This window comes from Bos indicus, chromosome 9, assembly GCF_029378745.1.
Source record: "Bos indicus isolate NIAB-ARS_2022 breed Sahiwal x Tharparkar chromosome 9, NIAB-ARS_B.indTharparkar_mat_pri_1.0, whole genome shotgun sequence".
In the NCBI taxonomy this organism is placed as follows: domain Eukaryota; kingdom Metazoa; phylum Chordata; class Mammalia; order Artiodactyla; family Bovidae; genus Bos; species Bos indicus.
This window is the reverse complement of record NC_091768.1, coordinates 34,615,521-34,687,609: the sequence shown is the minus strand read 5'-3', so window position 1 is coordinate 34,687,609 and position 72,089 is coordinate 34,615,521. Positions and strand designations below refer to the sequence as shown.

Sequence of the window (72,089 nt, the reverse complement as noted above, 5' to 3'; positions counted from 1 at the left end):
TTCTTATTTTTGAAAGTAAAAGTGTTAAGTCACTCAGTCCTGTCCCACTCTTTGCAACCCTATGGACTGTCCCCTGCCAGGCTCCTCTGCACATGGAATTCTCTGGGCAAGAATTCTACAGTGTATTGCCATTTCCTTCTCCAGGGATCTTCCTGACCCACGGATCGAACCAGGGTCTTTTTCATTGCAGAAGACTCTTTACTGTCTGTGTCACCAGACAAGCCCCTCTTACTTTTGGGAGAACGCCTACTGTATCCATTTAAGAACTTTAGTAATTTCATAACCTGCCATCGCGTAGAACAATTTCTTCATGCATATTTACATGCAGGGTAAAATATAAGAAATCCAGCAAGTAACACGCTTTTATTTTACCATCATGCATATAAAGAAAAACAAATATATCAATGGTACACTTTCAATTTGACAGAGCAGCTTCACAAGTATTTATGCTATTTAGGAAAAGACACATGAATTACTAAGCTGTTAACCAGGCAAATTATCAAGACAGACAATTAAGCCACATATTTTTAGTAGGCTACTTTTTCATGAAGACAACAATTTCCAAAGTATTAAGAATATGACAAGAACAAGTTACACAGATTATATTTCTAAGCATACAGTTTAATTATTAACAGAAACAAGCTGAAATTCACTACAGATATTCATTTAGGTGTCTATATCATAAAGAGATATAGCACATTTTCCACATGTTCTCAATTGAAAGCAAAATAAAGCCTGTATAGCTCAATTTTCCCAGTAACCAGAAACAAGGAAAATAACACGATTTTACTAAATACTAGTGAAATAAACCACACAGTACTAACCCTCCTTATAAACTAAGTCAAGTGAAAACAAGAGCAAGCACTCAGTTGCCTTTTTTACAGAACTCTTTTCTAGGTAACGTACTTAACATTCTAACCCCCTTTCATTCTCACGTGTTAATCCTGGGCAAAGAACCTCTTCTCCCATCACCACTGACAGACAAAGAACCTCCTTTAAGACTCTCCATCTTAATTTCAGGCCCAATTTTAACCTGGCTCATTTTTGCCTATCTGTGGTCTGTTCAGTTTCTCCTGTTTTGGGAACCCATCACAGTATCTTTAATTCTTCCATCAATTATGGCCTAGATAGCACTTTTCATTTCATGTCTCCCTTTAAATCCTCTAGATGTTGCTAACGTGGGTGGAGGATGCAGAAGAGAGCAGAAGAAAATAAGAGCTCTGGCAATCTATTAGACAAGACAGCCTGTTCCTTGAAATAATGGAGAGCCAAATTAAAAGACCTGATTTGCACACACTTATGAGCTACCATTTAAGACAGGAGAGAGACAACGGAGGTGTACTGCCACTATGGCACTTAATTACACTCAGGATGAAAAAACCAGGCACAAAGAAGTACCCAGCTTTTGGGTGATTCACTAGAGACTGAAAAAGCCTGGCACTTTGAATGGACACCATCTTTAGGCCAACCTGCCATGAGAAGTCTAACTTGTCACCTCAACCACTTGCCTGACAGTTATTAGGGTTCTGGATGATGGGAGCGAAGGAAAGGGAGATGGGGGCGGGGGATGAGGAATAGAGAATAAGTCTTTTGGGAAAAATGGAGGGGTCTTTTGAGTACTGGCAGGAAACCTGGAGATTGTTTACCAGAAACCAGAGTGGGGGTGACAAAGTTCTAGAAGATGTCCATCCAGTAGGTAGCAGTCAAGGGAACAGCCAGTAGCAGGTAGCAATAGTAGGTGACCAGAGGCGCAAGAAGAACAATGGAGTCACATATATCATACAGGCCCAGTGTCCCAGTTCTCCCTTGATATCATTAACACCCAGTTATCTACAGGCTATATGCCTGTGCTGCTGAGTAGGATGGGTAGAATGGCCTCCTAGACAAGTACCTCCAGGTATGAGAGTCAAACTGGAGGCTCTGGGAACAAACAGGGTCCAAGTAGTGCAGATAAAGACTATGCAATTTACAACATCACAAGCTTACTTAGGAGTGGTATGAATCATGGGCCATGCAGCATGTGATATTAATGCAGAAAAGCACGAAGGCCATGTGGAAGTGAAGGAGCATGGCCATGACTGTCTCAATCTTGAGGCTGAGAGAACTGAATGTCCAGAGGAAAAAGGCTCCAGAAATGTCAGAAAAAAGTGGGGTGGGAAGGGGGAGAGGGGTGGTTAGAAGACATATCCGTATCTGTTGCCCAAACGCAGGTCCGTTAAGAGGCGAAATGGGACCTTGTGCAGAAACCCTCCCAATGGCAAAGTTTAACCAGACTGGAACCCAAAGGGCCTGGGGATCTCCACAGGCTCCCTTATTGGGCGACGTCTGGCTCTACGAACTCCTTCACGCAGCAGGTAGTATTGCAGTGGATTTGGCCACAGGTCCTCTTTGATAATTTCAGCAATCCTGTCAGACTCTGGAAGGCTGTGGTCTGAAAACCAAGTGAAGAAATTGCACACGACCTCTTGGTTCCTGCGAATGAAGGACTGGGGTTCATGGCCCCGGCGCCATATGATTGGAGTGGAAAGAGACACTACTCGGCCAGAGGCTCTGACCTCATATTCTTTGACAATCAGTTTGTTTCGAAAATACGGGTTTCTCCGAAAGAAGAACTTGAACTTGCAGCCTGTTCGCGGGTGTCTGAGCTCCTTCACCTCCAAATTGGTTATGTACCTTAACATCTCTGCATCTTGGCCTCTAATCATGGGAGACAACTGGGGGTGGTTCCGAAAGGCAGTGACCCAGAAGCCCGGGATATTCTGAATGATGTAGTTCCTCCGCTCGAGGTAATGTCGACGCATCCGCCCGAATTTATGCTCTAGTTGTTGAAAGGCCCGGTCAGCCTGAGCGTTCACAGAGTCCAGTTCCAGCTGGATTGCCTCCAGCGGGTTCATGCGGAGATCCATACGCAGGGGCCGGTGCCCCGCCTCCTCCACCACTCTGTTCTCCACCATTTCTATTTCTTCACCGACTGGCCTCTCCTCCACCTCCATTCCCTGCTCCACTCCCTCCTCCTCCTTCGCTCCTTCCTTCCCCACCACCTCCTCATCCACTGCGACCGAGAAGACGGGGCCCTCTTCAGTCTTCACTTCCTCAGCCTTCGCCTCCGCCATCAAGTCAGACCCCAACTTCTCCGCGCCACAAGTTTCTAGCGGCTTCTCCCGACTCAAGCCCTGCGGCTCTCCGGGCTGACGGCCATTTCCCAGGCTGTCGTCTGTTGCCAGGGACACAGACGCCGTTTCCAGGCTCTCCGTAGGAGGCGGAGCCGGCTCTAGCCTCGCTTCGGGCACTACGTATCCGCCATCCCCACCGGCTCGGATCTGGAACGTACCGGCACAGCCTGGATCTGAGGGAGCAGTTGAGGGTGCGCTTTCCTCCTCTGGAAGCTGGGGTGGTGGGAGCGCGACGGCCTCGAAATACCCCTCACCCGTCTCCGCCATCACCTGTGACGCCTCTGTTTTCAGGCACCGGGAAGGGTCCGGAGCTCCGGCGGCACAGTCGGATGTGGTGAGGCTGTGGGCTTCAAGGAGAGGGGTCCTCTCGCCCCCGTCTCGGCCGCTCATGTCGGCAGCACCCAGATAAACCGAAGGCCAGTGTCTGTTTTCCTCTCAGAAGCCGCGCTCGACGAAAACCGGTCGCTCTCACCACTCACTCTCTGATCTCGCGAGTGACTCCGTGAGGATGACGTCAGGGCAGTAGATCTCGAAGTGACGCGAGAACTCGCGGCTCCTGGGATGGCTTTACCAGGCTTCCTACGGCCCGAGTGTTTCTGTTAGCTTTATTTTTACGAATTTAATCCGGTGGATTGGTGATTTGATTTACGTAAATATGTGGCTCGCAAGCAGAGGCTGAAGCAGGGAGACCCCCCGCCCCCCTCCCTTCTTGGCAGTGCATCTGGAAGTACCTCCAGATTGTTCGCTGGGGTAATTGTAAGGATCCCAGTACTACACTGCCTTCTGTTGTCTGAAAACATGTTTTTATGGTTTTGTAGGCAAGCGGGTAAATCTACTCCCTGTTATTCCATGATGGGCAGGAGCAAAATTCTCTTTAATTTTTAACTAAATTAATAGCAAATTGTTTCCCTTTTCTCGGGTAGTGAGTGAAAATATTCTGGCCTGTAACATCTCTGGGAGAAAAAGCTACTGAACGACTTTTTACCACAAAAGTCATGCATACTGTTCCTTGTTAGCCTTACCTTCGGAGAAGGCAATGGCACCCCACTCCAGTACTCTTGCCTGGCAAATCCCATGGACGGAGGACCCTGGTAGGCTGCAGTCCATGGGGTCGCTCAGAGTCGGACACGACTGAGCGACTTCACTTTCACTTTTCACTTTCATGCATTGGAGAAGGAAATGGCAACCCACTCCAGTGTTCTTGCCTGGAGAATCCCAGGGACGGGAAGCCTGATGGGCTGCCGACTGTGGAGTCGCACAGAGTCTGACACGACTGAAGCGACTTAGCAGCAGCAGCCTTGATAATCTATCAAAGAAGAGCTTGTCTTGCGTGATGTTTGCAGGAATTAAGTCATAATCAGTTTGCTGAATCTCGCTCCGCAGCCCGTCACTGCAGGAAATAGAAAAGCTATTTCCAGCCCCATCAATTTATTAATCTAATAACGAATTTAGTTCTGAAAGAAGGTAGGAAAGGTTGGCTCTGGTGAAGTTATCTGTTCGTGGTATTTAGCTTTTAGAGTTTTTTCAAAAGGCATGTCAGTGTCTTTGGTTGTTTTAGTATGTTGACTTGTGAGGAAAACGTGTTAGAGAGCTAGGGGACCTCGGAGAAATACTGGTAGAGGGGCCATCCACCTCCATTTTTATGAAGAAAAGCTAGTTAAAATGGATAACCAAGATGGCCTTGAATAGAACACAAACGGCTGGATACCAGTTTTAAGTTAGTTACCTCAAGATGTAAAAGAGGCATATGTTTGGGTTTGTTTGTTTTTTTTTATTCTATTATATTACACTGAATAATGGCCCCCTAAAATGTCCATGTCCTAACCTTCATAACCTGTGTCTTATCTTACCTGGGAAGAGAACTCCATAGGTATGTTTCAGTTAAGCATCAGGAGATTGAAAGATTGTGCTGGGCTATCCAGGTGGATGGACCCTGTATAATTACAGTAAGAAGAAGTGGGAGTGTCAGTGTGAGACTGATGACCAGAGCAGAGGTGAGAAAGTAAAAAAGAGGGAGAAAAAAAGATTTGAAGATGGAGGAAGGAACAAAGATCCAAAGAATAAAGGCAGCCTTTCTAGAAGCTGGAAAGGTAAGGAAGTAGATTTTCCCATAGAGTCTCCAAAAGAATGCAGCCCTACCACATCTTGATTTTATCTAACCTCCAAACCTGTAAGATAATTAATTTGTGTACCTTAACGTTGTTAAGTCTGTGGTAATTTGTTACAACAGTATGAAAGGGATATTCCTTGGGTTGAAGTTTGGTTGCATCTCTGTGTGGCTCAAGTTTTTCCTGGCAGCAACCCCTTCAACCATCAATATCTTTGGAAGGCTCAAAAAAGTACCAATGTCAAAATGTATATAATTGGTGTCAGTGGCTTTGAAAAAAACCTAGACACAAGTTGAGCAATGTTTTAACAAATACAGCATCATCAAAATACTTGGTGGCAAGAGAATAATTTTGTTTTGAAAAACATGGATGTTAACAACTCTGAGTCAAAAATCTTCTGAATACAAAGAAGTTTTAGAAATACCTTAATTTATTTTGCTTTTTCCCCCCTTTATATGTGTCCAAGTGTGACACTTGACTTACGTCTAAATATGTCTAAAGGAACCATTTAAATAGAGATAAAATTATGTATAAGAATGCATTGTGTCCTAGCTTAATTGGCAATGTTTTTCTTCCCTTTTCTTTTTCTTTCATCATGGATAATATTTAAATACTATGCTTTACAAGTGACAGTGTTTTGTCAGGTGAAATGCCATAGTTTCCTTCCTGGAAAATTTCAGAGCATAGTAAAACAGTGCCAAAATATTTTGTTGTTTTTTTTTTTATGTAAAGTGATGCTAACTTCCAGGCTCAGATAAATATAAATGGGTTTTCCCTCTCAGAAATAGGCCAGTGTTTTGTTGATGAGGACCTTCTGCATGGTATCTAGCACCCAAGCCTCACCTAATGAAAGCCAATAAAAACCTCCATTCTTTGTAATATATAGAACTCACCTCCACAAATTTCCAAAAGACTCCTTAGGAAAGTATAGCTTCTGCAGAGATTTTTCTCCTTTGAATATTTGAGGGTGTGGTATTCCCATCAGTTTTCACTAGAGGGAGCAACTTGTCTATAAGAAAGTGGTATTGATATATCTAGATTATGATGACAGAACTTTGGTTCTCTCACTATAAGTGAAATACTCTTGTAATTTAAATTGAATCATAATCTTTTATTCCCTTTAAGTTGTTCAGTTCAGTTCAGTTCAGTCGCTCAGTCGTGTCCGACTCTTTGCGACCCCATGAATCGCAGCATGCCAGGCCTCCCTGTCCATCACCAACGGTTACCAATTAATTTTCTCACCCAAACTGAGCTTTGTTTATTATGGCTTCCAGTAATCAGCTCAGGCCAAAATATCTCATATGACTGTGCCTACTCTGATAAGGTCCCTACCCTGTATTACTGGAGTCATGTACCTGGTTTCAAATTCCAGCTCCCCGACTAGCTGTTTTGACCTGGACTAGTAACTTCATCTTTCTGAGTCAGTTTCCTCATAGGTAAAATAGAGATTATAATTTTTCATTTATATATGCATATTTTAGAGGCCTATTAAAAAGATGAAATAGGGCTTCCCTGGTGGCTCACTGATAAAGAATCCATCTGCCACTGTGTCCAAGGAGACACAGGTTCAATCCCTGGTCCTGGGCTGAGAAGATCCCATATGCCATGGAGCAACTAAGCCCATGCACCGTAATGGTTGAGCCTGTGCTCTAGAGCCCGGGAACTGTAATTACTGAGCCCTCATGCCACAGCTACTGAAGCCGGAGTGCCCTAGAGCCCGTGCTCCAGAAACAGAGAAGCCACTGCAATGAGAAGCCCGCACACCGCAACTAGAAAGTAGCCACTGCTTGCCACAACTACAGAAAAGTCTGTGCAGCAAAGAAGACCCAGCACAACCAAAAAATAAATAAGTAAAATTATTTTAAAGAGATGAAATAAGATGTGTATAAAATATTTAACATTATAACCTTTCAATGAATAAAAGCTGGTACTATTATTTGTATTGTTTTTATGCTAAAGTTTACATACATTAAAAGTAAACTGTTGTCCGTGGTGTATAACCAGGTACTAAATTCCATTATAAAACACGTAAGTATTTAGGAGTTCAGAAGAGAGAGACATGCATGTGTATTAGAGTGGTCAGTGAAAGCTTCAAGGAGGAAACGAGACTTAACTTGTATCCTGCTGTGGGTAGATAAGAGTTAAAGAGCTTGAGGAGATGGGGCATGAGGACATAGTAAGCATATTGGTCCACTGCTTGCTCCGGTTATTTCAACATGCATTCTAGCCCTACACTGTGCAGTGTAGTGGTCAGTAGACACATGTAGCTCTTTAAATTTAAATTAATTAAAATAAAAAATTCAGTTCATCAGTCACACCACATTTCAGATGCTCAGTAGCAACATCTGGCTAATGGCTACTGCAGTGGACCGTGTGTAACATTTCATCATGGAAGAAAGTTCTATTGGTCAGTGCTGTTCTAGACATATAGTACCTTCAGGTGGTAGAAAAAAGGCTGATTAGAATTAAAATGCCATACCACAGAGATTGCAGACTTATGTTTTATAAAGATCTTAAGAAAAATTATTTGTTAAAATTAATGTTTTCAATTGACATTTATTTTTTAACAAAAATTTTGTGTGTTTACTCTGGGAGTAAGCATTCTCACCAGAAGTACTCGTCTACTGGCTCACTTAGTACCAAAAAGATAATCCAAATATTATGCAATCCAAATCCCTTACTATAAAGCTTATAGATTTAAAATAGTTTGCCAAAGTGAGCCATTACCCTTCAGATAAAGTACTGAAACTAAATGAATCAAATTCAGGCAGAATTACTTGAAAAATTTGTGTAATTACATTAATTATTTAAGTAACCCAAAAATGTGTGCCTGATGAATGACCGCCTACTGTATTTTTAGTAAGGTGAAAAACATTTTTGATAAAATGAAAAGAAAATATGTGAAACAATTAATGGAAATAATTATATAGATTTTAAAAATTAATATGAATCATAGTGATTTGTGTGGTACAGTACCAAAAATTGACAGTAACGCCCTTTAATAAATATGATTTTTATATTTGAAAGCATCTAGCATCTCAAATGCCTCAGGTTAAGAAATTTCATATACAGGAAAAATATTTCTTTGCATTTTCTAGATAAACTCTTTAAATATTGTTCCCATGAATTTGTGTTGTGGTTATTAATTAAACTCTAGAGCTCATATATAAGTTACAAAAATATTAGTTATTTTTTTAAATACAGTCCCAAGGTGAAAGAGCCTTATTAGAACAACCAGACTGTCATAATGAATAAACAAGTTTTAAAACAAGTTTCATCAGTCATTTACTACTTTCAGCATAAAAATTAATTCAATATGAAAAGTTTGTATTATAGTATATAACTTAATACTTTGATTTTCATTAACACTTCATCTGTTAGCTGAGACTTCTGCCTTATAAATTCTTTGGCTCTAAGACTGTATATTAAAATTTCCTTTGGTTTGTAAACAAGTCATTCTATGCACATCTGTTTTTAAAATGTGGAAGGTTGGAAAGTGACTATCATTCATTGATTTGATCATAGGTAGAATTCATCTTATTGAAAAGATAAGAAGACTCAGAGAGGTCAAGTGACTTGCCTGAGGTTATATAGTTAGTAAGTAATGGAGTGTGGATATAAGTCCAGTTTGCCTGTCTTCAAAGCTCTTTCTACTATGTTATGTTACTTTTCTGAGTTTTTTTAAATCTTAGGCAGTAACCAGGGAACTTAAGGACTACTGCCTGTTTGCTGATAACTGCTTTTGCCAGGGTTTGCATTTTCCATGCCTAGCAGTCAGAGGATCTTCTTGCAGTGTTTACTGCATTGATTGAATGATTCCATGCTGAAATCGACCATAAACAGCCATGAAAACTATACTGTATAAATCTAAACAGAACATACGGTTTTTAGGAGACAAGTGCCCTCCATGGAAGCATTTATTAAATGTGGGACAGATTTAAGAAACAGTACCTCCTGCTACTGCTGATATATCTAACTTAACAGTATTTCCAGATTCTCAGATTTGAAGTTCAAAGAGTTCCTTTGTGATGAATGAACTTAAGGGTAAAAGAGCTCTTGCTGTTGTTCAGTTGCTAAATCATGTCTGACTCTGCAACTGCATGGACTGCAGCTCAACAGGCCTCCCTGACCTCTACTATATCCCAGAGAGCTCTAGTCAATAAATATTTCATTAGTTTTTACTGTCTGTACTCAGGAGGAAATTTTGAAAATAAAGATTTGTTAAGAAATACATGAAGTCCAACTTGGAAGTAATGCTAACTTACTCTGAGAAAAGGAAGATAATCTGCATCCTTTCCACTTAGCATTTCATCTGCCCTTATGTAGTCTTTCATTGAAAACATTTCCCTGATTCTAAAAATTGAACATGATCATCTTAACTGCTTTCTTCTCTTCCAAAGAGAGAAAGTTTTCTGGGTTCATCCCCAGTGAAATTGCTGATGAAATGCTGATCCTAGAACTATGTTACTAATACAACAAAGTAAACAGAGCACCCCACCTAAATTTGCTAAATTATCTAGTCACCATTGTGATCTGCACTGTCATCTGGAGCACAGTAGACGGGAGGCGCAGGCTGGAGACCTGGCCACACTATTTGGTCTTTCCAAATAGTAAACTCAAATATATTTGTTGGTGTATAGTACGTGCAAGACACAGTGCTGTGTAATAGGATACAAAGATGTGAACTTTGTTCATTAGGGATTTATGCCATTGTGGAGAAGATAGAGAAACAAATAATTACAATACCAGGTGATAAATGGAACAAGAGAGGTGTGAGCTAAGGGCTGTGAATGCACAGAACTTAAAGTTTGTATTCCCATAACTGACAAGAGGGCTGGGAGAACTATTACAGAGGAGATATCAATAGTTTTGAGGTGAGTCCTAGTAGAAAAATCAGATTATTAGAAAGAGGGAGAGAGAGAGAATTACAAGCTGATGAAATACCCTGAGCAAAGACCTGGACTTAAGTGCCCAGACAGCTTGAGGAGTGACTGAAAGAGGACAATTAGTGAGGGGTGATGCTTCAGTAAAATGAAGTCTAATGACTAACAGCCTTTTATGTACTTGTGTGTGTATGTGTTTGTAATATGTGTTATTATATTCATATAGTCTATATAATTATATGCATCTTAAAATCCTGTGACTGTTAGGAGATGTTAGAGGTCTTTAAACAGGGGACTAACATTCACTTTCACTTTTCACTTTCATGCATTGGAGAAGGAAATGGCAACCCACTCCAGTGTTCTTGCCTGGAGAATCCCAGGGACGGGGAAGCCTGGTGGGCTGCCGTCTATGGGGTCACACAGAGTTGGACACGACTGAAGTGACTTAGCAGCAGCAGCAACATACATTATATCAGATAATAACTTAATTGGCTATAAAATGACTTGAAGGTTGTGTGGCTAAAGGCTAGGATATCAGTTGTGAAGTGTAATGGTTCAGACAAGGATTGACGAATATTTCTTTAGAAATGTGGTAATAACAGAATGGATTACTTCAGAGAAACAGTAAAAGAAGTGATAAAAACAGATACAAAAATGGGAAGGAGTTGAAGAAAATTGATTTTTTTAAGTTTGGACTGCAAAGATGGGTGGAAATGTGACTAAGTTATGGAAGATAGGCAGAGGATCAGGTTTTTGACAAGAGGGGAGAAATCATGAGTTCACTTCAGTTCGGTTCAGTTGCTCAGTCATGTCTAACTCTTTGCAACCCTATGAATCGCAGCACGCCAAGACTCCCTGTCCATAACAAACTCCCGGAGTTTACTCAAACTCATGTCCGAGTCGGTGATGCCATCCAGCCATCTCATCCTCTGTTATCCCCTTCTCCTCCTACCCCCAATCCCTCCCAGCATCAGGGTCTTTTCCAATGAGTCAGCCTCTTTTCCACCTCTTCGCATGAGGTGGCCAAAGTATTGGAGTTTCAGCTTCAGCATCAGTCCTTCCAATGAACACCCAGGACTGATCTCCTTTAGAATGCAGTGGTTGGATCTCCTTGCAGTCCAAGGGACTCTCAAGAGTCTTTTCCAACACCACAGTTCAAAAGCATCAATTCTTTGGCACTCAGCTTTCTTCACAGTCCAACTCCCACATCCATACATGACCACTGGAAAAACCATAACCTTGACTAGGTGGACCTTTGTTGGCAAAGTAATATCTATGCTTTTTATATGCTATCTAGGTTGGTCATAATTTTCCTTCCAAGAATTAAGCGTCTTTTAATTTCATGGCTGCAATCACCATCTGCAGTGATTTTGGAGCCCCCCAAAATAAAGTCTGACACTGTTTCCACTGTTTCCCCATCTATTTCCCATGAAGTGATGGGACCAGATGCCATGATCTTCGTTTTCTGAATGTTGAGCTTTAAGCCGACTTTTTCACTCTCCTCTTTCACTTTCATCAAGAGGCTTTTGAGTTCCTCTTCACTTTCTGCCATAAGAGTGGTGTCATCTGCATATCTGAGGTTACTGATATTTCTCCCGGCAATCTTGATTCCAGCTTGTGCTTCTTCCAGCCCAGTGTTTCTCGTGATATACTCTGCATATAAGTTAAATAAGCAGGGTAACAATATGCAGCCTTGACGTACTCCTTTTCCTATTTGGAACCAGTCTGTTGTTCCATGTCCAGTTCTAACTGTTGCTTCCTGACCTGCATATAGGTTTTTCAAGAGGTAGGTCAGGTGGTCTGGTATTTCCATCTCTTTCAGAATTTTCCACAGTTTATTGTGATCCACACAGTCAAAGGCTTTGGCATAGTCATTAAAGCAGAAATAGATGTTTTTCTGGAACTCTCTTGCTTTTTCGATGATCCAGCAGATGTTGGCAGTTTGATCTCTGGTTCCTCTGCCTTTCCTAAAACTAGCTTGAACATCTGGAAGTTCACGGTTCATGTATTGGTGAAGCCTGGCTTGGAGAATTTTGAGCATTACTTTACTAGCATGTGAGATGAGTGCAATTGTGCGGTAGTTTGAACATTCTTAGGCATTGCCTTTCTTTGGGATTGGAATGAAAACTGACCTTTTCCAGTCCTGTGGCCACTGCTGAGTTTTCCAGCTATAGACAAGAGAGTTTTGTTGTCAATCTAAGGTACCTCTTTGAAGATACTGAAAGATAAATCTGGGCCTTTGTAGGTCAGGAGAACAGCGGGGTCCAAAGGTAGATTTGGACATCTTTGGCATATTGGTGATGGACAGGGAGGCCTGGCGTGCTGCAGTTTATGGGGTTGCAGAGAGTCGGACATGACTGAGTGACTGAACTGAACTGAAGTGTATAGCTGATAGTTGAAACTATCAGAGAGGATGAGAACACCAGAAAGACATGTAGAAGGAGAAAAATGATGAGCCAAGAATAGAACTCTGGACACTGACATGACAGAGACAGGTAATGTGGTTGACAAGCAGAGAAAACTGAAACAGAGAAAACGGAGAAATAGCTGTTAGATGTAGGAGAAGAACCAGAAGAGAATGTTATCCCAAAAGACAAGGGAGGAAAGGACTTCTGGAAACCAGGATTAAGAGGATGCAGCCATGTTGAGTAAGATGAAGACTGGGAAGAAAAGTTCCTGAACTGGGCAGCTGTGTGGATATGGGTGTCTTTAGCAAGAACAATTTCATAGGGGCAGGATGCAGGGTTGAGAAATGAATGAGAAATGAAGAAAATATGGCTGGTATGTGAGGCCAGTTCTTTCATAATTGGCCATTCAGAAAATAATGTGATTGATTGAGGGAGACAGTGGGTTGAAGGAAGAAAGTTTGTAAGAAATGAAACCAAAGGAAGTCCTAATCATATATTCTTAATAAAGTAGGGATAGACCAGATGTCTTAATCATTTGGACTGCTATAACAAAGTACCATAGGCTAGGTGGCTTGCAAATAGAAGTTTATTTTTTATAGTTCTAGGAGCTGGAAGTATGAGATCAGGATGCTAACATGGTGAGAGCCCTCTTCCTATTCGCAGACTGCCGATTTCTCATTGTATCCTCATATGGTGGAAGGAAGGCAAGAGCATTCTGGAGTCACGTTTGTAAAGGCAGTAATGCTGTTCACCCGGGCTTCCCTGATGGCTCAGCGGTAAAGAATCTCCTGCCAATGCAGGAGACCTGGGCTCAGTCCCTGGGTGGGGAAGATCCCTAGGAGAAGGAAATGGCAACGCACTCCAGTATTCTTGCCGGGGAAATCCCATGGACAGAAGGGCCTGGTGGACTATAGTCCATGGGGTCGCAAAGAGTGAGACACAACTTGAGCAACTAAACAGTGACAACATTCTTATTCATGAGAGCATCACCTTCATGACCTAATTACCATCCAGAGGGCTCACCTCCTGATACCATCACTTTAGGGGTTAGGATTTAAACATAGGAATTTTAGGGGATACAAACCTTCAGTCCATTGCATGAGCTCCTCCCACACCAATGAAACAAAGTCAGTAGAAGAAAAGGTGTATAAATTATGGTATATATAAATAATTGAATGTTACATAACAGAAAGAATAAAATAGATCCCAAATAGTCACTTGGGAAAGTATCTGTGTTAATTTAGAAACATACAAAAAAATTGTAAGTCAATAAATGTAGCATAATTATACTTTAATAAATGACATTGATACCCATATATCTATCTAAACATGGAAAATATTTGGAAAGGATGTGTACGCAGCTGCCAACAGTGATGGTCTCCAGGGAAATGGGGATGAGAAAAGGAAAGTGATGTTTAACTTCTTCCTACAACTTTAAAGAGAACTAGTGACATTATAAGATTTACATTATTAATTTAAAATATTTTTCAAACTGCATTGAAGAAAACCCTCTCATAAAATCATGAAGTAATTTTACTTTATATGATCAAATACAGAGTTTAGTAGTCATTAAAAAAAGAAAACACTAAAAAACTAACACATTTGTTATGTTAATTTTTTGGACTGGTATTTAAGGCTGAAGCAAAAACGCTCAAAATGTGACAGAGTTCAAGGTAAATGAAGGCTTTTTATTTTTGCTTAAATTTGGAAGATGAGGCCAATAATAGACTAGAGAGTAATTTGAAATAGTTGGAACTCAATCAGAAACTCAATACATGGAGATGAACCTCTGTCTTATGGAGCATTGGTTGCTTTAACCAGTGAGCTAGAAGTGACCTTGGTGGTTTATTTGATAGTAATTTTTATTTATAATACATCTGTATTAGTCAGTGTTCTCCAGAGTAACAACAATATCAGGAGTTAGCTATAGATACATTTATTTGGGGGAACTGGTTTATGTGATTGTGGAAGCTGAGAAGTCCCATAATCTGCCATCTGCAAATTGGAGACCCAGCAAAGCCCATGCTGTAATTCAGTCTGAATCCAAAGGCCTGAGGACCAGGGAAGCAGATGGTGTGAATCCCAGTCCAAAGGAAGGAGATAGAGATGTTCCAGATCAAGCATGAGGCAGAGAAAAAGGAGCGAATTCCTCTGCTTTTTGTTTTATTCAGGCTCTCCATGGATTGGATGCTGCCCACTCACATTGGGAGGGCAGTCTACTGAGTTCATTGATTCAAATGTCAATCTCATTCAGAAATACCCTTCACTGACACACTCAAAAACAGTATTTAGTCTGGGCACTGCATCCAAAAACACATAAAATTAACTGTCACAATATGCAAGTTGTCACAATATGCAAGTTAGTAATTAGTGAATAGTTATTAAGTATGTCTGTTTTTCATAAAAGTTTATTTTATATGAAAGAAGGCTTAGAAGCAGGGTGCTGCAGTTAGCCTAAAATGGTAGCTTTCAAGAATTTATTAGAATTTCGTTTAAAATAGGAACACTCCTATGTTCGTACCTTAGTTTCAGATCAGATCAGATCAGTCACTCAGTCGTGTCCGTCTCTTTGCGACCCCATGAATCGCAGCACTCCAGGCCTCCCTGTCCATCACCAACTCCCGGAGTTCACTCAGACTCACGTCCATCGAGTCAGTGATGCCATCCAGCCATCTCATCCTCTGTCGTACCGTTCTCCTCCTGCCCCCAATCCCTCCCAGCATCAGAGTCTTTTCCAATGAGTCAACTCTTCACATGAGGTGGCCAAAGTACTGGAGTTTCAGCTTCAGAATCATTCCTTCCAAAGAAATCCCAGGGCTGATCTTCTTCAGAATGGACTGGTTGGATCTCCTTGCAGTCCAAGGGACTCTCAAGGGTCTTCTCCAACACCACAGTTCAAAAGCATCAATTCTTCGGCACTCAGCCTTCTTCACAGTCCAACTCTCACATCCATACATGACCACAGGAAAAACCATAGCCTTGACTAGACAAACCTTTGTTGGCAAAGTAATGTCTCTGCTTTTGAATATGCTATCTAGGTTGGTCATAACTTTCCTTCCAAGGAGTAAGCTTCTTTTAATTTCATGGCTGCAATCACCATCTGTAGTGATTTTGGAGCCCCCAAAAATAAAGTCTGACACTGTTTCCACTGTTACTCCATCTATTTCCCATGAAGTGGTGGGACCGGATTCCATGATCTTCGTTTTCTGAATGTTGAGCTTTAAGCCAACTTTTTCACTCTCCACTTTCACTTTCATCAAGAGGCTTTCGACTCTTCACTTTCTGCCATAAGGGTGGTGTCATCTGCATATCTGAGGTTATTGATATTTCTCCCAGCAATCTTGATTCTAGCTTTTGTTTCTTCCAGTCTAGCGTTTCTCATGATGTACTCTGCAGTACCTTAGTTTAAGTAACTTAAATAACCTGTAAACCAACCTTCTTAGGTTGAACTTTGGAATCTAGAAGTGTTAAGGAATAGGAAAGCCCTATTCTACTATTATTAAAGTCAGTAGAAGAAAAGGTGTATAGCTTTAGGGTACAAGAGTCCTTGAGGACTGAAAATAGATGAGAGAATATTCATAAAAGGTATTCATAAAAGGAAGTAGAAGATGTTAATTAAAAGACCTGCGAGCTAGTATCTTACTTGTGGTGTTAGAGGTAGTGTAGCAAGTCAGAACCTCAGTCCAGACTCCACTAGGCTCTGGCCCCATCTTGAGACCAGGAGAATATAAAGAAAAGGAGGAGACAGGAGCATAGCAAGTCTCTCCTTCAATCTCCTCCCATCCCATCTTTATTAACAACTACCAAGGCCACTGATGCGAAGCGCTGACTCATTGGAAGACCCAGATGCTGGGAAAGATTGAAGGCAGGAGGAGAAGGGGATGACAGGATGAGATGGTTGGATGGTATCATCTACTCAATGGACATGAGTTTGAGCAAACTCTAGGAAATAGCAAAGGACAGGGAAGCCTGGCATGCTACAGCCATGGGGTCGCAAAGAGTTGGACATGACTGAGTAACTGAACAACGACAACAGCTGTTGTCGTTCTGCAGTATGCAGAACATACTCTCTCAGAACCCTGGAGTATGTTGAAAGAACACTATTTATTCCTGGGCTTCCCAGGTGGTGCAGTCGTAAATAATCTGCCTGCCAATGCAGGAGATGCAAGAGACTCAGGTTCAATCCCTTAGAGTAGGAAACGGCAGCCCACTCCAATATTCTTGCCTGGGAAGTCCCATGGACAGAGGTGCCTGGGAGGCTACAGTCCATGGGGTCACAAAGAATCGGACACAACTGAGCACAAGCACACACACACACAGACACACTTACACACATACATATACACATTGAGACTTGGATGGGAAGTCCCATGGACAGAGGTGCCTGGAAGGCTACAGTCCGTGGGGTTGTAAAGAGTCAGACATGACTCAGCATGCACGCTCACACGCACACACACATTGAGACTTCCCAGTAAAATATAATGGAGGATTCCAGGATAAAGCCACAGTTCCTGCCCTGAGAGATTATCCAGTGGGAGGTAGGACATTACAATGCATTTGAAAAGGGGGACATTAGGCATGTTTTACCCAATACAAGCTGAGCACTCAGCACAGGAAAAAAAAAGCACCTAGTGATTCCCTGGGGGGTTTGGAGAGAGCTTTATAGAAGAGGGGACACAGGCTGGGACTTGAAGGAAGACAAAAGGCATTAGAGGAGAGCATTGGAGATGAGCAAGTATAGACAAAGTCAGTGGCATGGGCAGGGGAAGAAGGGGGAGGGGGAAGGTTGGAATGTGGGGGCTGTATGTGAGGGGCTTTGACTCTCACCGTGGAGTGTTGTGTTCTGCCATCAGCATCCTATTGAACCCTGACAGTGTGCATTTATTTTTTTCCTGTTTAAAATTTGCTGACTTTATCCCAAACATTTTTTAATTTCAGGGTCTTTATATAAGATGAGATGTGATCTAATGACTAAATCAGCCAATGTGTAGAAAGAGAAGGCAGGAAATACCACATGGAAAATAAAATATAACCACCTTAATTTAAATATTTAAACAAGAAAAGCTTTTAGATTTTCAGAAAGCAATAATTTACCTCCTGGAAATTGTTATGTTTTCTGATGTTGTTAGTTTCAGTAATTTTTCAATGCATGACTAAACCCTGGAACAGAACAATTTTAACTGAAAGCTACAAATGGGTTTACTTAAAGGGAAAAAGAAAAATTGGAAGTTGTCATTTTATTTTCTTTCTAAAAATAGCTAGAACATTATCATTAAAAACCTCTTCAGAAGTAGAACTCCATTAACTGGGACGCCACTGATGAAAAATTTTCCATAATCTCACCAGTTTTGCCTTTTCTTAGCAAACCATCTCTTCTTTATTATTGTAGACCAACGATAAACAGGGTATATTGAAGTTATGTTTACAATGTATAAGACAGAGGGGCCCTTTCATTCAACCTCATTAACCTTGGAAACATTTTTTCAGTGACGAATATTTCTGAAATCCCTAGTATGTTCTAGGTACTGGGGATATAGCTTTGAATGCCTGCGAGCATGCCCAGCTGCTCAGTCATGTCTGACTCTTTGTGACCCCATGGACTGTAGCCCGCCATGCTCCTCTGTCCATGGAATTCTCCAGGCAAGAACTCTGGAGTGAGTAGCCATTCCCTCTCCCAGGGTTTCTTTCCAAACCAGGGACTGAATCTGCATCTTCTGTGTCTCTTTGCATTGGTGGGCGGACTCTTTACCACTGTACCACCTGGGAAGCCCCATAGCTTTGAATAAGGCATGCCAAATCCCTGACTGTCAGGGGTTTACTTTCTTGTGTGCAGACAAGAAATATGAAAGCATATAAAAAGATAATTATGGGGACTGATAAATGCTCTAAGGAAAGGCAGTTTATAAGGTGATTAGGGCTAAGATATCAAGAGGAGGCCTTTGTGGGAGGTGATATTTGAGTTATACCTGTGTGGTTAGAAGGTGATCCACTGAAAAGAGCAATATTAACAGAAGGAACAACAGAACAAAGGTTGAGACAAGGCTAATCAACACAGAGTGGGTGACTGGGTAGTCAACTAACTTTGCTGAGGGGATGAGGTCAGAAATAGTGGGGCAGAAGATCATGCAAAAGGCTTTGAAGTCTGTATGGAAGCTGGATTCTGTTCTGTAATCTCTGCATTTTTGGCAGAGTAAGGATGATATAATTGGAATCATGCTTTGGAAAAATCATTTGGGCTGTTTTGTGGGGATTTGGTGGGGTGGAAGAATACAGGCAAGGACGCCAATGAGGAAGCAGCTGCAGCATTTCAGGAGAGAGTTGACATTGGCTTGGACTAGGGTTGTCACTGTAGAAAAGATAAGAAGTGGTAAGACGCAGGATATAATTTGGATGGTCCATTATAGCAGGATTGTTGGTCTACATTCTGTCCACATTCCCTGGACATTCACTGTTTCAATGATGCTGAAGGCTTCCTACTGCCAGGCCAAAATGCTAGAGAATTGGAGGGATAAACATCCCAGCTTCCTTTCCTTTCTGGTGGAGAACAACTCTGATGCATGAAAATCACTCAGAGGTCCCAGTGGGACGTAGTCCCAGCTGCCTTTGTGAGTAACCTGCTTATCGTCACGCCTATACTGGCTTCCTTTCCTCCTTCTCTTTCCCCAGCCTGTCACTAGTGCCTTTTGGGATCATCTCCTAAATAAACTACTTGCAGTCCAATACCTGACCCAGGGTCAGCTTCTGGGGGCACGCAGGTTAAGACACTAATTTTGGTAGATTGTAAATAATTAATGACCACACTGAGGACCTATAATAAGTGTGTTCCTCGCTCAGTCTTGTCCAACTCTTTGCAACCCCATGGACTGTATCCTACCAGGCTTCTCTGTCTGTGGAATTCTCCAGGCAAGAATACTGGAGTGGGTAGCCATTCCCTTCTCTAGGGGATCTTCCTGACCCAGGGATCCTGCATTGCAGGCAGATTCTTTACTGTCTGAGCCACCAGGGAGGCTCCAGACCTTTGACAGGTGATATTTTAGGATTATTTGATTAGCTACACATGCTTTGGTCTTCTGTAGTATCTCAGTGGTTAAGAATACACTGCCAATGCAGGAGACATGGGTTTGATCCTTGGGTTGAATCCACCTGTCAATGCAATCCCTGGGTAGGGAAGATCCCCTGGAGAAGGAAATGGCAACCCACTCCAGTATTCTTGCCTGGGAAATCCCATGGGCAGAGAAGCCTGGTGGGCTACAATCCATGGGTTCACAAAGAGTCAGACAGGACTGAGTGACTAAACAACAACAGCACATGCTTCAAGATGACAGAATTGCATTTCCTTCTCAGATGTGTTCTCCCATCTCCTTGCAAGGCTCTGCTTATGAATCTTCTTAGGGTAAATTATCTGGACCATTTCCAGCAAATTCACTTTTTGTCAAACCCGGGAAAAGGTGACTTGGAGGAAGAGGCAGAGTTTCTCTAGCAACTTTGGTCTCATAAGGAATCGTCTCCCACCACGATGGAGTTCTCTGGAATTTAGATGTGGTCTGTGACCATCAGCCTTTTAATAAATTCTTGCTAAACCTTTGTAATTGGGGTTTGGGTAAAAGGTCCAGACATGGTGATTAACCATCCTGGTTTGCCTGGACGATATCAATTTGTAAATTATTAAGTACTCAGTTCAGTTCAGTTCAGTCGCTCAGTCGTGTCCGACTCTTTGCGACCCCATGAATCGCAGCACTCCAGGCCTCCCTGTCCATCACCAACTCCCGGAGTTCACTCAGACTCACGTCCATCGAGTCAGTGATGCCATCCAGCCATCTCATCCTCTGTCGTCCCCTTCTCCTCCTGCCCCCAATCCCTCCCAGCATCAGAGTCTTTTCCAGTGAGTCAGCTCTTTACATCAGGTGGCCAAAGTACTGGAGTTTCAGCTTCAGCATCATTCCTTCCAAAGAAATCCCAGGGCTGATCTCCTTCAGAATGGACTGGTTGGATCTCCTTGCAGTCCAAGGGACTCTCAAGGGTCTTCTCCAACACGACAGTTCAAAAGCATCAATTCTTCAGCACTCAGCCTTCTTCACAGTCCAACTCTCATATCCATACATGACCACAGGAAAAACCATAGCCTTGACTAGATGAACCTTTGTTGGCAAAGTAATGTCTCTGCTTTTGAATATGCTATCTAGGTTGGTCATAACTTTCCTTCCAAGAAGTAAGTGTCTTTTAATTTCATGGCTGCAGTCACCATCTGCAGTGATTTTGGAGCCCAGGAAAATAAAGTCTGACACTGTTTCCACTGTTTCCCCATTTCCCATGAAGTGGTGGGACCGGATTCCATGATCTTCGTTTTCTGAATGTTGAGCTTTAAGCCAACTTTTTCACTCTCCACTTTCACTTTCATCAAGAGGCTTTCGACTCTTCACTTTCTGCCATAAGGGTGGTGTCATCTGCATATCTGAGGTTATTGAGATTTCTCCCGGCAATCTTGATTCCAGCTTGTGCTTCCTCCAGCCCAGTGTTTCTCATGATGTACTCTGCATGTAAGTTAAATAAGCAGGGGGATAATATACAGCCTTGACATACTCCTTTTCCTATTTGGAACCAGTCTGTTGTTCCATGTCCAGTTCTAACTGTTGCTTCCTGACCTGCATATAGGTTTCTCAAAAGGCAGGTGAGGTGGTCTGGTATTCCAATCTCTTTCAAAATTTTCCACAGTTTATTGTGATCCACACAGTTAAAGGCTTTGGCATAGTCAATAAAGCAGAAATAGATGTTTTTCTGGAACTCTCTTGCTTTTTCAATGATCCAGCGGATGTTGGCAATTTGATCTCTGGTTCCTCTACCTTTTCTAAAACCATCTTGAACATCAGGAAGTTCACGGTTCACATATTGCTGAAGCCTGGCTTGGAGAATTTTGAGCATTACTTTACTAGCATGTGAGATGAGTGCAATTGTGTGGTAGTTTGAGCATTCTTTGGCATTGCCTTTCTTTGGGATTGGAATGAAAACTGACCTTTTCCAGTCCTGCGGCCACTGCTGAGTTTTCCAAATTTGCTGGCATATTGAGTGCAGCACTTTCACAGCCTCATCTTTCAGGATTTGAAATAGCTCAACTGGAATTCCATCACCTCCACTAGCTTTGTTCGTAGTGATGCTTTCTAAGGCCCACTTGACTTCACATTCCAGGATGTCTGGCTCTAGATGAGTGATCACACCATCGTGATTATCTGGGTCGTGAAGATCTTTTTTGTACAGTTCTTCTGTGTATTCTTGCCACCTCTTCTTAATATCTTCTGCTTCTGTTAGGTCCATACCATTTCTGTCCTTTATCGAGCCCATTTTTGCATGAAATGTCCCCTTGGTATCTCTAAGTAAGTATTATTAAGTAATAAATATAGGTAACGAGGAAGTAAAGCAGTTTTCTAATGTGACCGAAAAAATCCCACAGTCATATCCACTCACATGCCAATGGCAAAACTTGGTTTGCTAGAGAAATGAGTCTCTAGATAAAGTGATTTTGTGTTCACCTAAAATTCTGGGGAAAGAAGGAAGGGCTGAATATTGAGGAACAACTAGCAGTTTTTCTCCCTCTCATGGTTTTAAGAATAATTTGAACCAATTAAAAGTTATCTGTAATTATAGGTTTATGAAATTATGGGAACAAAATGACCCCAAGGCATGATAAACTTAAAGAGTATTAAACTCTCTCATCTGGAAAGTCTGCTTACATTAAAAAAGAAGAAAAATCATTGATTTTGTAGAATTTGAGCTCGTCTGAGTCTTATAACTATTATGATTAGAATATATCTGGCTATTCTAGGCCAAAATTTTTAAGAATATAAGCCAAGTTAAGTCAGCTTTGTAGACTCTGCGCTTCTGAATTTCCTCCTTTTCAGATTTCTGGGTTGAATGGTGCACAGAGTAAGGAAGAAAAAAGAAATGTATGCCACATTTGTGGGTAGTGAAGAGGTGGGTAGAGAAATAAATTCCATAATATACTGTGAATATTGAAGTTCAGAAAGTAAAATTAACATGGTCTAAAAGAAAATTGCTTTGCACACTTTTCTGTTTTCTGAGACTGCTAGTGTTTTGGCAGTGGTTGTCTGTGGACAACCATAATGTAGAACATGAGATGGAAATACAGTTGTGGAATTTTAATAATCTGCTGGTCTGCTAATAATTTGCTTTTGTTCAAACCATTTCTTTTTAATTTGACAGTTATTCATAAATCTTAGTCCAAAAAAAGAGTGTAAGTTTATCTTAGGAAGATCTGTACAGTAATAAGAAAGTAAAGTGTAGACACACTTTCACATCTTCCAGGAAGACATTTTATTCAGCACTAAACTACTAAATTTATGCTTCTGAAAGTTGCTGTTGTCCTTTGGGGCCCAAAGTCACAGTTAGGAAATAAGTGGAAGTAATAGAATCATGCTTGAAGAGTAAGTTTCAAGTAGTACATTTTAAGTGGCTGTTACTATTTTGGGAATAATAATAACAGCTGCTTTAATAATACAGTACTCATTTCATGTCATATTTGAATATGATTTCCATATAAATGCAAAAATGAAAGCAAAAAAGTTCAACTTCAAATGTCCAAGTTCCTTTAACTTCTGAATATATAATTTTATCACTCTTTTTTTTTTTATCAAATTCCACATGAATGAAGAGCTGGGAATTTTTAGAATTTAGAGGGTCCAGGTACAACATTTGCAGTTGCTTAATATGCTTCATTACATATATTTATCTTATCTTTCCCCTCCCTTGCAAAGATCTACTTTGCAAAATTGTTTTCCTGACTATTCTGCCTCAGGCTATCAAGTCTAATAAAGAGATTTTTGGCCTTCTACTAACTTGCTTGTGTCAAAGAACTATTGTCCTTCCCGTTCCTCTCACCCTTTGAATTTAAGTCCAAAATAAATGAATGGTAACAAGTTTTCTTCACTGCTTTTTAGTGTCAAGTTCCAGTTCAGAAAAAGTTCTGTTCAAGAATGAATTCCAGCAGTGTTCCTGTTGCCAGCAGGCAGCATTAAAGTCTTGGCATATGGAAGTATGCCAGAGTAAATGCTACTCTAGTTGAGTGAAGTCGTTTATATATGATAACATATGATTATGATTCTTAATGCAAACTTCACAGCCATCTTATGATGAGCATTTATAGGCAATAAATTTAAAGGTGAAATCATCTCAAGTATGATTTTTATTCAGATACTGTGCAAACAGAAAATATGGAGCAAGGTCCTAAGAGATAGATCATTCTTTGATTATAGAGCAGTAGTTGGATTCCTGGGTCAGGCTGAAAGATTTTGGAGTTGGTGTTATGTGCTGGCATAAAGAGAGAGAGAGCAGGCAAACTGTTTGGGGTCAGGTTTCTTCTCCCTTGGAGGTCAAGGCAGTCCTGAGGACTTACCTGGAGAGGGAGTCTTGTTCCTTTTCTTCCCTGGAGATGGCCAGGACTTCTAGAATCCCTGGCCTTACCCATGTGGAGCTAGGCTGTGTTTCAGGAGCAGGGAGGTCCAGCCCTGCTCAGGGTCATGCTCATTTGCTATGTTTCTATATTACCTCTTATATTATTAATAAATGTCTGTGTGCCCCAAGAGGGCACACGTCATACATTCACCTTTGATCTTCTAATCTCTTCTCCACTTCACAACCAGAGAGACCTGATAGGCAGTAGCTGTCACATCCTTCCAGTAACCGCCCTCCCCACCCCCCCACCAGTGGCTGATTATCTCTTAGCGTAAAGACCTCACCCCAGGTGAGGTGCTGTCTTCCTTTTAGCCACAGTTAACACTTTCACTTCCACATTTGGGCAAATGTTCACTTCCACATTCCTGCCTTGGGTTCTTTTTATACAGTTTGCTTTGCCTGGCATTCTCTCTACCTCATCCTCCCTGCTTCCTCACCCTTTTTACCCAGCTGCCTCCTCCTCACCTTCTCCTGTCACCTTTTCTGGGAAGATTTCCCTGAGCCTCTACACCAAGCTGGGCCTCTCCCTCTCACACACTCTGACTGCACTCACATCCCCATTTGTAGCACTTAACAATTTTAGTTAATTATTTATTTAATGTTTCCCTTGATAGATTGGAAATGCAATGATGATGTCAAATATGTTTGTTAATTGCCATACTTGAAGAACCTAGCTCAGCATCTGGCATTCACTATATAGACATTCACTATATATTTCTTGAATAGATGAATAAATGATGAGCCAATAAATGACCAACCGGATGGTCTGATTCCTTTTTGCACACTCCCTCCCAACCCCTCAGCGGGTGCAGGACAGGACAGTAGAAGAGAAGTGTAGGTGAAAAGTTCTATAGGAGTTCTCTGGATTTGGAAATTCTGGATGGGGGATTGTGAAGCTGGTACAAAGCGTTGTTCCTCTGGGACCCTATTAATTCCTATTTGAGTCTCTGCAGCAGGGAGGAGCTGCCCTGATCAGCTCAGGGCTTCCTCAATTCTGCAGGGAAATCCCCAGAGTCCTCCCAGCCTTCATCTGCCTGGAAGAAAACTTGACCACCCTTTTGCCTTTCCCTTAAGCTACTGGTGGCTTCCTGGGTGGCTCAGATGGTAAAGCGTCTGCCTGCAATGCAGGAGACCCGGGTTCGATTCCTGGGTCGGGAAGATCCTCTGGAGAAGGAAATGGCAATCCACTCCAGTACTCTTGCCTGGAAAATCCCATGAACGGAGGAACCTGATAGGCTACAGTCTATGGGGTCACAAAGAGTCGGACACAACTGAGCAACTTCACTTTAAGCTACTGTGAGATGGTTGTCAGGCTACAATCCATCTTAAGCATCTCCTGTGTACAAGTCTCAGCTGGAAGATGGGAAAGCTAAGCAGAAGATAGGCTATTTAGGTTTGTTATTCTTCAGGTACTCTTTCTCTACCCTAGATATCTTACCAGAGTTCTGTGTCTTATTTCCAACTGCATGATACCTAGATCCACTTAGCACTCAAAAGCAAAACTGGTTATCCTCCTTCAACCTAGAATCAAACAGAAGGCAAAATCTTTACTTATGATCCTATCACCATCCATTGAATGGACCAAGCTAGAAGCAAACTTTAATTTCTTTACTTTTCGCACAAAATCAGCACTGAATGCTGTTGAATTTCCCATGTGGGTGCCCTTTTCACCCTCCCACTGAATCTTTATCACCTCAAGCTGTTAATGTCTCCCAAATCACCTCTCTGCCCCTTATTTTTTCATTCATTCATCTCTTTTTCACTGACCTTAGTCATTTTTCAATAATAAGGTATTTTTAACATATCATTTTCTTTAAAAACTCTCAATGCTTTTTAAAAATGCCATTATCATGAAAAACAAGGCTGAGGAACTTTGCAGATTAAAGGACATGAAAAAGACAAGAAAATGAAATGCAATACATGCTTCCGGATTTGATTCTACAGGGTAAAATTTTTCATAGTGTAAAAGTCATTATCAGAACAGTTGACAAAATTGGAATTATATGGATTAAAATTTCTTGAATTTGAAAATTGTAATTTGGTTATAAAAGAGAATGTCTTTATTCTTGGAAAATACACACTGAACTATTAAGAGGTAAAAGGATGAACTACTCTCAATTAGTTCAGAAAAAAATGTATGTATATACCTGTGAGTACAAAGCAAAGGAGAAAAGGAAAGATATAAACATCTGAATGCAGAGTTCCAAAGAATAGCAAGAAGGGATAAGAAAGCCTTCTTCAGCGATCAATGCAAAGAAATAGAGGAAAACAACAGAATGGGAAAGACTAGGGATCTCTTCAAGAAAATCAGAGATACCAAAGGAACATTTCATGCAATGATGGGCTCAATAAAGGACAGAAATGGTATGGGCCTAACAGAAGCAGAAGATATTAAGAAGAGATGGCAAGAATACACAGAAGAACTGTACAAAAAAGATCTTCATGACCCAGATAATCACGATGGTATAATCACTGACCTAGAGCCAGACATCCTGGAATGTGAAGTCAAGTGGGCCTTAGAAAGCATCACTACGAACAAAGCTAGTGGAGGTGATGGAATTCCAGTTGAGCTATTCCAAATCCTGAAAGATGATGCTGTGAAAGTGCTGCCCTCAATATGCCAGCTAATTTGGAAAACTCAGCAGTGGCCACAGGACTGGAAAAGGTCAGTTTTCATTCCAATCCCTAAGATAGGCAATGCCAAAGAATGCTCAAACTACCACACAATTGCACTCATCTCACATGCTAGTAAAGTAATGCTCAAAATTCTCCAAGCCAGGCTTCAGCAATATGTGAAATTCCAGTTCTTCAAGCTGATTTTAGAAAAGGCAGAGGAACCAGAGATCAAATTGCCAACATCCGCCGGATCATGGAAAAAGCAAGAGAGTTCCAGAAAAACATCTATTTCTGCTTTATTGACTATGCCAAAGCCTTTGACTGTGTGGATCACAATAAACTGTGGAAAATTTTGAAAGAGATTGGAATACCAGACCACCTCACCTGCCTCTTGAGAAACCTATATGCAGGTCAGGAAGCAACAGTTAGAACTGGACATGGAACAACAGACTGGTTCCAAATAGGAAAAGGAGTACGTCAAGGCTGTATATTGTCACCCTGCTTATTTAACTTCTATGCAGTGTACATCATGAGAAACGCTGGACTGGAAGAAGCACAAGCTGGAATCAAGATTGCCGGGAGAAATCTCAATAACCTCAGATATGCAGATGACACCACCCTTATGGCAGAAAGTGAAGAGGAACTCAAAAGCCTCTTGATGAAAGTGAAAGTGGAGAGTGAAAAAGTTGGCTTAAAGCTCAACATTCAGAAAATAAAGATCATGGCATCCGGTTCCATCACTTCATGGGAAATAGATGGGGAAACAGTGGAAACAGTGTCAGACTTTATTTTGGGGGGCTCCAAAATCACTGCAGATGGTGACTGCAGCCAAGAAAGTAAAAGACACTTACTCCTTGGAAAGAAAGTTATGACCAACCTAGATAGCATATTCAAAAGCAGAGACATTACTTTGCCAACAAAGGTCCGTCTAGTCAAGGCTATGGTTTTTCCTGTGGTCATGTATGGATGTGAGAGTTGGACTGTGAAGAAGGCTGAGCGCCGAAGAATTGATGCTTTTGAACTGTGGTGTTGGAGAAGACTCTTGAGAGTCCCTTGGACTGCAAGGAGATCCAACCAGTCCATTCTGAAGGAGATCAGCCCTGGGATTTCTTTGGAAGGAATGATGCTAAAGCTGAAACTCCAGTACTTTGGCCACCTCATGCGAAGAGTTGACTCATTGGAAAAGACTTTGATGCTGGGAGGGATTGGGGGCAGGAGGAGAAGGGGACAACAGAGGATGAGATGGCTGGATGGCATCACTGACTCTATGGACATGAGTCTCAGTGAACTCTGGGAGTTGGTGATGGACAGGGAGGCCTGGCATGCTGCAATTCATGGGGTAGCAAAGAGTCGGACACGACTGAGCAACTGATCTTATCTGATCTGATCTGATATATATTTGTGTGTGTGTATACATACCCATGCATATCTATGTGTCTATATAAGAAATATATATATGTTATATATATAACATGTTATATATATAACATATATATATATATATATATAGAGAGAGAGAGAGAGAGAGAGAGAGAGAATAATGTATATGTGGCCAAATAGTAATAATTGGTAAATCTGTGTAAAGACTATACAGGAGTTCTTTGTGTTATTGCTTTCTCAAAGTTTGATGTTATTTTATCATAAAAACTTATAAAAAATCAATTTTAAATATTAAATTTAGTTGTAGTACTTTAGTCCAAACAAACTTTGTTAATAACACACACACAATTTCATCAGCTTCCTGCTACCCATACAAAGAAATTTTAAGCTTCTCAGAGTCATGCTCAGGCCTTTCTATAATCTGGTCTCAAACTACTTTTCTGCCTCACTGTTTCCTATCCTATAGTTACTCCTTATTCTATCCAAGATGCAGCAATCACCTTTCATTCTTCCCCCTGTGTTTTTTTTTCCCCTGCTATTCTTTCTACAAAGTATGCCTTCACTGTTACTTCACTGGTGACCTCTCATGCCCATTCTGAGACCTCAGGGGTCAATTCTTCTGCAATGCCCTACTCCATAATCGTAGGCAGCGTTAACACATCCCTCCTCTTAGGGACTGAATGTTGTGTTCCCTAATATTCATATGTTGAAGTTCTAACCCCCAATGTGATAGTATTTTAAGGTGGGACTTTGGAGGTAAAAAGGGTAAGATGAGGTCATGAGTATGGGGCCCTCATGATGGGATTGGGGCCCTCATGATGGGATTTGTGCCCTTGTAAAAAGAGACACCAGAGAACTTGTCTCTTACTCCATCATGTGAGGATCCAGTGAGAAGGTGGACCTCTGCAAGCCTTAATCTTCTGGCACTTTGATCTTAGCTTCTCAGGTTCTAGAAGGATGAGAAATGTGTTTATGTTTGTTAAACCATGCATTCCATTATGGCAACCCAAGCAGACTAATGTATCTCCTCTGTGTATACATAGCAATTTGCCTAGAAGTAAGCTATAGCAGTTAGGACTCTGATGTACAATGAGTTGCTGATGGATTTTTCTGTCACACAAGAAAGTGAATCCTAAGGGCAGCAGGTGTGTACCTTATTTTTCTGTCCCCGAAGCAGTGCCTGACCCACTGGAGTCCAGGCTTGCTGAATGAAAGAAGCAGAATCTAAACCTGATCACTTCAGTTATTCATTAACTCTACTGTTTCAGTATGGATTCATTGTGACTTCGCTTGAAATTGTGACAGATTGATTTTAGCGTTTTACAGAGAAAGCCACAGTTTCTAATGAAGCAGAGACATTGCCGATAGCCCTGCCTTCCTGTTTCCATATCATCAGTGATGGATTCAGTAGCCTCAAGAGGATTCTTAGTAAAGAATATTTTAATTCAAAACTTATTCTGAAAAGAAACTTTCCTTCATACACTTTATATAAACATGAACTAGATAATAAGCATGCCTAGTAGATAATAAAGCATGCCTACACTAATTAGGAGAAGGCAATGGCACCCCACTCCAGTACTCTTGCCTGGAAAATCCCAGGGACGGGGGAGCCTGGTGGGCTGCCGTCTCAGGGGTCGCACAGAGTCGGACACGACTGAAGTGACTTAGCAGCAGCAGCACACTAATTAAGAAAGTTTTTTAAAAGTGAAGTAACATTATTAGTAAATTTCTGTGAGCAATAAATAAATTATGAACATTAGGTAGTGCAAAGTTGAACAAGGATAGAACATTAATCTCTATTTGTTTCTTTTTCTCCAGCTCATTTTTTATAAAAAGACTTTCCCTACATAGTCCCCTTCCTACTCCCTCACTCAGCAGACATTTCAGCAGATATTTTACTCAAAACAAAACTGTGCAGCCTATGCTGCATATTGGAGGACATGTGCACAAGATCACTCCAAAGGGGAAGTACATATTTCCAGTTGAAAGCTGGAGAAAGGTTGTATAAATATGAACTATTTAGTCAAATTCAAACATAATTAGGAGGAAGTATTAGAAATACTGAAAAAATTGATATATTCCTAAATTCTAAGTTATCCCGTAGTAATTGCTGTCAACTCAGAGATCACTTTTGCTTGATTTCTTTGTTTTCATTTCATTCTCTACATGGCCATGAATATTCCGTGAGATCTGTAGCAATTGTAAAATCTATCAATACACTCTTTATGTTCTTTGAAAGACCATCTAGACTTATTCTGAATGTCCTGAATCACATATAATTCCAGCTCTATGTTAGCTATGTTACCTAGTGTATTAGTCAGCTTGAGCTGCTATAACAAAATACTGTAGACTGGGTCATTTTTAGTAACAGATATTTATTTATCACAGTTCTTTAGGCTAAGAAGTCTAAGATCAAGGTACCCAAATATTCAGTTCTTAGTAAAGGCCTTCTTCCTGGCCTGTAATCCTTCACTCTCTCTGTTTCCTCACCTGGCCAATCCTTGATGTGTGTGCGTGGAGGGAGTGAGAGCTCTCTCTCTCACTATTTTTATGCAGGCACTAACCCACCATGAATATACCACCCTCACGACCTGATTTAAATTTAATCATGTATAAAAGGCCCCTGCTCCTAATACCATCACATTGAGAGTTAGGGCTTCAGAATGTGAACTTTAGGGGGAACACAGACATTCAGTCCACAACAGAACAGATTCATTTCCTTTGTTGGCTGGCATACAGCCCGACTGACTCCACATTGTTTGTTTGGCTGACACTGCCTGCCCCCATATTGTACATTGATAGCATTAGAAGCAAGTTGTTCCCTGGTAAGCTTTAGACTCAGAAATACTGGAGTTTTGCTTGTTTTGATCTTGGCTTAAATTTTATAAGGGATTTGTAAATCTTGTAAGTGTGTAAAGTAACATAGAACTGGATGTATCCTTTCTTGTTCTAATATATTTTGAAATGAACTATTTAAGCAGAAAATACTTCTTTATAAATGAAAGTGAAAACATTAGGAAGGTTGAACATGAAGAATAATTATCAAAATATTATGATGATAGTACAGTATAGTGAATGCAATGAGGCCTTTTTAGAGAAAAACCAGAGTCCATGGTCTTGTTTTATGACTTATTAACTATATTTTAAAACAACTTACATAAACCCATTGGGTCTGAAGTATTGACATATCTTCTTTTATTTATTTTTAGTTTTTTTCTATTTCTTGAATTTTTTCCCCATGTTGCATAGTTTATAGGATCTTAGTTCCCTGACCAGGGATTGAACCTGGACCCTCAGCAGTGAAAGGACAGAGTCCTAACCACTGGACTGCTAGGGAATTCCCTCAAGTATATCTTCTATAAAATTGTGATAATAGCACCTATCTTTCTGTGGGACTATTTTGAAAATGAAACAATACATGTAAATTATGAGCTCTAGTTCCTTGAGCATAGTAGATACTCAATAAATAGTAGCTTTTATAATTAATAATTTTTAAGTCAAGAGAAGAAAATAAACTGATAGGTAATTAGCATCTCTGATTGATTATTGCTTTTATTCAAATTTTAAAATTTTTAGAACACCCTTTAGTAAATTGAGCATATTAATATTATCTCATGTTTCCTGAAGTATATGTGAACCATGAACTTCCTGATGTTCAAGCTGGTTTTAGAAAAGGCAGAGGAACCAGAGATCAAATTGCCAACATTCGCTGGATCATTGAAAAAGCAAGAGAGTTCCAGAAAAACATCTATTTCTGCTTTATTGACTATGCCAAAGCCTTTGACTGTGTGGATCACAATAAACTGTGGAAAATTCTGAAAGAGATGGGAATACCAGACCACCTGATCTGCTCTTGAGAAATTTGTATGCAGGTCAGGAAGCAACAGTTAGAACTGGACATGGAACAACAGACTGGTTCCAAGTAGGAAAGGAGTTCATCAAGGCTGTATATTATCACCCTGTTTATTTAACTTCTATGCAGAGTACATCATGAGAAACGCTGGGCTGGAAGAAACACAAGCTGGAATCAAGATTGCCGGGAGAAATATCAATAACCTCAGATATGCAGATGACACCACCCTTATGGCAGAAAGTGAAGAGGAACTCAAAAGCCTCTTGATGAAAGTGAAAGTGGAGAGTGAAAAAGTTGGCTTAAAGCTCAGCATTCAGAAAACAAAGATCATGGCATCCGGTCCCACCACTTCATGGGAAATAGATGGGGAAACAGTGGAAACAGTGTCAGACTTTATTTTCCTGGGCTCCAAAATCACTGCAGATGGTGACTGCAGCCATGAAATTAAAAGACGCTTACTCCTTGGAAGGAAAGTTATGACCAACCTAGATAGCATATCCAAAAGCAGAGACATTACTTTGCCAACAAAGGTTCGTCTAGTCAAGGCTATGGTTTTTCCTGTGATCGTGTATGGATGTGAGAGTTGGACTGTGAAGAAGGCTGAGTGCTGAAGAATTGATGCTTTTGAACTGTGGTGTTGGAGAAGACTCTTGAGAATCCCTTGGACTGCAGGGAGATCCAACCAGTCCATTCTGAAGGAGATCAGCCCTGGGATTTCTTTGGAAGGAATGATGCTAAAGCTGAAACTCCAGTACTTTGGCCACCTCATGCGAAGAGTTGACTCATTGGAAAAGACTCTGATGCTGGGAGGGATTGGGGGCAGGAGAAGAAGGGGATGACAGAGGATGAGATGGCTGGATGGCATCACTGACTCTATGGACATGAGTCTGAGTGAACTCCGGGAGTTGGTGATGGACAGGGAGGCCTGGCGTGCTGCGATTCATGGGGTCGCAAAGAGTCGGACATGACTGAGTGACTGATCTGATCTGATCTGATGTCTATGTAAGTAAATTTGAATAATCTATTGTAGTAAATGACACATAGTAAGCACTCATAAATACTCTTTTTATTCTGTTCTCCCTCCAACCTTCACACACAAACTCTCCTTTTAGGAAACTTCTAAGATGGTCTGGAAATTAACATATACTTAATCATGATGTCATTGAGTAAGCACACACGTGCACACACACACACATTACTCCAAAATGAACGTCAATTACCTATTGATTTTCTGTTATTTCTGTGAATCCTACTCTTGCCACTTTGTGGCTTCAGATATTCATAAATGAACACTTTCATCTTTACTTAACTCCAGTATGAAAATAGCCCAATCAGTTCAGTTCAATTCAGCCACTCAGTCGTGTCCGACTCTTTTCGACCCCATGAACCGCAGCATGCCAGGGTTCCCTGTCCATCACCAACTCCCAGGATCCACCCAAACCTATGTCCATCGAGTCGATGAAGCCATCAAACCATCTCATCCTCTGTCGTATTGGAGGTTCAGCTTCAACATCAGTCCTTCCAATGAACACCCAGGACTGACCTCCGTTAGGATAGACTGCTTGGATCTCCTTGCAGTCCAAGGGACTCTCAAGAGTCTTTTCCAACACCACAGTTCAAAAGCATCAATTCTTTGGTGCTCAGCTTTCTTCACAGTCCAACTCTCACATCCATACATGACCACTGGAAAAACCATGGCCTTGACTAGAAAGACCTTTGTTGGCAAAGTAATGTTTCTGCTTTTCAATATGCTATCTAGGTTGGTCATAACTTTCCTTCCAAGGAGTAAGCGTCTTTTAATTTCATGGCTGCAATCACCATCTGCAGTGATTTTGGAGCCCAAAAAAATAAAGTCTGACACTGTTTCCACTGTTTCCCCATCTATTTCCCATGAAGTGGTGGGACCAGATGCCATGATCTTCATTTTCTGAATGTTGAGCTTTAAGCCAACTTATTCACTCTCCTCTTTTACCTTCATCAAGAGGCTTTTTAGTTCCTCTTCACTTTCTGCCGTAAGGGTGGTGTCATCTGCATATCTGAGGTTATTGAGATTTCTCCCGGCAATCTTGATTCCAGCTTGTGCTTCTTCCAGCCCAGCGTTTCTCATGATGTACTCTGCATAGAAGTTAAATAAGCAGGGTGACAATATACAGCCTTGACATACTCCTTTTCTTATTTGGAACCAGTCTGTTGTTCCATGTCCAGTTCTAACTGTTGCTTCCTGACCTGCATACACATTTCTCAAGAGACAGGTCAGGTGGTCTGGTATTCCCATCTTTTGAAGAATTTTCCACAGCTTATTGTGATCTACACAGTCAAAGGCTTTGGCATAGTCAATAAAGCAGAAATAGATGTTTTTCTGGAACTCTCTTGCTTTTTCCATGATCCAGCAGATGGCAATTTGGTCTCTGGTTCCTCTGCCTTTTCTAAAAGCAGCTTGAACATCTGGAAGTTCACGGTTCACATATTGCTGAAGCCTGGCTTGGAGAATTTTGAGCATTACTTTACTGGCGTGTGAAATGAGTGCAATTGTGTAGTAGTTTGAGCATTCTTTGGCATTGCCTTTCTTTGGGATTGGAATGAAAACTGACCTTTTCCAGTCCTGTGGCCACTGCTGAGTTTTCCAGATTTGCTGGCATATTGAGTGCAACACTTTCCGTGATAACCTGGGTCATGAAGATCTTTTTTGTACAGTTCTTCTGTGTACTCTTGCCACCTCTTCTTAATATCTTCTGCTTCTGTTAGATCCATGCCATTTCTGTCCTTTATTGAGCCCATCTTTGCATGAAATGTTCCCTTGGCATCTCTAATTTTCTTCAAGAGATCTCTAGTCTTTCCCAGTCATGTGTATAAACAATATTCTAAATTTTGCCAACTATTATTCTATTGAATATTTATCATGGCTAGGTTTTCTGGTAGGTACTTAACATATATAGTTTCATTCATTCCCCACAAGTTCTTATAGTTAAGTACTGTTTTACAGATGAGAAAGCCAAAGCTCAAAGCCTAGATCCTGTAATTTGTAGGTGGCTTTGGAATGCTACATTCTCCAGTTGTTGCTCTTATTTTATAGGCAGCTATTTCTTATCTTTGTTTGTCCTTCTTTTCCTCCTAGCTTCTAATTATGGGAGGGTTCCAGATTTAGCCTTTGGCCTCTTTTCTCCTCTGTATATGCTCCCTCCCTAGGTTGCTTCATGTACCAAATGGCTCCAAATATATTGATGAGTCATCTGTAGGCTGAAGAATTTTTTTTTTAAGTCACTGTCAAGGCCCTCCTATATCCAGTCATTCCCTACAATCCTCATCTGGATGTCTAATAGGTCTCTTACTCTTCACTGTGTTCTTGTTGTGTGTGTGTGCATGTTAAGTTGTTTCAGTCACGTCTGACTCTGATGCTTCCTAAGGCCCTCTTGACTTCACATTCCAGGATGTCTGGCTCTAGGTGAGTGATCACACCATCGCGATTATCTGGGTCGTGATTTTGTACAGTTCTTCTGTGTATTCTTGCCACCTCTTCTTAATATCTTCTGCTTCTGTTAGGTCCATACGATTTCTGTCCTTTATCGAGCCCATCTTTGCATGAAATGTTTCCTTGGTATCTCTAATTTTCTTGAAGAGATCTCTGGTCTTTCCCATTCTGTTGTTTTCCTCTATTTCTTTGCACTGATCACTGAGGAAGGCTTTCTTATTTCTTCTTGCTATTCTTTGGAACTCTGCATTCAAATGGGTATATCTGTCCTTTTCTCCTTTGCTTTTTTCTTCTCTTCTTTTCACAACTATTTTTAAGGCCTCCACAGACATCCATTTTGCTTTTTTTGCATTTCTTTTTCTTGGGGATGATCTTGATCCCTGTTTCTTGTACAATGCCATGAACCTCCCTCAATAGTTCATCAGGCATTCTATCATATCTAGTCCCTTAAATCTATTTCTCACTTCCACTGTATAATTGTAAGAGATTTAAGACATACCTGAATGGTCTAGTGGATTTCCCTACTTTCTTCAGTTTAAGTCTGAATTTGGCAATAAGGAGTTCATGATCTGAGCCACAGTCAGCTCCCGGGCTTGTTTTTGCTGACTGTATAGAGCTTCTCCTTCTTTGGCTTCAAAGAATATAATCAATCTGATTTCGGTGTTGACCATCTGATAGTGTCCGTATGTAGAATATTCTCTTTTGTTGATGGAAGAGGGTGTTTACTATGATCAGTGCATTCTCTTGGCAAAACGCTATTATCCTTTGTCCTGCTTCATTCTGTACTCCAAGGCCAAGTTTGCCTGTTACTCCAGGTGTTTCTTGACTTCCTCCTTTTGCTTTCCAGTCCTCTAGAATGAAAAGGACATCTTTTTTGGGTGTTAGTTCTAGAAGGGCTTGTAGGTCTTCATAGAACCATTCAGCTTCTTCAGCGTTACTGGGGCATAGACTTGGATTACCATGATATTGAATGGTTTGCCTTGGAAACCAACAGAGATCATTCTGTCGTTTTTGAGATTGCATCCAAGTACTGCATTTCAGACTCTTTTGTTGACTATGAGGGCTACTCCATTTCTTCTAAGGGATTCTTGCCCACAGTAGTAGATATAATGGCCATCTGAGTTAAATTCACCATTCAAGTCCATTTTATTTATACTATGTCTAAAATAAAATGAAACGAGTAAGTAGCAGACCTGTGCCCTGACCATGTGCCTTCCTCCTCTGGATATTTACTCATGCTGCTGCTTCCCTCGAGGATGCTCTTCAAACCTTTTCCCTCTTTCAAATAGCACTTCCCAGAGAACATATCCCCACACGCTATTTAAAACATCTTTTACAGCTTCCTCATTCATTATTCTCTTTCCTTGCTTTACTTTTCTCCATGGTAATTATCACTATCCAAGATCATATTATTTACTCATACATTTATATTGTTTTTAGATTCTTTGTCTATCCTACAAGAATGTAATCACCATGATGACAGTGACCTTAACAGTCTAATTTGCTGCTGCATTGTCAGGGCCTAGAACAGTGGCTGGAGTAAGGCGGAAATAGGAAATGAGAGGGGACTTTTCTGGTGGTTTAGTGATTAAGACTCCACATTTCCATTGCAGGGGCATGGATTTGATCCTTGGTTGGGAAACGAAATTCCACATGCCCCATGGTGCAGCCAGAAAAAAACCTTTTTTCAGAAACAAGTATAGAAAGAGGTGGAACTGAGTTCCTAAATCAGGTTCTGTTTCATTTTAGAGTATATCAACTACCACAATGTGTTATCCCTCCTTCTTAATATCTTCTATGTTAGAGCCTTAGTGTTTTCAAATTGAAAGAGACCTTGGAGATCATCTAGTCCAAGCCTTCATTTTGTGGAATAGATGAAAGTGATGTGTGGAGGTGTAGTGAATGTGGGGTTCAGGGTTGAGTTGTTCAGTCGCTCAGTCGTGAACTGGAGCATGCCAGGCTTCCCTGTCCTTCACTGTCTCCCAAACTCATGTCCATTAAGTTAGCAATGCCATCCAACCGTCTCATCCTCTGGAATTCCCTTCTCTTGCCCTCAATCTTTCCCAGCACTGAGGTCTTTTCCAGTGAGTCAGTTCTTCACATCAGGCGGCCAAAGTATTAGAACTTCAGCTTTAGCAAGAGTCCTTCCAATGAATGTTCAAGATTGACTGGTTTGATCTCCTTGCTGTCCAAAGGACTTTCCAGAGTCTTCTCTAGCACCACAGTTTGAAAGCATCAATTCTTTGGTGCTCAATCTTCTTTATGGTCCATTTCTCACAATGAGAGGACAACTTTTTTTTTTTTCTTTTTGCTTTTATCAACTTTGGAGAGTGTAATCTATTCCTTTTTTGTTTTAACTACATAAGTACAGTTTGAAAAATATCAGTAAGATGGTAACCAGTTCAGTAACTCAGGCACAAGACCATGAGTCAGGTTTGGAAGAATGTAAGTCACCATGTGTACAGTCACTGGTCAGGGCAGCCTTCCTGAAGGAGAACACTGCTGATCCCGAAAGTACAGAAAGGATGTGATGATGAAGAGGAAGGAGCATTTCAGGAACGCAGTGAAGGAATGAGGAGTGGTTGGTGGGGGAATCCTGGTATAGGAGGGAGAATCTGAGAAGAGAAACCTGTAAGGACTTAACAGGAAATCAATTAACACTTGTAGTATGGTTTACTCTGAAAATAGAAACTGGAATGTCAATCTATAAATCTTTAGAGCCAATAATGGAGAAACTTACTCTCACATTTTTCTGGTTTATATACTTTAAACTTTTTTTCTCCTTTTTTGTAGACAGATAACGTAAGCCAAACACTAGGTATAGATTATTATGGGTTGAATTGTGTTTTTAAAAAAATGTTGATGTCCTAACCCCTAGTATCTCCAAGTGTGACTTTATTGGGAGATGAAATGTTGCAGATGTAATTGGTTAAGATGTGGTCATATGGGGGTGGGGTACGGCCCTAGGCCAGTATGACTCATGTACTTGTAAAGAGATGGCCACGTGAAGACAGAGGCAGAGACTGGAATTATCTGCCAAGGAAGATCTGGGGCTACCAGAAGTTGGAAGAGGAAAGAACAGATCCTCCCTAGAGGCTTAGAGGGAGCATCAGTTCAGTTCAGTTCATTTCAGTCGCTCAGTCATATCTGACTCTTTGCGACCCCACGAATCATAGCACACCAGGCTTCCCTTTCCATCACCAGCTCCCGGAGTTTACTCAAACTCATATCCATCGAGTCAGTGATGCCATCCAGCCATCTCATCCTCTGTCGTCCCCTTCTCCTCCTGCCCCCAATCCCTCCCACCATCAGAGTCTTTTCCATGAGTCAACTCTTCACATGAGGTGGCCAAAGTACTGGAGTTTCAGCTTTAGCATCAGTCCTTCCAATGAACACCCAGGACCGATCTCCTTTGAGATGGACTGGTTGGATCTCCTTGCAGTCCAAGGGACTCTCAAGAGTCTTCTCCAACACCACAGTTCAAAAACATCAATTCTTTGGTGCACAGCTTTCTTCACAGTCCAACTCTTACATCCATACATGACCACTGGAAAAACCATAGCCTTGACTAGACAGACCTTTGTTGGCAAAGTAATATCTCTGCTTTTTAATATGCTATCTAGGTTGGTCATAACTTTTCTTCCAAGGGGTAAGCGTCTTTTAATTTCATGGCTGCAATCGCCATCTGCAGTGATTTTGGAGCCCCCCAAAATAAAGTCTGCCACTGTTTCCACTGTTTCCCCATCTATTTCCCATGAAGTGATGGGACCAGATGCCATGAGCATAACCCTGCCAATTCTGTGATTTCGAATTGCTAGCCTCCAGTATTGTGACAATACATCTTTTCTGTACTAAGCCACCTAGTTTATCATACTTTATGTATGGCAGCCCTGGAAAAATAATATACAATTTGCACTTTTACAAACTAATTTTTAAATTAAGCCAAACCATAGTAAACCTATAGCATTGCTTTCTAAATGGGTTTATGCAGCACTTGGTAAATTCGACTGGAACTCTCTGTCTTTGTGTTGGTTAGTAATAATGATTGCTTACAAAACACCCATAAATACATGAGCATCCTTAAATGCTTTTTGCATGTAAATCCTTTATAAGTTAATTGCAAGCAGAGTTGGAGTAAGTTAAGCCACTAAATCACCAGCAGATTCAGACATAGACCTTCAGTAAACATTTTCCAGTTTAAAAGCTAAACCTTCAGTAGGCTTTCTTTTCCTTTTTCTTACTTGAAGCATTCATTTCTGTGTATAGCTGATCAAATGATTTAATTATTGTTTTCTTATAAAGCACAAATTCCAACTTTTTGGTTTTAAGCTCATGAACAGCCTGTCCTCTAGTCATTTATTATGCCTATTCTTTTAACTATTATAACAGATTTTGGACTCACTATCCTAATAATTTTGCTAACTCATATCCTGAATCAGAAAATTCATAGAGAAATTAATTATACATAAATGTAAACCCTCTTAGGCTCAGAGTAGTTTTCTCACTGTTTCTATCATTTCACTTTACTTATCTTTGGATTCAAGACTCTTAGTCACTGCCTTGATGATTGCCTTTTTTCCTTTTTTTTCTTTTTTTAGTCAGTGTAATCTCTTATACTAAAGCACGATTTACTATTTTGTCTTTTTTCCAGTTCATGTGCTTTCACAATAAGGATAAAAGAAAATTTTGTTGTTTTATCATAAGTCATGACTCTAATGGAACAAATTAGATTTTTCAAATTATATTCTACTACGTATTGCAACATGTTTAAATTGATTGCCCCTCCTTACTTTGTGTTGTTTAGCTGCTGAGTCACATCTGACTCTCTTGCGACCCAGTGGACTGTAACCTGTCAGGCTCCTCTGTCCATGGGATTTTCTAGGCAAGAATACTGTAGTGGGTTGCCATTTCTTTCTCCAGGGGATCTTCCCAATCCAGGAATAAAACTCAAGTCTTCTGGATTGACAGGCAGATTCTTTACCACTGAGCCACCAGGGAAGCCCTTCAGGTTTTTTTTTTTGTTTTTTAAGACTTGAGGGTCATGGGAACAAGTTTGAGTTTAGTTATATCATGTGGATTTTAACCTTTATAGTTATCTTGTAATGCAAACAAATATTAGTCATTCAAATAAAGGATTAGAAGAAATGTTTGGACATCTCATAGAAGTTTGGCTCAGATAAGTCATTCCAGTACATTTTCTGGGCCTCCTGTAAGCTTTCTATGTTCCGTCTGACTATAAAAATACTTTAAAATAACACTCTGGCTTAAATATATTGGGGAAATTTTCAGATTTGCTTTATTCACAAGATAGTGCTATTTTATTTGAGAGAGGTTTTAATAATTATTATAATTTTATATTAAATGCTATAAAAATACAGTTTACTTTTACATTTTTCATACTGTTCATGGGGTCCTCAAGGCAAGAATACTGAAGAGGTTTGCTATCCCTTCTCCAGTGGACCACGTTTTGTCAGAACTTTCCACCATGACCTGTCTGTTTTGGGTGGCCCTACACGGCATGGCTCCTAGTTTCATTGAGTTAGACAAGGCTGTGGTCCATGTGATCAGATTGGTTAGTTTTCTGTGATTGTGGTTTTCAGTCTGTCTGCCCTCTGATGGAGAAGGATAAGAGGCTTATGGAAGCTTCCTGATGGGAGAGACTGACTGGGTGGAAGCTTCCTGATGGGAGAGACTGACTGGGTAGAAGCTTCCTGATGGGAGAGACTGACTAGGCAGAAACTGGGTCTTGTTCTGATGGGCGGGGCCATGCTAAGTAAATCTTTAATCCAGTTTGCTGTTGATAGGCTGGGCTGTGTTTCTTCCCTGTTATTTACCTGGGGCCAAACTATGGTGGAGGTAATCCCCGTAGTCATGTATGGATGTGAAAGTTGGACTGTGAAGAAAGCTGAGCACCAAAGAATTGATGCTTTTGAACTGTGGTGTTGGAGAAGACTCTTGAGAGTCCCCTGGACTGCAAGGAGATCCAACCAGTCCATCCTAAGGGAGATCAGTCCTGGGTGTTCATTGGAAGGACTAATGCTGAAGCTGAAACTCCAATACTTTGGCCACCTGATACAAAGGACTGACTCATCTGAAAAGACCCTAGTACTGGGAAAGATTGAGGGCAGGAGGAGAAGGGATGACAGAGGATGAGATGGCTGGATGGCATCACCGCCTCAATGGACATGAGTTTGAGTAAACTCTGGGAGTTGGTGATGGACAAGGAGACCTGGCGTGCTGCAGTCCATGGGGTCGCAGAGTCGAATATGACTGAGTGACTGAACTGAACTGACTTTACATTTTTTTTCCTTAGTCATTTTTTACCTAGAGTCCCTTGGACTGCAAGGAGATCCAACCAGTCCATTCTAAAGGAGATCAGCCCTGGGTGTTCTTTGGAAGGAATGATGCTAAAACTGAAACTCCAGTACTTTGGCCACCTCGTGAGAAGAGTTGACTCATTGGAAAAGAGTCTGATGCTGGGAGGGATTGGAGACAGGAGGAAAAGGGGACGACAGAGGATGAGATGGCTGGATGGCATCACTGACTCGATGGACATGAGTTTGAGTAAACTCCGGGAGCTGGTGATGGACAGGGAGGCCTGGCGTGCTGCGATTCATGGGGTCGCAGAGTCGGACACGACTGAGCGACTGAACTGAACTGAATGTAAATGTAGAACAGTAGATAGCCCCTCATAAATGAATTGGCTGGGGAGAAGGCAATGGCCTCCCACTCCAGTACTCTTGCCTGGAAAATCCCGTGGACGGAGGAGCCTGGAAGGCTGCAGTCCATGGGATCGTTGAGGGTCGGACATGACTGAGCGACTTCACTTTCACTTTTCACTTTCATGCATTGGAGAAGGAAATGGCAACCCACTCCAGTGTTCTTGCCTGGAGAATCCCAGGGATGGGGAAGCCTGGTGGGCTGCCGTCTATGGGGTCGCACAGAGTTGGACACGACTGAAGTGACTTAGCAATAGCAAGAACTGGCTGGAGCTACAAACAAGGTGAGTTCCTTTAGCTCTTTATCTTTTCTATGTTCTCAGGGATGTCAAATAAAAGTTCATTTAGCAGTGTTTGCTTCTGATATATGGCACCAGTAAGTTCTCCATTCAGGTATAGGGGTCTGTGTCAAGAGACAGTTCTAGCTGCAGTTTTAGTATCTGTCTTCCAGCCCCAGACTGAAATTCTTCTAGGAGTAAGTTGAGAGAGGTGAGATGGGGGTAGCCTGGAGCCTGATTTGCCTCATCTCTTGGTTACTTACGGGGCTTCCCTCATGGCTCAGATGATAAAGAATCTGCCTACCATGCAGGAGACTGGGGTTCGATCCCTGGATTGGGAAGAATCCCTGGAGAAGGGAATGGCTGCCTGAGTTATGTAGGCAGACTCCTTCCCCTCTGTGGATATCAGTTTCCTCATTGGTAAAATAAGGAAATGGCAGGTAGCATTTGTTGAACATTTTATACCAGGCACTGTTCCTGCTGCTGCTGCTACTGCTAAGTTGCTTCAGTCATATCTGACTGTGTGTGACCCCATAGACGGCAACCCACCAGGCTCCTCTGTCCCTGGGATTTTCCATGCAAGAATACTGGAGGGGGTTGCCATTTCCTTCTCCAATGCATACATGCATGCTAAGTCGCTTCAGTCGTGTCTGACTTTGCGACCGCATGGACAGCAGCCCACCAGGCTCCTCCGTCCACAGAATTCTCTAGGCAAGAATACTGGAGTGGGTTGCCATTTCCTTCTCCAGCACTGTTCCTAGCACCTTACATTAAAAATTGGTTTAATCTTCACATACTCTCTCAATCCCCTTCCCTTGCCAAAATGTCCCTTCTCTAGAATGTAAATGTCACAGGGTAGGGATTTCCACCTGTGTTGTTCACTGGTATCCTCTAGAACCTGGTTTCCCAGGTGGCACTAGTTATAAAGAGCCCACCTGTTAATGCAAGAGACAGAGGGGTGTGGGATCCTTGGGTTGAGAAGATGCCTGGAGGAGGAAATAGCAACCCACTCCACTGTTCTTGCCTGGGGAATCCCATGAACAGAGAAGCCTGGTGGGCTACAGTCCATAGGATCACAAAGAGTCAGACACGACTGAAGCAACTTAGCATGCACTTCACCCTCACATTTCAGTTTAATCATGACTTCTTCTGAGTACTATCTGACTCTCCATCAAATTTCTTGCCCCTTTCATTATTTTCCATAAAACCTAATGCACTGTGTTGCAACTGGGGGAGAGAGATGGGCTCCTGCAAGTTAAGATATTTATACAGCTTCTGTTTTGTCACAGTGTGACCCATGCTTTGATGCATATTATATAATTTTACTCTGCCTTGCAGGAAAGACCACTACTCTCTGTTTTATAATTCTGCCACCTCAAATGCCTGACCCATTTATAATTTGTTGTCTGACTTTCAGCATGCATTCAGTTATTTCCCTGGCCCATCACTGTAGTAACTGCAAGAGAATCCTCATCCTGAAGAAGCTCAGAAAAGATGAAAGCAGAAGCCTGAGGAACAAGCGCTGACAGAGAATAAAGGAAAATCTGAGGTAAGGGTCCCCTTCAACTCTCTCTGTGAAAGAAAATCCTTTCTGTTTGAAATATCTTAGGAGCTGCTCAGGCCAATTGTGGTGAAATCTTTTGGAAGTTACTGTGATCTTCATACCTCTTTTGATCTTGTTGATAATATTTAAGTGATGCCAGCATAGCACTGTTTGACCGTCTGCAAATTCACTGCCGTGTACTTTCATCTAAGCGCTCTGGCAGTCTAGGTGTTTTTTGGCTGATGCTGACGTGGCCAAATCATGACTCACTATAGTCACAATCTGTCTCTCTCTTGCTTGGCCAAAGAAACTGTTACATTCTCCCTTCATTTGTCAAAAGCAAAGCTATTGGGTGTTCCCTTAAATTTACTGCAGAGCTATATGGCATGAATTAAGATGAAGACTTCATGAAAGGAAAAGTAAATATATCTAAATCTAAATGGGGAAAATAGTGTGTAAGAGCAAAATGCAGCAGAAAAATTACTAGAGAAGTGAAGAAATAAATATATTTTCCTAAATCCTCTCCAGTGGAAAAAGGGAAACCCCAAATAGAAATGTAATCCTAAATAGACTGTTCAAAATGATTACAGTCAGGCAGTTAGATGTGATGATTCACATTTACTAAACTGTAGCCTTGGGATTCATGTTTGGTGTTATTTATATGACCTTCAAATATGCAGGCCTTCTATGTAGGCCTTACAACTCCAGGGAAAATAAGTTGACGGGTTCTAAAGGGGATTACAGTGCAGATAGTAAGAAGAGGACAGAACAGGGAAGAGTCAGGAAAAGGCGTCTTCAGCTGGTATAGTGCCATCCTTCTCCAGAACAGACCTGTTCTCCTCAGTTACCTGGTTACCCAGCACATCACAAAGGGTAATATGTTGGCCCTAAGGTACTAAAAGGGGTGAGGAGACTAGGATTATCTCCTAGTAGAAAATTAAAATACATATTTCATGGGTTTCTCCTTTTTTTCGATCACAAGCTGAATGAAACAAGAAAGAGGAGGGTTAAGTTAAGGGACAGGGTTAGAATAGAATTTAAGCTTCCAAATGTGATCTGGAGAGCTTATAACTGACCCTGAATTATCTAGTATGATGTTGGGGTTCCAGAAAATTGAGCAATTGAGGATGCAGCAATTGCTACAGAATTTTAGGATGATAGATTTTTTTTATATGCATCATCAGAATCTTGGACAAATGATTTTCTGGAAGAAACACAACTGGTGTCCAAGGGATAGAAATCATTGGATTACAGGATATTTAGAGGTTAGAACTTTGAAGCATTCTCAGAATACTTGACTCTAGAATGCTCTTAGTAAGTAGTTCTGTTATCCAAGGGCCCATTATTGGTGTGTGCTTCCAATCTCACTGCCTGCTTTATATATTTTTTAGAAAATGCCTTATTGGGTATTTTATCTGCCTAATTTTGAGGGTAGTTGAAATCATTATGTGTGTTACTAAGAAATTATGTTCTTACACAGGAAGCTTAAAGACATGACTGTTGAAGTCAGACTCTTGATTGGCATTTTCACTACACTTCACAAGTTCATGTCTGTTCCTCCTCCTCAGAGGCCAGAACAGTACATTTAAGCGGGAAGTACAACTTGTCATCAGAGTTCAGATTCTTTCCTGCTTCCCTGTGGAGGGGTCAAGAATACAAACATCCTCAATTGCTACAGCTGAAGGGAACATTAGTCCATTAGCAGAACCAAACAGGAAGCACCAATGGGCATTTCTGCTATTTATTTTCTGACAATAAAGAAACATGTAGTTTAGTTCTTTGAACAAAATTTGTCAATAAAGCATAGAACACGTAAAAGGTGTAGTCATTTTGGTTAAAGTCTGACTGCAAAATAATTTAATGGTGTTTTTCCAGTCATTTTACTTGCTACAACTTATGCAATACTACATTCTTCAGATGTTGAAATTTTACCGTATCTTGTTATTTTTTTCTTTTTTTAAACTGTGAATCAGCAACTTACCACTTGCTGTAGCCTATTGAGAGTCACAGTATACTTCTCAAGTCTTTAATTAAATTTTCCAGGCATTTCCTCTTTAGATTAAAAAAAAATGAGCATATATTGAGCAGAATGAGTTTACCTCCCTTCAGTTTGTAATAGGGTGCTGAAAAGAACAGATAAGGCAGGAAATACTTCAAATAGTACTTCAGAGGTTTGTTTGCCTGCCAAAATTTTTAATCTTACTTTATCAGTTGGTTATCCACCTGTATTACATCAGAGTAATTCTGCTTCCCTACTGTCAGTGACAGCAGATAAGAAATTGAGGCAGTGTAGTGATTTCAACAAGTTTAATGAAGGAGCAAAAGGAAGTATAATTTGTATATTTATTAATATTTCCAGAAATAACACATCATTTTATTATTCTCATAATTGCTTGGAATCACTTAATTCTAAAAGATATGTGGCCTGCTGGAGTTAAAATGAAATAAATGTCCCTTGTCATTTCCCTCATTATTTTTCATCATCCAGCTTGTGGTGTACCAAGGATGGGGTGGTGTACCAAGGATGGGATGGTGTACCAAGGATGGGATGGTGCAAGTGGCCCACCCCTAATATAGGTAATAAGGGACTGCTTTATGTGTAGAAAATTTTAAAGAGATAAAATAAAATGACAGCAAAAAGCCAGTCTACCTTTTATTATCACTGTGTTGTGTTGTGTGCTAAGTCACTTCAGTTGTGTCCAACTCTTTGCAACCCTGTGGACTGTGGTCCACCAGGCTCCTCTGTCCATGGGATTCTCCCCGCAAGAATACTGGAGTGGGTTGCCATGCCCTCCTCCAGGGGATCTTCCCAACCCAGGGATTGAACCAGAATCTGTTAAGTCTGCTGCATTATCAGGCAGGTCCTTTACCACTAGCGCCACCTGAAGCCCTTTATTATCATTATGCACTGACAATTCTAAGCAATGCCAAAGGTCCTACCCCTCTCTAAAAAAAATTTTGTAGGTCTAAGTTCTAAATAACATTTGCCATTACTGAAATTTAATAGTATAATTATAAGCTGAAAATTATCTTTTTTATGGTTATTTGCTCTTTAACAAACACTGTAGTCTACGTGAAAATAAAACTAACTCCTCTGGACATGTACTCAGCTACATATGTTTATTTCAAGAATAAGCAGCCAAATTCTGTTTTTACAATTTCATAATTACTGTGCTATAATTGTTTATTTTGGATCTATGTTTAAACACAGGATTACATAGTACCAAAGAGGTTAGAGATATGAACTGAGCCTGAAGCACATTCAAATAATTCGTTACCACTATATGCTTTGAAGAATTTTACTGAGTATAACATAAATTTATGATGAATTTTCTGGTGAAGGTATTTTAGTGGAAATTTTTCAACTGAAGAAATGTTTTAAAGCATTAGAGCTGATCCCAAAGAGCAAAGATATGGACAGTATTGCAATTTCTGGAATTTACTATGAAATGGGATTTTTATGAATCTCTGATAAACTTATCTTTATTTTAAAGCTTTCCTAGCTACTCGTGTATCTATTATGTGCAAGAAGTATTTGAAATTAAAATACATACATGTCCTTCATTCAACTATGAGTGAGGCCATACCAATTTTATTGACTATGAATATGTAAAGATCAGTTTGACAAAGTCATTGACAAATTTGCAGAAATGAAGGCTCACAGTCAGAAACCACAGTGGGATTATTCATCGCCATGGGGACCAATATGTAAGCATTTTTCTCCATTTTCAAAAATACATCAATGTGCTTAAACATACTAAAATTTTACTGTTTTACATTTATTAATTTTTTACTAGAACTATTATTTATGCATTTCTTTTCTGGACATGATAACTGTTGTTTGTTTTATTTCATAATTATTACTGAAAATATTTTTGTTATATTAAGGGAGAGGTGTTAAAAATGGTTCCTTTCAGGTGTCAAATACATTAGGTGTGCTGCTACATTCATCTTTTCATTTTAACTCAAAAGAATATAACATGTTCTTAGTTTTTTCAGTACCACAACTTTGTTTTTAAAAATTATGTCAAAAAGAAGTTCATTTTAATAAGGCAAACTTTTAATAAGAAATAGAACTACTCTTAAATGCACCTCTCATGCACCATAAATTTTGGTAATAATTACATTTCTAATAAACGTATGCTTCGTGTCTTAACTATTTTGTATAAACTTCAGTTCAGTCACTCAGTCGTGTCTGACTCTTTGTGATCCCATGGACTACAGCACGCCAGGCTTCCCTATCCATTACCAACTCCCAGAACCTACACAAACTCATGTCCATTGAGTCGGCGATGTCACCCAACCATCTAATCCTCTGTCGTCCCCTTCTCCTCCTGCCTTCAATCTTTCCCAGCATCAGGTCTTTTCCAGTGAGTCAGTTCTTCACATCAGGTAGCCTAAGTATTGGAGTTTCAGCTTCAGCATCAGTCCTTTCAATGAATATTCAGGGTTGATTTCCTTTAGGATTGACTGGTTGGATCTCCTTGCAGTCCAAGGGACTCTCAAGAGTCTTCTCCAACACCACAGTTCAAAAACCTTAGTAGAATGAAAAAAGATACAAAAAAAAATATATAGCCTGTTAAAATTTGACATGACGAAATAATTATGCATATTTCATAACAACTGAAAAAAGCTGAATCCCTGATTTAAAACTCTCCAATATAGGTCCAGAATTTCACTATGTAATTCTAGCAAATGTTTATTGAGTAAACATCTTTATGCATTTCAAGAAAAAAAATTTAGGAAACACTCTTCAATTTAATTCATGAGGTTGGCATAACCCTGAAAACATGAACAGGAAATTATGAAGAAAAAATTGGTTTATTTCAAAGGTGCATGTCTTTCTGAACTCTCATTTGTGCCACTGATCTTTGTCTGTTCTCACCCTCAAACTGCACTATCTTAATTATTGCCCTCCTCCAGAGGATCTTCCCAACCCAGGGATTGAACTCATGTCTTCCGCATTGCTGGCAATTCTTTACCGATTGAGCCACCAGGGAAGCCCTCTTAATTATTACAGACAGACAATAAGTATTGTCAGACAATAAGTATTAATACCTAGTAGAACAAATCCTCCTCCTTTTACCCTCCTATTCAAAGAATGCCATGAACATATACATCAAAATTCTTCATTTCAGCTAACCAAATAACATGTATAAACAATAATATGTCACAAATAAGATGGGTTTGTTGTAATTATGCAATGTTAGTTTAATATTAGAAAACTAATCAGTAGAATTTACCACATTAAAAGAATAAAAAATATCATATGACCATCTTAATAGAAAAGCAGCTGATTAAAACCATCTTTTGGCAAACTAGGAATAGAAGCAAATTCCTTTAATAGAGGAAATCTACAAGACACCAATAGACAGACACGATGGAAATAGTGGAAGCTTTTCTTCCGAGATCAGGAATAAGACAAGTATGAGAATTATCACCACTTCTGGTCAGCCTTATACAATAGTCCTAATCAGTGTAGAAGGAAAGAAAAAGAATTCAAAGAAACAAAACTGCTATTATTTGTTATGATTATGTGCATAGAAAATCCCAAAGATTCTACCAATAGATATAGAATTAAATGACTTTAACAAGATTATCTTTGTGAAGCTCATTTAATTCTAATATCTACCTGTAGATTTTTAAAATTGCAGGACTATGACAAGTAGCAATAGAAAATAGAACTGAAAAATTTATAATAGTATCAAAAATATTTAAAATCTAGGCATAGATATTGAAAAGCTGTGAGGCAAAAGCATAAAACATTCCTGAGAGACATAAAAAACAAATTAATGCAGGCTTATGTCACATTCACATATTGAAAGACCCAGCATTTTACATTTTAATTTTTCTGAAACTGAGCTTTAGGTTCATTGAAATTCCAATAAAAATCCAAGTAAGTTTATATGTGCACTTAAGTGTGTGTATATGTATATGAGAGGGAGAGAAAGAAAGGATCTTAAAAATTTTTTTAATATATATATATATATGAAAATTGAAAGGAGCAGGTACAGGTAAGACACTCTTCAAATAGGAGGATAAAAATAGGAGGATTTGTTCTACTAGGTATTAATACTTATTGTATATCTATAGTAATTAAGATAGTTTAGTATTGGGGTGAGAATAGACAAAAAGATCAGTGGCACAAATAAGAATACAAAAAGAGATGAATCTTTGCAATAAATCTGTTGTCTCTATATTCAACTGGACATAAAAGTACCAATAAAAGGAAAAGACTGATAATTGAACCATGCTAAAATTAAGAACCTCCATTTATTAAAAGACACTTTTAATTACCTGTAGTCAAGTAATTCTGCTTCTCTACTGTCAGTGACAGCAGATAAGAAATTGAAGCAGTGTAATGATTTCAACAAGTTTAATGAAGGAGCAAAAGGAAGTATAATTTGTATATTTATTAATATTTCTAGAAATAACACATCATTTTATTGTTCTCATAACTGAGAAGTTTCAATTGTGTAGTGGTCAAGTTCAAGGGTAGAGGAATATATTACACATATGAGTCTTAGATCCAGCATACATATAAAGAACATGTGCAAATCAATATTTAAGACAAACCGATGAAAAACAAGCAAGAGACCAGAAAGACATTTCACAAAAATAGGATACCACAATCGTCAACAACTATAAGAAAAGGCCTTTAATTTCTTTAGCAGTCAGGCAAATGCATATTAAATTAAATTAAATGCAAATTAAAACCACAGTGATATACTACTAGAATTCCTCTAGAAAAGCTAAAATTACTGACAATCTTAAGTATGGGTAAGGTTGTGGAGCAACAAGAATCCTTATTCACTGTTAAAAAATTTTTAAAGTTGATAAATTATCCATAAAAAGAGAATGGAATTAGCATGTATATGTATATTATTCATACATTCAGGTGGCAAGCACTGACTTGTGTCTCAACTGCCTTTCAGGATATGTACAGTATCTAGTTTACAAATAGGAAAAATGAGGCTCAGGAAAGCCAAAGATCTTTAGCATAAGTTTACTAAGTGGAAGAGCCAGCATCTAAACCAAGTCTTTCCAACTCTCAACTCCATATTCTTTTCACTAAGACAATGCAGTTTAGAACATAACTATGATCTGTGAAAGAAGTTCAGTTCTTTACTATGTTGATCTCTATCCTAGTTGCTTTCTTTTTAAAAACTTTTTATTGGAGTGTAATTGCTTTACACTGTTGTGTTAGTCTCTACTGTACAATGAAGAAAATCAGCTGCACGTGTACATTGTCTCCTCCTTCATGATCCTCCTCCTCACCACATCCCACCCCTCTAGGTCATCACAGAGCACCAAGCTGAGCTCCTTGTGCTATATAGCAGCTTCCCACTAGCTATCTGTTTTACACATGGTAGCGTGTATATCGGAGAAGGCAATGGCACCCCGCTCCAGTACTCTTGCCTGGAAAATCCCATGGGCAGAGGAGCCTGGTGGGCTTCAGTCCATGGGGTCGTGAAGAGTCGGACACAACTGAGCGACTTGACTTTCACTTTTCACTTTCATGCATTGGAGAAGGAAATGGCAACCCACTCCAGTGTTCTTGCCTGGCGAAGCCCAAGGACAGGGGAGCCTGGTGGGCTGCCGTCAATGGGGTCGCACAGAGTCAGACACGACTGAAGCGACTTAGCGGCAGCAGCAGCAGCAGCGTGTATATGTCAAGCCTAATCTCCCAATTCATCCCACCTTCCCTTTTCCCGCTTTGTGTCCACATGTCACATGTGGACATGTTCTCTATGTCCATGGCTCTATTCCTGCCCTGAAAATAGGTTTATCTGTACCATTTTTCTAGATTCCACATATATGGGTTAATATACAATATTTGTTTTTCTCGTTCTGACTTACTTTACTCTGCATGACAGACTCTAGGCCCATCCATTTCTCTGAAAATGACCTGATATTATCCCTTTTATGACTGAGTGATATTCCACCATATATACGTACTACATCTTATTTATCCATTCATCTGTCATTGGACATTTAGGTTGTTTCCATGCCCTGGTGATTGTAAGTAGTGTCACAATGAACAGTGGGGTACATGTGTCATTTTGAATTATGGTTTTCTCACGATATATGCCCAGCTGTGGGATTGCTGAGTCATATGGACAGGGAGTGGGAGAAAAAGGAATCCACTTGCACTGTTGATGATGATGCCAGTTGATAACAGCCACTGTGGAGAGCAGTATGCTGCTGCTGCTGCTAAGTCGCTTCAGTTGTATCCGACTCTGTGCGACCCCATAGACAGCAGCCCACCAGGCTCCCCCATCCTTGGGATTCTCCAGGCAAGAACACTGGAGTGGGTTGCCATTTCCTTCAGTGCATGAAAGTGAAAAGTGAAAGTGAAGTCGCTCAGTTGTGTCCGACCTTTAGTGACCCCATGGACTGCAGCCTTCCAGGCTCCTCCATCCATGGGATTTTCCAGGCAAGAGTACTGGAGTGGGGTGCCATTGCCTTCTCCAGGAGAGTGGTATAGAGGTTCCTTAAAAAGCTAAAAATAGAACTGTCTTCTTTTAATGTATTTTTACTTAGTGAACATTATTGTACTAATTTGTTTACATGTGTCTCTTATTACTAGATTCTAATATTATAGTGGGAAAGCTCTAATCTTTGTGTTTTTATATCCCCAGCATATCACACAAATGTCTGTTAAATGAATGGATTAAACTTTTACCCTTGACACCTTGACTCACAATGGGCAAATTCCCATTTCAACTCTTTATCATTTTAACTCGTTAAAGATTGAAATGACTCTGATCTCTTCTAGGGAAATTAAAGCCAAATCGTGTTCTCAAAGATAAACAATTCTATTTCATCTTTCCATTTGAAGTTATTTGCAAACAATTCCACTTCTTGTTGCTCTGTTCATTCACACACTATCCAGATTTCACAAACTGTACCCAGAGAGTGTGCTGAAAGTTTTGTTTTCTTCTCCTCTTCTGTGTGCATTTAATCATAAACATGTCTCTCAGAATTATATTCAGCATTATAATTTGCATCCCTGCTATACATTTGCATTCATATGTCAACTTTTTTGGAATCCAGGGAGAATTTTATTTCAGCTATACTTAGTAATTAAAAATAAATATCTGTTTTATAGGAGAAAAATTTTAAAATAGATACCTTTAGTATAATATCTTTAGTAAAATAGTATACCTTTAGTATGTTAACAGAAAATACATTCCTGGGAGATGATATACAAGGTACAAGATGCTACATGATGTGATAGAATTGATTTTAGCCCAAGTCTTTCTCATTTGAATGTAACAGTTATAACTTCTAAAAGTTGTGTTAAAAATAAAGATTATTTTAATACTAATCTTAAAATGCTACCTACCTGAGTGACACGTGGTCTGCTGTATTTGCTTGCAGCAAATTCTATTGGTATAATTATATTGTGCTCAAAATATCTATGTATTTTAGGCTAAGTTCCTAGTCTTTGTTGCAAAAACAGTTAATGACTGTGATACGTATAAATATTTATGACTGTAATGAGAATAGCTATGATATACTGATAATGTCTAAGTTTAGATTTTGTCTTTATTGGGTATTCCTGGTTGCTTGGTGGGTAAAGAATCTGCTTACAATGAAGACACAGGAGATGTGGTTTCCATCCCTGGGTTGGGAAAATCCCCTGGAGAAGGAAATGGCATCCCTCTCCAGTATTCTTGCCTGGGAAATCCCATGGACAGAAGGGCCTGGCGAGCTATAGTCCAGGGGGTCACAAAGAGTCAGACATGACTGAGTGACTAAACACAACACTGTTAATGTCTAAGTTTAGATTTTGTCTTTATTAATGCAATAGCCCTCGCTATAAATACTATCATCATCTCTGTTTTACAGTAAGAAAGCTGAGGCACACAATAAATATTTGTTCAGTGTCACACAGTTAATAAATGGTAGAGATGGTGCATAATCTAAATAATCTGACCCTGCAACCCCTGCTCCCCACTGCAGTATTATGCAGTACCTCATATATATGAGGAAAGCATATATAAGAAAAGTTGCTTTGTGCAGGTTTTACTTTGCTAAATTTTTCAATAGTATCATAATTCATCATTTAAAATCAGAAATGCTCTAATTGCTGAATTAATCTGGAAGAAAATGAAAAGCAGCATTTTTATTATTATTATAGTAATAATATTTTATTATTTTATTTTATTATTTATTTTATTTTATTATTATTATATCTGATTATTATAGAGAGTCTTGAGGTCAAATAAAGATTTACAAAATTGTGCTTTGATGAAATCTGTGGTTTCAGATATATCATAGAAAATGGTTTTACCTACTTCCTAATGACTGTTTGTGAACTAAAATGTCCCATGTGATTTGCTCTTTTTAGAAGTAGCTCTGAGGACATCAAATATGTTAAGTCTGCTCTGATTTATGGAGACTTTTTACTCCTGCATTCAATAACACCCATGGCAATTTGGGAGGACATAATAAAATTTGGTATAAACACGAAGATTATCTTCAGCATTTGCAGCAGAAATTTTGCACTTACATTGATCCTGTCAGGTAAGAGGAAAAAAAATAACCACAAAGGATAAACTTCATCAATTCCTTTCTGTAACAAGAGCTTTGTTTTTCTTCACATCTCTGTTCTGTGTCCTGATTAACCTTACTTTTCTGGCTCCATTTATGTTTAATTAATATGCATCCTTTCATAGCAAAACATTTAAAATTTTGATCCTATAAATTAAGAATACATTATAATTCATAAACTGAACCAAAAACTACTTTTGGTATAAGTACAGAGAGAGTGGAAACCTTAGCTAAGAAGTTTGACCCATACCCAACCGGCATCTGCAGTTTTGTTACCTAATTTGCAGAATTCATGTAGCTTATTCCATTCACAAAGCCGTAGAGTGACAGAAAGCTTTTTCCATTTTCCAGCAAAATAGTGTACAGGCAGCAGCATGTTATAAAACAAAGCAGCTCTTGCCAGTTAATCAAGATTCTCCAGCTTCTCCTTGTGCCTGGACCTCTGCAGCCTTGCCCAGACATCCTTGCCTAGGTCCATCTGGAACTGTAAGTTCCTCTATGGTTCCAAATAGCAAAGCTCGATACTCCAGAAATGTTTGCTCTAATCCTGATTTGTCTCACACACCCTGTGTTAGAATCTCTGTTCATCTGTATCCATTTACTAGTAATTTGCTCCTGTTCAGTAGATGAATTAATTTTTCTTGTCTATAACTGGATGACAAAGTTCAAGATAGGATCTTCCACCTCAGTCCTGTCCATCTGTTCACCATATCCCATGGCCATGTGTCCTGAACTTTTCATCTCCCATAGCTGATGTGGCTACTTCAGGCTTCCAAGAACTTACATAATGTTAAAACTTAGAACATTTACAAGTTGTCAGGGAACATGTACCCACCCACAAATAATAATCTTTTTTCTTGTTTTTTTTCCAAAAAATAAACTATCCTTTTTTTTTAACTTTATGATTTATTTCAGTTGAATTGAAAAACGTCTCCAAAGTTTTTTTTCAACACTGAAATTGGGACTTGGTGAAGGGAAGTGGTACAGTTCAGAAGGGAAAGTTCTGCTAAAAAACTCGTATTTTTTTTTTTTTTTGAGCCATGGAAACTATCATTTTGTTGTTTTAACATGGAGTGAAATGATCTGAGCTATGGTTTAGAAATATTAATCTGACTACTGTGTTTTGGATGGCTTAAAGAGAACAGAGTCATGAAAACCAGCTGTAGGATCAATCAGAGTGAGAAAGTAATGAAATCTTCCCTTAAATAGGGAAGTAGTAGTGGAAATTAATAGGAAGAAGACAGTTGTCTGTAGAATCTGGCAGGATTTAACAACTAAGTTGGGGAGAAGGAAAGTCAAAGGTAACTGAGGTTTCAGGTTGCTCACTGCCCACTCTTAGTGCTAATGCTGTTATAGAAAATGGAACAACACAAGAATGAATCCATTCTGCAGTTAGGGAGATAGTGAAATATCCAAGAAGAGGTATTGAACCAGGCAGTGGAAATACAGAATTTATGTTATAAGATTTGAAAGTCTCTACTGATAGCTGTGAAAATGGATATAATTTCTGTGTGAGAGTATATAGTACAGAAAGATGAGTTGCATGGGACTTTAAGATACATTCACTGAGGAAAAAAAGGATTGATAAAAGGAAGTATGCAAGAGGAATAGTCATGAAGTTGTGAGGGGACCCATGAAAATTTGTTTGTTCAGTCCCCAAGTCATGTCCAGCTCTTTGTGACCCTATGGATGGCAGCATACCAGGCCTTCCTGTCCCTCACTATCTCCTGGAATCTGCCTAAGTTCATGTCCATTGAGTCAGTGATGCTATCCAACCATCTCATCCTCTGCTGCCCTCTTCTCCTTTTGTCTTCAGTCTTTCCCAGCTCTTCCAATGAGTCAGCTCTTTGCAGCAGGTGGCCAAGGTATTGGAGCTTCAGCTTCAGCATCAGCTTCCAGTGAATATTCAGGTTTGATTTCCTTTAGGATTGACTGGTTTGATTTTCTTGCTGTCCAAGGGACTCTCAAGAGTCTTCTTCAGCACCACAATTCAAAAGCATCCCTTCTTTGGCACTCAGCCTTCTTTACGGTCCAACTCTCACATCCGTACGTGACTACTGGTCCCATCACTTCATGGCAAATAAAAGGGGAAAAAGTAGAAGCAGTGACAGATTTTCTCTTCTTGGGCAACAAAATCACTGTGGATGGTGACTGCAGCCATGAAATTAGAAGATGCTTGCTTCTTGAAAGGAAAGCTATGACAAACCTAGACAGCGTATTACAAAGCAAAGACATCACTTTGATGACAAAAGTTTGTGTAGTCAAAGCTGTGATCTTTCCAGTAGTCATGTAAGTATCCATGAGGATACACAGTCGCAAAAAAAAAAAAACAAACAGTGAGGAGAGCTTCTTGCAGAAGGTTTATCTACCTGGGGTTCTTGGAGTCTCTTCGATATGTGTATTAATGCTTTTAATCAAATTTGTTATATTTTCAGTTATTGTTTTTCAAATACTTTTTATGCTGTCTTCTCTTTATCCTTTTCTTGTGGAACTCCCACTACTAGGATATTGGTACATTTGATGTTGTCCCACTGGTCTCTTCAGTTTGGATAGCTTCTACTGGTCTGTCTTCAAGTTCACTGATTCTTTCTTGTGCCATCTTGAATCTGCTCTTGTGGCCTTCTAGTGAATTATGGAGAAGGAAATGGCAACCCAAGAACTCCAGTGTTCTTGCCTGGAGAATCCCAGGGATGGGGGAGCCTGGTGGGCTGCCGACTATGGGACCCCACAGAGTCGGACATGAGTGAAGTGACTTAGCAGCAGCAGCAGTGAATTATTTTATTTTTCAAATCAGGAATATATGCTTTGGTACTTTTTTTCTAATTTCTGTCACCCTGCTGAAAATCTCTATTTGTCGATTCATTGCTGTCATACTTTCCTTTAACTCCAGATCATAGTTTACTTCAGTGCTTTGAACTAAATAGCTGCTTTTTATAAGAAGCGTTTTGTATTTTTTGTCTGTAAAATCCAACATTTGAGGACAGTCAGACAATGTTTTTATTAACTGCTTTATTTCCTGAATATAGGTCACACATTCTTATCTCTTTGCACGTGTCATAACCATTTTCTTGAAAACTGGATGTATTAGAAATCCAGTGCTCTATCCATTGCACCACAGAGCCTGACATAACTAGATATATTAGGCAATATATCTCAATAAGTCTGGATTCTGATTTTTGTTTTCACTTCTGAAGGTTATTTTTGCTGCTGATTTTGTTTGCTTGTTTAGGAATTTGCCTGGGTTAAATTTGTGAAAATTTTTTCCTCTGCCATTTGCTTGTGCTGATGTCTCTGCTCAGTTTAAAAAATATATAAAAGTAAAGACTTCCCTGATGGTCCTGTGGCTATGACTCTATGCTCCCAATGCAGGGGGACTGGGTTCAATCCCTAGTCAGGGAACTAGATCCCACATGCTGCAACTAAGACCTTACGTGGTCAAATAAATAAGTAAATATTTAAAATATACATATAGATATAGGTTGAAATATGTGTACATTTCATAGATAGATATACATGTACATCTATATGTATCTATACATTATATATAATATCTCTATATATGTGTATATCATTTTACACAGAATTTACAGTCTTAGAAAGTAAGTTTCATTCATTTGCTAAAAGCTATTCAAATTGGCTAATACTATTGAGACTATGGTTTGTTTTTACATTGTGGCTAGTAGAACATTTGTTGTGATTGAGTATAAATTTGGGTTTTTGCCTACTTTTCTTTTAACTTCCATATAGTCAACACCATTAATAACTTTTCTAAAACAGAGATGTGAATGTTTTCTCCTTGCTGAATTCTCAGTCTCATGAATCCAGTTTTAGAACCCTGATTTTAATGGAATAGTCATCTGATTTTTAGTTTGACGGTTCCATACTCAGACCTCCTGGCATCAAGAGAGTAACCCTTCCTAGAACCATGAGAGAAAACAGTCTGTTTTGAGTATGGTAGAAGATAAAAATAAATCTGATAACTCATGTCACATTTTAAAACGTGTATTTTTTATTTAAGAAAAGTGTTAATAAGTTGGCAAACTTATTAACATTTAAATTTCTAGAAACCATTTTTATAGCTGATTATAATATGATTAAATATATTCTTATTGGCTAAATATATCACAACTACATTCTACTGTAATTTTACTATAGTAATTTTTGTTATTTATTAATAACTTCATTATTTTTACCTCCTTATGAAATAGTTGCATGTGTACTGAAATTTTTAATAATGTTCCACAAAAAGATAAAAAGAATAAGAGTTATTGACCATCTTGGATTAATTTTTCCTGAATGCAGTGTCCTCAAGTATATTCTTTTATAACCTCAGGTTTATCAATTTAATTCAAATGATCAGTCTTTGCTGACTAGTCCTCTCTGTCATCAGGTGTCCTCCAATTCTAATTCCAGACTTTAGGAACTTTTGAGTTTGTAATCAGAAAGCTCCCTGGTAAGCATGAACGAGACGAAGGTCTTGAATGTTCGTCTCAATTCTGGTAGAACCCAGAGAGTTGTCTCGAACATTTTATCATGCGTCTTTCTACTGACCACAGTTCTCCTATCCCAGAGCGCTGCTCCTTAGTTTATGAGAACTTTAAGTCCCATCATTAAACCTTTACTAATTGCATGTAACCTCTTTGGTTATAATTAGTTTCCCCTGGACTGTAACCAAAGCCCATTCCAGTCTCTATCCATCATCTGAGAAAAGTTAGAATCTCCAGACCTCAATTTTCTGTCTATAAATATGTAAAATAAAAGGGTCAAACTATATGTCTAGCTGGAATGTTTCATAATTTTTTGTGTTTATGTATTTTTGGAATCAGTATCCACATACAGTCTTGCTTAATGTTACTTTGTGTGAATTGGCTATTATTAATATATATATATATCTACACATTGTCTATCTACACATAGCTTCCTAGGCACCACTAATTTTTTCAGGCTTTAACTTACCTTGTTACTATGTCCAGGTATCAGTTCTTCTAAAATTACCAGTTAGAACCATTTCTTCTCTCAATCATAAAGAGTCCCCAAACACAGGACCTGCCCTCAAAGAATCTCTCAATATGTACTGAATTGACATGGGTCATTGATCCTCATTTCTACACTCTGCATGGAGGTAGCTGTGCTGGGAATGGTGGTTCTGAAAAGCTAAAGGACTTAAAAAATCTACAGGATCAGTGCTAGATAGGGTAGAGGCCAGTAGCTCTGAAACTGGGTAGTAGGAAATAGAGAAACAAAAAACAGGAACTTTGGGATTCTTTGAGGAGCTTTAAACCACTTTAAAACACCACAGCCCAGATGTTTGTGCTAAAGAAATAAGAAGGCCAAGGAGAAAATATTAGTCAGATCTGGGACTTCATTCATTCCAATAACATGCCTGGCAGAGAAATCACTATCCGTTTTGCAACATAACCTAGGGCAAGTCTGGGCAGGCTTTGGGAGGGCAAAAAGTTGCCTTCCACAAACTGAGCTGGCTTGCAAAGCAACCCACACACATGCCCCACACATGGAATCCTCCTTCTTTCCTTTTTCCTATCCTCTTTTCATTCGTCCTTCATCCTTCCCTCCCTCTATTCTCTTCTTCCTCCTTCTCCTCCTTCCTCCTTCCTCCTCCTTCCTCCTCCTCCTCCTTCCTTCCTCTCCTCTTCCTCCTTCCTCTCTTCCCTCCTCCTTCTCCGCATTCTCCCTTCCTTCTCTCTCTCTCTCTGTCCTTTTCCAGAATAATCTGTGGGATTGTGGAATGTGTTTGTCAGACAAGTGCATCAGGGAAGATTAAGAATAAGACTGAGGCATGAGTCTTATGGTCATCATAAGTGCTTGAGCTTCTATAAACCTTAATCATTTATTTTATCTAAGCAGTAAAATGTTGGTCTTTACTAATTTGTAGTTCAAGTACACATATTAATAAATGTCCTTGTGTGTATGTGTGTACATGCAAGTGTATATATCTGTGGGTTTGTCTTTATATAAACACTGATGGATATTTTTCCAAATGTACTGGTGCTGACCTTTATTTTGTGTTTAAGCAGAAGGAACTTTATGTTCTACTTTTCCTCTGGAGAGATGGAAAGACTACTAAGGATGGTGGCGAGGGGCAGATGGAAGACATCTGAAGATGAGAATATCTCAGACTGAAGGCAGCCAGTCTACAAACAAATGTTGCTGTTGTTGTTACTGTTAAGTTGCTTCAGTCGTGTCCGACTCTGTGCGACCCCACTGACGGCAGCTCACCAGGCTCCCCCATCCCTGGGATTCTCCAGCCAAGAACACTGGAGTGGGCTGCTGTTTCCTTCTCCAATGCATGAAAATGAAAAGTGAAAGTGAAGTCGCTCAGTCGTGTCCGACTCTAGCGACCCCATGGACTGCAGCCTAGCAGGCTTCTCCGTCCGTGGGATTTTCCAGGCAAAAGTACTGGAGTGGGGTGCCATTGCAAACAAATGTTGAGCAGCTCAAAAGTAGATCTATCACCACAGCTGCAGCTCCATCAAGTCACCAGTTGGCAGAGCAGAATCTGGCCTCCTTTGTTTTGCAACATCAGCTCACTGTTTTGTTTTGTTTTTTAAATACATTTTAACTTGAAATTGCCCTCCATAACTGAAAGCACCCTTTGCTGTCAGGATTAGTGTTGAAATCTTCCAGCTCACTTAGCAGACAAGATAGTCCTCTCTGGAGGGTCTCTGCGGGGGTTGCTAACCATAAATCACTGCTTCCCTTAGGCCAGCTACCTCCGAACTGCACGAACCCTCAGTTAGGTCAGTAAAAAGGTTTTAAACACTGCTCTGTAGATTGGAATAAACTGGCTGCATCTCAGATTTATCTAGTGAGATTTTTAAAGATATGATCCATGCTCAAGGAATGAGATGCGCTCAGAAATACATTTTTTTAAAAGTTCCTCTAATAATTTTGATGAATAGCCAGGCTTTGGAACCATGACTCACAGCATCGAAGAAAAATCTAACTCCTACTCCTTCCTATTTGCAAACTCCTCTAGTGTCAGTAGCAGTGGTGTCCCAAACGGGAGAGAGCCGCCACCAGCAACACACGGCGCTTGTGAGCACTTGATGTCACACGGCTATTTGAGATTTCTTTATTGTTTGGGGTTCGAATTTATACACCATTTTTGTGTTTCCTGTCTAGAGAATATCCTTTAGTATTTGTTGTAGAGCTGGTTTGGTGGTGCAGAATTCTCTCAGCTTTTGCTTGTCTGAGAAGCTTTTGATTTCTCCTTCATACTTGAATGAAATCCTTGCTGGGTACAATAATCTGGGTTGTAGGTTATTTTCTTTCATCATTTTAAGTATGTCTTGCCATTCCCTCCTGGCTTGAAGAGTTTCTATTGAAAGATCAGCTGTTATCCTTATGGGAATTCCCTTGTGTGTTATTTGTTGTTTTTCCCTTGCTGCTTTTAATATTTGTTCTTTGTGTTTGATCTTTGTTAATTTGATTAATATGTGTCTTGGGGTGTTTTGCCTTGGGTTTATCCTGTTTGGGATTCTCTGGGTTTCTTGGACTTGGGTGATTATTTCCTTCCCCAGTTTAGGGAAGTTTTCAACTATTATCTCCTCAAGTATTTTCTCATGGTCTTTCTTTTTGTCTTCTTCTTCTGGAACCCCTATGATTCGAATGTTGTAGTGTTTAATATTGTCCTGGAGGTCTCTGAGATTGTCCTCATTTCTTTTAATTCATTTTTCTTTTATTCTCTCTGATTCATTTATTTCTACCATTCTATCTTCTAATTCACTAATCCTATCTTCTGCCTCTGTTATTCTACTATTTGTTGCCTCCAGAGTGTTTTTAATTTCATTTATTGCATTATTCATTATATATTGACTCTTTTTTATTTCTTCTAGGTCCTTGTTAAACCTTTCTTGCATCTTCTCAATCCTTGTCTCCAAGCTATTTATCTGTGATCCCATTTTAATTTCAAGATTTTGGATCAATTTCACTATCATTATTCGGAATTCTTTATCAGGTAGATTCCCTATCTCTTCCTCTTTTGTTTGGTTTGGTGGGCATTTATCCTGTTCCTTTATCTGCTGGCTATTCCTCTGTCTCTTCATCTTGTTTAAATTGCTGAGTTTGGGGTGTCCTTTCTGTATTCTGGCAGTTTGTGGAGTTCTCTTTATTGTGGCTTTTCCTCACTGTGTGTGGGTTTGTACAGGTGGCTTGTCAAGGTTTCCTGGTTAGGGAAGCTTGTGTCAGTGTTCTGATGGGTGGAGCTGTATTTCTTCTCTTTGTTCAGTTGCGCTGTGGGGAGGGAGGGAGGGATGCTGCAAACAAATAATACTGGCGTGCGCTCGCAGTGCCTCAGCCACACTGGGTCTGCCCCCGCTCACGGCGCGTGTAGCCTCCCTGCCCACACTGCTCGGGCTCTAGGTTGTTCCGCCGGGAACAATCCGAGGCTGGCCCTGGGTTGCATGTACCTCCCAGGTCCAAGCCGCTCAGGTTCAGGCACTCGGGTAGTCCTCAGAGGCGCAGACTCAGTTGGGCCTGAGTATTGTGCTCTTCCCAGGTCCGAGCAGCTCAAGTGATGAGGTGTTTGGCGAACGCCAATGCTGCGACTTATCGCCTCCCCGCCACTCGGTTATCTGGGCGTAAAACCGGCGCACCTTCTTAGGCAGATGTTAACCGTCCAGACCCCCAAGAAGTTTTAGTTAGCAAAGAAGCCTGCTTACAGTTTTATAGATAATGTCTCTCTGGGGCTGCGATTGCCCCCTTCCGGCTCTGGCTGCCTGTCACCGGAGGGGGAAGGTCTGCAGCCGGCTATCTCTGTTCAATTCTTTGTTCCGTGCGCGGGCCTGGCGGTGTCTTAGGTTGGGGCTGGCTTTTCGCGTGGTAGATATCCCACAGTCTGGTTTGCTAGCCCAAATTATTTCGCTCAGATAGTGCTTAGGGTATTCAGGCCAGATTCTTACTCTCAGCGATGCAGCCCGCGCTGCACCTCCCTGCCCAGCCCCCGCTTGCTAATGGCGCGTGCAGGCGTCTGCGCTGCTTCTCCGCTGGGGGAGTTACCGTAGGACTCGCAATCTTCGAGTTTTAATTGTTTATTTATTTTTTCTTCCTGTTATGTTGCCCTCTGTGCTTCCAAAGCTCGGCACAGATTCGGCAGTGAGAAGGTTTCCTGGTGTTTGGAAACTTCTCTCTTTTTAAGACTCCCTTCCCGGGACGGAACTCCGTCCCTCCCTCTTTTGTCTCTTTTTTTGTCTTTTATATTTTTTCCTACCTCCTTTCGAAGAGTTGGATTGCTTTTCTGGGTGCCTGATGTCCTCTGCCGGCATTCAGAAGTTGTTTTGTGGAATTTACTCGACGTTTAAATGCTCTTTTGATGAATTTGTGGGGGAGAAAGTGTTCTCCCTGTCCTACTCCTCTGCCATCTTGGCTCCTCCCCCTCTATTTGAGATTTCAAAGGGGTGTTGAAATAACCATATTTCGGACATACTGGGTTAAGGAAAAATTTTATAAAACCTTATTTCACCTGTTTGTTTTGATATATTTTAATGTAGCCACTACACATTTCAGATTACCTATGTGGCCAGCATTATATTTCTTCTGGACTGTCCTTATCTAGAAGGCCACAGCTACCTCAGTTCAGAAATCCTGAGTCATCAAATTCTAAAGGTGAAGGAATCTTGTAGATGACAACAAGCTTTCATTCCATGAATGAGGTTATTGGCACCCAGTTGGGTGCAGTGACTTATTCATGTCCCTCAATTGGTGGTAGAGTCAGAAAGTACCTATCTGGCTCTCCATCAAGTGTCTACTTGACTTTTCCCTCCCATGAGGCCTGTGTTTGGCTGCAGTAGCCACACTGAATATTTCAGGACTCCTCTAACTCTGGGGCACGGAAAGGCATACTAGCCTCAGCCCCTGCTGCCATCTCTGCTCACCTGATCTGTCTTCATAGCTGGTTATTGTTGTTCAGTCGCTCAGTCGTGTCCAATTCTTTGGTGCTTCCAAGTTCATTTCTAAAAAGACATATTTGGGCCTCAAGTTAATGTCTCCCCCTTTCATCATCTCACATTAATTACTGATTTTGACATCCACAGGGAGCTGTGGTTTTAGTAAGGTCTTGGTATCTTTCCAAAGCATGGCTCGGAAAAACAAAAACCCTAACCAACTGAGAAAAAGAAAAAGCAGAAACAAACCCTTTCTAGCTAATTGAGAAGTGTGAAACTTTGAAATTCATTATTATGTTCCCTCCCGACATTTACTACATGTTGGTTTTCTCTAGCATCCAGAAAACAATGTTACTTCTCCAGTTCTAGTGCACTCTTCAGAAGGATCAAGTGCTGATGGGTGGTGAGCCACTCCCTAGTTTCTGCCCTTAAGCTGTAAAAACAAATTATTTTTTACATGGCATCAACATAGCCTTGCTTATATAAGACTTTTTTTTTAACCCCCAAATATTTTTCCTTCTTTCTCATCTGTTAATAAACTATTTGAGAATTTTAAGTAAATAGGTAGCATCCAAAATATTTCCAGAATCCATCACCCTGCAATAGGAATATTTGCTGCTCTGAATGGTACATTCCAGGGACCCACTTTCCCAGATGATTCCAAGCCTGTTGAAGTCTACGTACGTACATGTCCCAAAATGTATGAAAATCTGTTTGTGTATGTATGTGTGTCAAAAGTCTGAAGACACAGGGAAATACCTGGCTGAAGCCTTTGCATTTGATGTATGTTCTTCTGGATTCCTTTGGTTTAAGATGAGCTGTCAAGTGCAGAATTTATAGAGTAATTAATCCAAGTCACTGATAAATTAAAATGCCCCAGGCAAATAAGACTAGGTAAATAAATCTCATTTTAGAATTTCTTAGAACTAGGTCATAAAATGCTTTCTAGTTTCAGTTCATCACTATCTAGTTGAATCCCTGCCACTGGCAGAAGGCAAGCAAGTTAAGTTCTCTTTCCCCGGTTCCAAGGCCCTATATCCAGTGCAGTAAAAATTTCTGATCATTATGCTATTTTCCTCACAAGTTACAGATGTCTTTCAGTGTTGCTGATTCTTCCTGACCATAGAAATATTCACCCTGTGAAAAGACATAAACGTAATAATCAATAGATGACTGTTTAGAGATTTTACAGTATCGACACCATCTGCAACAGCAGTCTGCAGCCTATACTTGTATGTATACTGCTACTGCTGCTGCTAAGTTGCTTCAGTCGTGTCCGATTCTGTGTGACCCCATAAACGGCAGCCCATCAGGCTCCACCGTCCCTGGGATTCTCCAGGCAAGAACACTGGAGTGGGTTGCCATTTCCTTCTCCAATGCATGAAAGTGAAAAGTGAAAGTGAAGTTGCTCAGTCATGTCTGACTCTTAGCGACCCCATGGACTGCAGCCCACCAGGCTCCTCCGTCCATGGGCTTTCCCAGGCAAGAGTACTGGAGTGGGTTGCCAGTGCCTTCTCTGAGTATGTATACTACCATATGATTATTTATAAATGTAGGAGGTGGAAAGAGTCTTTGGCTGTCTTAACTTTGTTGAAGGAAAGAGATATTCTTTGCTGATAAAAAACCTGAGATGACATAATGAAGAAATATGGCAAGACTGGGATGTGCAGTCCTTGGAAGCCTTCTTCCCACTGGCAGGAATTGATGACTCATGATCATTCAGGTGGACCTTCTCTTTGATGAACTGATTACTTCTAAACTGTGGGAAAACTCTGGTGCCTTACAGCTCTAACAATTGCTAATTTTCTTGGTGTATTTCAAAAATGCAAAATCTTCTGTTAAAAGATCTATGTGACCCTTGGAAAAGTCTTAAATGTAGTGTATTGCTTTAAAGATTAGATTGATTAGATTAGATTAGATGTTTAACGGTTAGATTTACATAGATTAGAAAGAATGCAGATGCCACTGTTTCAGTTTTATACTTCTGAGAGTATAAAAAGTTTCTTTAAACTTTGAAAGTAAACATAAGCAAGATCTCTCCCCATGTACACAGAAACCACCAGCGCAATGTTTTTAAGCTGCAAGTTGGAATCTAGTAGTGAGTTTTGAAATCTATTTAGTCAATGAAAATCTTTCTTTTTTAATGGAACAGACTAAAATAAACTGGTTTCTGAAACTTTGTTTTATACATACCTATTTTAGTATCTTTATCATGTATTGTCTACCTTGCTATTATTGATATCTATTTTCTATCATCTCCTCTATCCATATTAGTTTTTAGTTTTAAAAAAAAAAAGGTTTGAGAAAAATCTGCTCTAAAGGAACTGTTAGATTATTAGATTTTGTAACAATTCTTATGATTTTCTAGTAGACTAAATAGGGAACACTTCCTGTAGGTCTGTGTATATAATGACATTCTCTTTTTATAACATCTTCCTCCCAGAACTCCATGTTGGATATTTTGGGGGAGTTTGGAGATTTGGGGTTTTTTTGTTTTTTGGTTTTTTTTGCTTTTAAAAACTGTGTGTAGAAAGACGAAAAATACTTAATGCTGAGTCTTAAAGACACTTAGATCAATTATTAGAGGCCGTTGGATCCCGGCTCAAAGCTCTCTGGGCCAGATTCAGCTCATATTCCTCCTTACTGATGCCGTCTAACAGAAGAAACGGGTGGAATCTCAACTGCTCACAGTCCTTGCCTTGGTGGGCACTGTCTGTCAATGGTGCATCAGATGAAAGAGGTTATGGAAGATCAGGGACCTATTCAAATACTGTCCTTCATGTTCATACTTCATCCATATATCAATACTTGGAGGTCAGTAGCCAGTGAACCTTGTTTAAACTTCTGAGCAATACTGACACCAAAGTAGAAACAGAAATTTAAAGTGAAAACTTTATAGTGATATGAAAAGCAGAGCATAATTTCTAAAGGAGTTGATATCATAAGAATTATTGCTTCCCTATACAGTTCTGATACTGAAGTCTTTCACTCAGACTAAAGAATCTGACACTTCTTTCATTGTCCATCCAGAATAATCGAGCTGTGATTTGTCATCTCAAAGTCTAGGCAATAGAAGTCACCTACAGAGATAGAAACGAACAATAATTTATATTTTCTTCATTTCAATTCAGTTCAGTTCAGTTGCTCAGTCATGTCAACTCTGCGACTCTTTGCTCAGGGAGCACGCCAGGCCTCCCTGTCCATCACCAACTCCTGGAGTTTACTTAAACTCATGTCTGTTGAGGTGGTGATGCCATCTAACCATCTCATCCTCTGTCATCCCCTTCTCCTCCTGCTTTCAATCTTTCCCAGCGTCAAGGTCTTTTCAAATGAGTCAGTTCTTTGCATCAGGTGGCCAAAGTATTGGAGTTTCAACTTCAGCATCAGTCCTTCCTATGAATATTCAAGACTGATTTCCTTTAGGATGGACTGGTTGGATCTCCTTGCAGTCCAAGGGACTCTCAAGAATCTTCTCCAACACCACAATTCAAAAGCACCAATTCTCTGGCACTCAGCTTTCTTTATAGTCCAACTCTCACATCCATGCATGACTACTGGAAAAACTATAGCTTTAACTAGACAGACCTTTGCTGGCAAAGTAATGTTGCTGCTTTTTAATATGCTGTTTAGGTTGGCCATAGCTTTTCTTCCAAGAAGAAAGAGTCTTTTAATTTCATGGTTGCAGTCTCCATCTGCAGTGATTTTGTAGCCCCCCAAAATAAAGTCTGTTATTGTTTCCATTGTTTCCCCATCTATTTGCCATTAAGTGATGGGACCAGATGCCATGATCTTAGTTTTCTAAATGTTGAATTTTAAGCCAACTTTTTCACTCTCCTCTTTCACTTTCATCAAGAGACTCTTTAGTTCTTCACTTTCTGCCGTAAGTGTGGTGTCATCTACATATATGAGGTTATTGATATTTCTCCCAGCAATCTTGATTCCAGCTTGTGCTTCATCCAGACCAATGTTTCTTGTGATGTACTCTGTGTATAAGTTAAATAAGCAGGGTGACAATATGCAGCCTTGACATACTCCTTTCCTGATTTGGAACCAGTCTGTTGTTCCATGTTCAGTTCTAACTGTTGGTTCCTGACCTGTATCCAGATTTCTCAAGAGGCAGATCAGGTGCTTTATTAAAACTATTCTCCTTATTGGGGAAAGGAAGGTACAGACAGTGGTGTCAGTTCCTCGTAAAACTGGCAAATAAAACTTCTTAATATATTTCTGAACTGAGAAAAAGAACATAATAGTTCTAACTGACAATGCTTCTTTTAATAAAAACAAAGATTATATTTAATGTGATATTTTAGCAATTTTCTCACTGAAAGTGAACAGTGTATTTTACCCAGTTTCTTAGTAATGACCTAGTTTCTTAGTAATTTAATAATGACCATTATTGTCAGAATCTTATAATTTTCAGCAGTCATTGTCAGCCATACATGATCAAATTTAAATATGTCTTTTTCTCCTATTTATAACTTCGGTTTAGCTACTATATTCATATATTTTGTCTCCTATATATATTAAGACCATAAAGAAGGCTGAGCACTGAAGAACTGATGCTTTTGAACTGTGGTGTTGTAGAAGACTCTTGACAGTCCCTTGCACTGCAGGGAGATCAAACCAGTCAATCCTAAAGGAAATCAATACTGAATATTCATTGGAAGGACTGATGCTGAAGCTAAAGCTCCAAGACTTTTGGCCACCTGATGCGAAGAGCTGACTCATTAGAAAAGAAAGATTGCTGGGAAAGACTGAAGGCAGGAGGAGAAGGGAATAACAGAGGATGAGGTGGTTGGATGGCATCACCGACTCAGTGAATATGAATTTGAGCAAACTCCAGGAGATAGTGAAGGACAGTGAAGCCTGGTGTGCTGCAGTCCATGGGGTTGCAAAGAGTTGGACGCAACTGAGCGACTGAACAACAACTATATATATATAGTAAACACTGTTTTAATACTTAGCAAATGCAGTTTAATACTGAATTGTGACATTAGGAAGGTTTTTGGCTTTCAGAGAATGACATCTGAAGATTAAGAACGTACAAAAGTTACTACTGTTCTTTCGCACTCATAAGTAGAAACTCTGTAATAGAGATCTTTTACTTCAATAAAATTAAGAACATACAAAAGTTACTACTGTTCTTTCACACTCATAAGTAGAAACTCTGTAATAGAGATCTTTTATTTCAATACAGTATATACAACAGGTGATGTGGTCACGTGGAAACAGCTGGGTGTTTTTCAATATTATTACAAATCAGATTGTCTAATGCTTCCTTTTCACTGCAAGTATTTGTTAATCTCAGCTCATTTGTGGTTTTAAGTGTTGGTATAGTTTGCTTTGTTTCATAAAATCGTATCTGTTGACTTGTGAGGCAAGATCTCTTAGGTTAGCATTCTCTCTGGTTGCTAGGTCATGGTCATTCTTACTGGTATCCAATAAAAGCAAAAGCAATATGGCAGTATTGCTTTCAAACAGTTATCCACCAAATTATGTTTTGATTATAAACTTGCTTACAGAGAAAGAATATTGCCATGTATCTGCATATGAAAAGAAAGTTACATCTTGACATGTTTTCTAATATTTTATTTGTAATTTCTCTTTAATGTTTTTACTTGTTGAAACATGCAGAAAATATTTGAAAGATGGTTTTTGAAGGAGTTGTAAACAAAGGTGACACCATTATCCCACTTTGATTAGAGCATGAATTTCTGAGTGGATGTACCAATTCACTGGTAATTCTCAAGTTACTTTGTGAGTATCAGTATGGATATTGAATGTATCCATATGTTTGAAAATGTTGCCCCTATGGCCTCATCAGAACAGAATAATAATTAAATCAAGTGCTCAAATACTGTTCTTAATAAAGAAAGGCAATGCCAAAGAATGCTCAAACTACCGCACAATTGCACTCATCTCAAACGCTAGTAATGTAATACTTAAAATTCTCCAAGCCAGGCTTCAGCAATACGTGAACCGTGAACTTCCAGATGTTCAAGCTGGTTTTAGAAAAGGCAGAGGAACCAGAGATCAAATTGCCAACATCCGTTGGATCATGGAAAAAGCAAGAGAGTTCCAGTTATTGACTATGCCAAAGCCTTTGACTGTGTGGATCACAATAAACTGTGGAAAATTCTGAAAGAGATGGGCATACCAGATCACCTGACCTGCCTCTTGAGAAACCTGTGTGCAGGTCAGGAAGCAATAGTTAGAACTGGACATGGAACAACAGACTGGTTCCAAATAGGAAAAGGAGTACGTCAAGGCTATATATTGTCACCCTGTTTATTTAACTTATATGCAGAGTACATCATGAGAAATATGGGCTGGAGGAAGCACAAGCTGGAATCAAGATTGCTGGGAGAAATATCAATAACTTCAGATATGCAGATGACACCACCCTTATGGCAGAAAGTGAAGAAAAACTAAAGAGGCTAAAGAGTCTGTTGATGAAAGTGAAATAGAATGAAAAAGCTGGCTTAAACCTCAACAATCAGAAAACGAAGATCATGGCATCCGGTCTCATCACTTCATGGGAAATAGATGGGGAAACAGTGGAAACAGTGTCAGACTTTATTTTTCTGGGCTCCAGAATCACTGCAGATGGTGACTGCAGCCACGAAATTAAAAGGCGCTTACTCCTTGGAAGGAAAATTATGACCAACCTAGATAGCATATTCAAAAGCAGAGACATTACTTTGCCAACAAAGGTTCGTCTAGTCAAGGCTATGGTTTTTCCTGTGGTCATGTATGGATGTGAGAGTTGGACTGTGAAGAAAGCTGAGTGCCGAAGAATTGATGCTTTTGAACTGTGGTGTTGGAGAAGACTCTTGAGAGTCCGTTGGACTGCAGGGAGATCCAACCAGTCCATCCTAAAGGAGATCAGTCCTAGGTGTTCATTGGAAGGACTTATGTTGAAGCTGAAATTGCAATACTTGAGCCACCTGATGGGAAGAGCTGACTCATTGGAAAAGACCTTGATGCTGGGAAAGATTGAGGGCAGGAGGAGAAGGGGACAACAGAGGATGAGATGGTTGGATGGCATCATCGACTCGATGGACATGGGTTTGGGTGGACTCCGGGAGTTGGTGATAGACAGGGAGGCCTGGCGTGCTGCGGTTCATGGGGTCGCAAAAAGTCGGACATGACTGGGCGACTGAACTGAACTGAACTGAATACCTCTGTGGTTAGACTCAGTATTATTAGGAAGATTGTTAGTTTTGATTCATTAGTTACTTGTCCCTCTCTGATGAATTTGAAGTTTTTAAATAGTTCATGTGCTTGAACAGAAATGACAAAATATCAGTAGTGTTTTTCTACTTTTATGTGCTAACTTTTGTGCTGACAGAATTACAATTAAATTCATTGGTTAGAACTCTGGTAATCTCAGATTTTTTAAAATGTCAGCTTTCTACAACTATTGTTATAAATTTGGGGGGGAAATGGCATCTGCAGGTTTTAGCCTAGAGCCATTTATATCCTGGTATCAAAAGAGATTTTAAAATTATATAAATTAATATGTTTTAATACTAAGAAATACCCTTATTTCCTTTATTTATACAGTTGAATAAACTTTTCTGAGATTTATAAAATAATCACATTATGTTTGTTTTTTAGTATTACTCCTGGTCTCCAAATTTGTAAGATTCTTTTAAAATGTCTCATAATCATCTGGCCACTACCCAAACTCTCCTTTAGTTTTGTACTGTGGAAAGATATTTGACCATCAAA

General features: G+C 39.9%; 1 protein-coding gene, 1 long non-coding RNA gene and 1 other non-coding gene across 3 annotated transcripts; 2 read left to right on the top strand and 1 right to left on the bottom strand.

Moving 5' to 3' along the window:
• Positions 1-344: 344 nt before the first annotated feature.
• On the bottom strand, positions 345-3,687 carry TSPYL1 (TSPY like 1). Its single transcript, XM_019967173.2, has one exon. The coding sequence runs from the start codon at positions 3,561-3,563 to the stop codon at positions 2,265-2,267; it is 1,299 nt and encodes a 432-aa protein (XP_019822732.1). The 5' UTR covers positions 3,564-3,687; the 3' UTR covers positions 345-2,264.
• A 21,434-nt stretch (positions 3,688-25,121) lies between these two features.
• On the top strand, positions 25,122-25,193 carry TRNAC-GCA (transfer RNA cysteine (anticodon GCA)). Its single transcript has one exon. It is a non-coding gene; the product is annotated as a tRNA-Cys (tRNA).
• A 17,745-nt stretch (positions 25,194-42,938) lies between these two features.
• LOC139184902 (uncharacterized) lies at positions 42,939-56,750 on the top strand. Its single transcript, XR_011568423.1, has 3 exons — positions 42,939-43,899; positions 54,251-54,426; positions 54,805-56,750. It is a non-coding gene; the product is annotated as an uncharacterized lncRNA (long non-coding RNA).
• The last annotated feature ends 15,339 nt before the right edge of the window (positions 56,751-72,089 follow it).

Bases quoted from the DNA above. Each gene is read 5' to 3' on its own strand.
- TSPYL1 (XM_019967173.2), bottom strand. From the start codon at position 3,563: ATGAGCGGCCGAGACGGGGGCGAGAGGACCCCTCTCCTTGAAGCCCAC.